General features: G+C 40.7%; 1 protein-coding gene and 1 long non-coding RNA gene across 10 annotated transcripts; one reads left to right on the top strand and one right to left on the bottom strand.

Moving 5' to 3' along the window:
• Positions 1-26823: 26823 nt before the first annotated feature.
• Positions 26824-51155, bottom strand: PEX5 (peroxisomal biogenesis factor 5). 8 transcript variants are annotated; one of them, XM_077169927.1, is made up of 16 exons: positions 50975-51155; positions 50282-50442; positions 49919-49954; positions 49482-49614; positions 49151-49282; positions 38814-38922; positions 38201-38291; positions 37702-37812; positions 37360-37452; positions 36863-36958; positions 30334-30477; positions 30057-30127; positions 29460-29672; positions 28954-29119; positions 28459-28616; positions 26824-28270 (listed from the first exon to the last, which is right to left on the bottom strand). In XM_077169927.1, exons 2-16 carry the CDS (start codon positions 50426-50428, stop codon positions 28069-28071), a joined length of 1902 nt encoding a protein of 633 aa, XP_077026042.1. In that variant the 5' UTR covers positions 50429-50442; positions 50975-51155; the 3' UTR covers positions 26824-28068. The 8 variants fall into 8 exon arrangements, with proteins under 8 accessions (XP_077026042.1, XP_077026043.1, XP_077026041.1 ...); XM_077169928.1 differs by having other exon boundaries at positions 38814-38919; positions 50975-51154; XM_077169926.1 differs by having other exon boundaries at positions 36863-36982; positions 38814-38919; positions 50975-51153.
• LOC143691446 (uncharacterized) lies at positions 44176-65038 on the top strand. Of its 2 annotated transcripts, none has more exons than XR_013179519.1 (2): positions 44176-44325; positions 64823-65038. It is a non-coding gene; the product is annotated as an uncharacterized LOC143691446 (long non-coding RNA). The 2 variants fall into 2 exon arrangements; XR_013179518.1 differs by lacking the exon at positions 44176-44325 and adding an exon at positions 49405-49821.
• Positions 65039-66753: the final 1715 nt, after the last annotated feature.

Genomic DNA, 66753 nt, shown 5'->3' with positions numbered 1-66753 from the left:
AAGATTTTTCTGTGAAATCTCTGGGTTCTGTTTTTCTTATCCTGCCCAGTAGGTGGCGCTCGTGGCACACGTTTGTCTACAGGTTCCACCAGTAAAAGTGCTGTGGGTCCTTTAACTCTGGAAAACTCTCGCCGTAGGGGAGGTTTGGCAGCCGAAGCATCTTGGAAGAGTGCCAGCCGGCCCGGGGGTCCGAACGCGGGGAGGGTCGCTGGCTGCCGCAGCACATGAGAGCGCCCGACCAAATTTCCTAGTCGGCCCGGGGCGCCAAGCGTGGCGGAAGGGCGCCAGCTGTCGCAGCCCGGGAGAGTGCACTGTTCCCAGCCGGACCGGGGAGTCACGTGTTTGGAAGGGACCCCCTGGTCACCGTTCTCCGTAGTCTGGGGATTTCCGACCCAACTCTTTCAGTTGGTCCGGGGGGCCTCACGTGGTTTTGACGCCAGCCGCCGCGGCCCAATGGGACTGCCTGCCCAGTTCTGCCAGCTGGCCTGGGAAGGAGGAAGGGAGGGATTCCGGCCGCTTGCCGTCCTGCCCAGGAAAGCCCGCGTCCCTCGGTGTTCTCACCGAAGCTGGTTCTCCCAGACAGTCAGCCGTTCCAGGATGGGGTATGCTGTCCCTTTGATCTCCGTCGTGGCTCCGGGAGCTGCTCTGTATTGTCTCCACTCCCCCAGTAACTGTTCTGGAGGAGGAAAGGTAAGGGTGGCAAGGCTGTCGAGGCTGGTAGCGGAGGAGTCGGTGAAGGCGGAAGAGGGCACCATGGTGGTTGGAGAGCCGCTGGAGCAGGAGCGGGAAGAGGGGGGACAAAGAGGGGAGAAGGAGGGTGGGCGGGTCAGCTGCTGCGGGGCGTGGGCGCCGTGCAGCGGGCCAGCGGACAAAGAGGGGAAAAGGAGGGCAGGCGGGTCGGCTGCTGCGGGGCGTGGGCACCGCGCGGCGGGCCGGCAGACAAAGAGGGGAGAAGAAGGGTGGGCGGGTCAGTTCAGAGCCAGTCTCTTGGTCACAAATTTTCTGTGATTTTTTTGTCTGAAAATGTTTTCATTTCCCCCTCATTTTTGAAGGACAATTTTACTGGATATAGAATTCTTGGTTGGCATATTTTCTCTTTTAGAATCTTAAATATGTTATACCACTGTCTTCTCACATAGGTGGTTTCTGCTGAGAAATCTACACATAGTCTTGTTGGGCTTCCCTTGTATATGATGGGTTACTTTTCTCTTGCTGCTTTCAAATTTCTCTCTTTCTCTCTGACAATTGACATACTGATTAGTAAGTGTCTTGGAGTTTGTCTATTTGGCTCTATTCTGTTTGGGGTATGCTGCATTTCTTGGATCTGTAATTTTATGTCTTTCATAAGAGATGGGAAATTTTCAGTGATAATTTCCTCCATTAGTTTTTCTCCTCCTTTTCCCTTCTCTTCTCCTTCTAGGACACCCACAACAGGTATATTTGTGTGCTTCACGTTGTTGTTCAATTCCTTGAGTCCCTGTTTATATTTTTCCATTCTTTTCCCTATATATTCTTTTGCTTGTCAGATTTTAGATGTTCTACCCTCCAGTTCACTAATCCTTTCTTCTGCCTTTTCAAATCTAATGTTGTAGGTTTCCATTTTTTTTCTGTTTCTTCTATTGTGCCTTTCATTCCAATAACTTCTGTGATTTGTCTTTTCAGACTTTCAATTTCTTCTTTTTGGCCACCCATCACCTTTTTTATATCCTCCCTCAACAAGTCGATTGGATTTTTGATGAAATTTCCATGTCTGTTCAAACATCTTAAATTAGTTGTTTCTACTCTTGTATCTCATTTGAGTTGTTGGTTTGTTCCTTTGACTGGGCCAGACCTTCAGTTTTCCTAGTATGACTCATTATTTTTCACTGGCATCTAGGCATTTGATTTCCTTAATTAGTTTATTCTGGAGATTGTTTTCACTCTTTTACTTAGGATTTTCTTGCTGGGTGGCTTTGTTCTCTATGTGTTCTTTGACATTCAATTCAGCTTATTCTAGACGTCTAGCATAGGTTTTGTTTCACTGATCAGAGTTTTTCAGTTCTTGTTTTCTTATTTCCTGCCCTACCTATATGGAGTCTTTTTTTTCCCTTAGGAGAGTCTACTTAGATATTATAGATGTCAGTCAGAATTTCCCAGACCAGACTGGCCTTCTCTCAGGAGGAAAGAGTCTCCTACATCATTTTCCCTGAGGGTGAGACCCAGCGGGTTGACAGACTTTCCTTTGAAGCCTGTAGACTCATTGCTTTTCCTATCCTGCCCAGTATGTGATGTCTGCCTGCCTGCAATTTCCCACCAGTATAAAGTGGTGTGGTGCCTTTAACTTCAGCAGACACTGCCAGCTGGGGGCATGGTTGAGACAGAGGTGAGGGTGTAAGCTGGTTTTAACTGCTTCAGTTTCCAGTCCCTGGGATTGGTATTCCTTGAAGGAGGGATTCCACCTGAACTGGGAACCACCCCTCTCCTAGGGAAGGCACAGCCTCCAGGGAATTGAATTCTTTCACCTGACCAGCCTCTTTGTCTCTCAGACAGGTTTAATTCTGCCCATGCCTGGGGCAGTTGGAGCCTGAGAAGTCTTGCAGTTCTATCTAATGAGCAGTTAAATAGTAGAAACAAAGCAAAAAAAAAATCTTTTTTGGAGCAGGACCTGATTCCTCAGGTTTGTTAATTAAGAGCTTAAGTTGGTACATTGCTCTATGTATCTCCACAGTCTATGTATCCCCCCCCCCCTTTTTTAGGTTCCAGCCCTTTTCAAGTATTTTGTGCTATCTGATCCAAAAAACTTCTGTTTTTTTTCCCCTGTCAGCTCTGCCCACTCTGTACCAGGGCAAAAACTCTTAGTACTGTTAGCTCTTATTTGGGGTTTATCTGAGCTGGGGGCCTATTTTCAGTAGTCAGAATTTGTTAATTAATTCTGCAAGTGGAGCTTGGTTAAGCTAACCCTAGTGCTAGCAAAGGTTCTTTCCTTTCCCCTCTGGGAACTAGGCTGCCATGCCCATGGGGGAGGGGTGCCAGCCTCCATGGCTTGGGGGACTTACAGTTCTGTGCAGAACCACAGCTGGTCCAGCTTGTCCAGACTGGTGTACACTGTGTGTTGGGTCACTGATGTAGCCCCAGAAGTTGTTCTGTACTATTGTTCCTGGCTATTTACTAGCTGCTCTGGAGGATGAACTAAATTCCACATCTCACTAAGCCACCATCTTGGAACCCATTGTAAGTCATGAGAATATATATTTGGGCAAACTAGATTGGTGACAATGAGGACTCTATTTTCATTTTCCAACCAGAAAAGTTTTTCTAAAAGGGCTAGTGCCTTAAAAACATTCAGAGTTTTGGTTTGATTTTACATTTTTCTGTGAGTTGTATCAGTTATCTCTTGCTATCTAACAAGGAACCCCAAACTTTAGTGGCTTAAAACAACAACAATGATACATTCTTTCTCATGATTCAATAGGTTGGTGTTTGGTTCTTCTGTTGGACTCACCTGGAATCATTCATGGTACTATAATCATCTGACAGCTCAAAGGCAGAAGTTTTCCAAGACAGTCTCAATAACATGTCTGGCAGTTGGCTAGGCTGCTTTGTTCTCCCTCCTGTGTTCCTTATTCCCCAGTAGGCTAGCCTGGGATTCTTCACAGTGTAATGGTCTCTGGGTGCCAAAAGGAAACAGGCAAGACCTGCAAGGCTTCTAAGACCTAATTTCTGGATCTTGCACAGCCTTGCTTCTATCACTGTTTATTGTCAAAGCAAGTTATTTACTTTACAAACTTACAAGTCTTATCCAGGTTCAAGAAGGTAAAGAAACAGACTGCATCTCTTGATGGTAAGAGAGGAAATGACACATTGCAAAGAAATGTGGATTCAAAGAGGTATGTAGACCATTATTATAATGATCTTCCATAATAGCCTTGAAGGGTCCTCCCAGGATTTATGTAGAATACTTAGTGATCTTTTTTTTCCATAACAACTAAAATAGAAATTCATTGCAATTGAGACACTTCTGATCCTTACATTTAAGAATATTCTAGAACTGCCAGGAATATGGCCAAATAGAATAGCTCAAGATTAGCCCTGCTCCATGCAAAAGTTAGAGAAGGGATAGGAGGGTGACTGAGATGGTGATTTGGAGTGAGGCTGACTGGGAGAGCCTTCTGCACCATATGCAGCAGCCCTAGCTGCAGAGCCTGAGGAGCTGAGTGGCAGAAAGCTGCAGCCTTGCACAGAGGTGCAGAGCCCACAGGAGTGCATGGATGGGAGCTGGGGACTAGGAAGTAAGCCAGGCTGTGTTCCTTGGGCATGCTACCCTCACCAATGCAGCCCTGTGACTGGTGAATCACCCCACACACCTGAATGCCATCATCTGCTCCCATTCTCCATGCTCCAGGTCCACCCACTCACCAGCCCTCAGTGCATGTACCTGCTCTACACCCCCACACCCAGTACAGCCCAACCCACCTCTCCTGCACCCCTCCCAAGCACCATTCCCCTCCCTGTTCCCTGTAGGCTGTTGCCAGTGCATAAAGGCTGTGGACGCTAACCTCCTTACCTAGGCTACCCCTGCCCCCTGCCCATAGTGTTTCACATCCTCACCCCATCGCCCCTGAGCTCTGAGCAACAATTTGTGACACTCCTAGACCCATGCATGCACACGGGCTCCCAATCACGTCATTCAGCTCTGGGAACCTCAGTTTACAGCAGTCCTAGAAGTGTGCATGTGCAAAGCCCTCAGCCACACTTACCAGCTCTGAGAAAGTGCTGCCCTGTGCAGCCAGGTCACATCTGTCCCCAATCCATAAAGGCATAATGCAGACCTGCTGCCACAGTTCAATACATGTACACAAAAGGCCCCATGCCTTAGACCAGTGCACAACAGGGTTATGCCCCCCAGACCAGTGCACCCACACAGCTACATTTTCCCTGGCTGCTGGGCACCCACTGTTCACAAACATCAGCATAACTTCCCCAACCTGTGCCTGTACCTGTCCTGAAACAAATCACTGCACTGAGTGCCCCACCCCATATCCTGCTCCCTGCTGTACACCATCCCACAAACACAAGACCTTAGACTACTGAAAGAAATCAACTCCCAAAGTAAATCAATCAAGATACTTACATGCCACAAAGACAGCAGAAGATCACTAAACATATCACAATGCAGACAGATATAGCCTTGCGTAATGACCAAATTAAAACACCAGAGAAGACACAGACATTGGGACAACTAATCAAAGATTTTCATACAACTCTACTTAATAAAATAAGCAGGATAGCAAATGACATAAAGGAGATCAAGAAGACTGTAAAGTGCACGAAGAGGAATTTGAAAGAATAAATAGAAAAATAGTGGATATCACAGAGATGAAAGACTCTATTGACAAAATAAAAAACATGCTAGAGCCACACAACACCAGATTTGAAGAGACAGAAGAAAGAATAAGTGATATAGAGGACAGGATAACTGACTTTGAAGACAAAGCAGCAAATGGCAAAAAAGATGGAACAAATTGAATTGGATCTCAGGGAAGTGATAGACAAAACAAAGTGCACAAATATAAGAATATTTATATTTATAATATTTATATTTATAAATATTTATATTGATATTTAATATAATAATATAAATATAAATATATATATAAATTTATATAATACATTGCGGTTTGGGCCAACCACTAAACTATCGGGGACCCTCTACTCCTCAGCTTCTCACTGCTTGCTAGACGACACTGCCGCACGCAGAAAAGGGGCTCGAGCCGGGGGTCTGGGTCCAAGGGGCGCGCGCAGGAGACCTCGCTGCGGGTCTAAAGGACTGGAGGCCGAGTCAATTAAGGCATGAAGCGAGGTAGCTTTATTGTTGGTAGACGCTTATGCCAGGGCCGCCAGAAGCTAAAGACCACGAGGCTTGACGAGCCCTGGATTATATACAGTTTGAGGAGAGGCGGAGTTAGGGCGTGGCCTCCAGGGGAGGGTAGCCAATCACACAGGGAGGACGGATGAGTGACTGTGACCATAGAGATGCTGTTCCTGAGTGTACCCGTAGCAGAGGATGTTAGGCAGGTGGAGGACTAAGGAGAAGACCAATAGGGTTAGAGAGACAAGGCTGCATCATCACTAGTCGCTGGTGAGGCTTGTAATTCAGAGGCTTAGAAGAACCGGACGTGCCAAAATGGCGAGGGAGGGAGAGAAAGAGACTAAGCCACCAGGCCAAGAATAAAATTATGCCACAATACATAATTTATATAAATTATAATTTATATAAATATATAAATTTATATAATTTAAATATAAATTTAAATATTTAAATATAAATATAAATATTTGTATTTATTTATATATTTATATTTATATTTATAAAGGGCTAGGGAGAGTAGTTGAGGATACAATGGGGGAAAACTTCCTAACCCTCATAAAGGACATAAATATGCAAGTCAAAGAAACCCAAAGAACTCCAAACAGAAAATAGACCTTTCCTAAGATACATACTAATCAGTTTGTCAAATGTTGAAGAGAAGTAGAAAATCCTGAAAGCAGCACAGAAAAACAATCTACTACATACAAGGGAAATAAAAAAAGATTGATTTCAGACTACTTAACTAGCACTCTGGAGGCAATAAGGCAGTGGTATGATATATTCCAGATCCTGAAAGAGAAAGCCTTCCAGCCAAAATTCTGTACTCAGCCAAATTGTCCTTCAAAACTGAGGGAAATATTAAAGTTTTCACAGACAAAGAATTTCTGAAAGAATTTGTCAGCAAGAGACCACCTCTACCAGAAATACTAAAGGGAGTTCTGCCAGCTGGAAAAAAAGGACAAGAGAGGGAGGTCTGGAGGAGGGCACAGAATTGAAGAGTACCACTAAGGGTAATTTAAAAATTACAAAGAGAAAGAGGGAAAAGAATATATAGATCTGACAAATAAAATTTAAAAGATAAGATGGTGGAATCAAGAAATGCTTTTTCAGTAATAACTTTGAATGTTAATGGACTAAATTTACCAATTAAAAGATATAGATTGGCAGAATGGATTAAGAAACACAATCCAGCTATAGCTGCTTACAAGAGACTCATCTTAGGCACAAGGATACAAATAGATTGAAAGTGAAAGGATGGAAAAATGTTTTCCACACAGGTTGTAACCAAAAGAAGGCAGGCGTAACTATACCAGTATCGGACAAAATAGACTTTAAGTGTATAGAGATCATATGAGACAAAGATGGACAATATATACTAATTAAAGGGTCAATTCACCAAAAAGATATGCAATCATAAATGTTTATGCTCCCAATCAAGGAGCTCCAAAGTACATGAGACAGACACTGGTAAAACTGAAGGCAGCAATAGATGTTTCAACAATAATAGTAGGAGATTTCAATACATCACTCTTCTCTATAGGTAGAACAACCAGACAGAAGATCAACAAGTAAATAGAGAAGTTAAATAACTTGATATATGAATTAGACCTAACAGACATATATAGGTCATTGCACCCCAAAGCACGAGGATATACATTCTTTGTGCTGGAACAGTCTTCAGGATAGATCATATGCTGGGTCACAAAATAAGTCTTTAAAAATTTAAAAACATTGAAATTATTCAAAGCACTTTCTCTGATCACAGTGTGATGAAGCTGCAGCTCAATAACCACCAAAGAATGAGAACATTCACAAATATACGGAGATTAAATAACACGCTCTTAAACAACCAATGGGTCAAAGAAGAAACCACTAGAGAAACCAGTAGCTATCGGGAGATGAATGAAAATGAGAATACAACTTATCAGAACTTATGGAATATGGCAAAGGCTGTGCTGAGAGGGAAATTTATTGCCGTAAATGCTTATATTAAAAAACAAGAAAGAAAAAAAAATCGAGGACTTAACAGCACACCTGGAGGAACTCAAGAAAGAATAGCAAACTAACCCCAAGCAAATAGAAGAAGAAAAATAACAAAATTAAAGCAGAGATAAATGAATGGGAGACCAAGAGAACAATAGAAAGAATCAATAAAACCGATAGTTGACTCTTTGAGAAAATCAACAAAATTGCTGGGGGTGGGCCATGATGCCTCAGCAGGAGAGTTCTCACCTGCCATGCTAGAGACCTGGGTTTGATTCCCAGTGCATGCCCATGCAAAAAAATAAAAAATAAAAAATAAATAAAAATTGATGGACACTAGCAGGACTGGCAAAGAAAAAAAGAGAGAGGATGCAAATAAACCAAATCAGAAATGACAAGGGGTGTTACCACAGACCCTGAAAATAAAATAAATCACAAGATGGTACTATGAACAATTATATGCCAACAAACTAGACAACTTAGATGAAATGAACAAATTCCTGGAGACGCACAAACAAGCTACACTGACTCAGGAAGAAAGAGAAGATCTTAACAAACCAATCACAAGTAAAGAGATTCAATTAGTCATCAAAAGTCTTCCTTCAAAGAAAAGCCCAGGGCCAGATGGCTTTACAGGGGAATTTTATCAAACATTCCAAAAAGAACTAACACCAATCCCGGTCAAACTTTTCCAAAAAATTGAGGAAACAGGAACTCTACCTAACTCATTTTATGATGCTAATAACATTTCAATACCAAAATGGGTAAAGATGATATAAGGAAGGAAAACTACAAGGCCAATCTCCCTGATGAACATAGATGCAAAAATTCTTAATAAAATATTAGCAAATCAAATCCAACAGCACATTAAAAGAATTATACACCATGACCAGTGGAGTTTATACCAGGAATGCAAGCATGGTTCAACACAAGAAAATCAATTAATGTAATACAGCACATTAACAAAATGAAAGAGAAAAATCACATGATCATCTCGATTGAAGCTGAAAAAGCATTCGACAAAATTCAGCATCCTTTTCTGATAAAAATACTCCAAAAGCTAGGAATCAAAGGTAACTACTTCAATATGATAAAGGGAATATATGAAAAACAGATAGCCAGTATGGTACTTAATGGAGACTGAAGGCTTTCCCCCTAAGATCAGTGTTACTTCCATGGGACCGGAGTGCGAAGAATATTAAGGAATGATGAGAGAGACAGACTGGATCAGGGGGTCTGAAGATTACTGACAACAGACTCCTTTTAACTAGTTCCTGCTTATATACTTCAGGGTTTATGTGACAAAAAGCATGCATGCATTTCGTGAGAAAACAGAGTGCTTATTTTTCAGTGTTTGCTCCCTACGTACTTAAGATAGCCATAAAGAACTTGGGGTTAAGAAAAAGCAAACATTCTCTCCCTCCCAAACTGTTCTCCATTGTTATCTCCAAGCAGATAACAATCTCCACAGTTTACTGCCTGAAGCCAGTTACTCCCAATAAATTCCGCAGGTCTTGTATTAACCCTTGCTCCTACAGATCAGGAACAAGGCAAGGATGCCCACTGTCACCACTATTATTCAACATTGCGCTAGAAGTTCTAGCTAGAGCAATCAGACAGGTCAAAGAAATAAAAGGCACCCAAATTGGAAAGGAAGAAGTAAAACTCTCATTATTTGCAGGTATGATACTATGTTACTTGGAAGATCCTGAGAAGTCTACAGCAAAGTTACTTGAGCCAATAAACAAATTAAGCAAGGTGGCGGGATATAAAATTAATGTGCAAAACTCAGTAACATTTCTATACACAAGCAATGACCTAGCTGAGGAGTCAGTTAAGGAAAAAATTCCAATCAAAATAGCAACTAAAATAATCAATACTTAGCAATGAACTTAACTAGGGACGTAAAGGACGTGTACACAGAAAACTACATGACATTGCTAAAAGAAATCAAAGGGGCCCTAAATAGGTGGAAAGACATTCCCTGCTCATGGATAGGAAGGCTAAATATAGTTAAGATGTCAATTCTCCCCAAATTGAGCTACAGATTCAACACAGTACCAATCACAATACCAACAACCTACTTTGACTATTTGGAAAAGCTAACTACCAAACTCATCTGAAAGGGAAAGAGACCCCGAATAGCTAAAAGCATCCTAAAAAAGAAGAACGAAGTGAGAGGATTAACACTCCCTGACTTTAAAACTTATGATAAAGCCACAGTGGTCTAAAAGTATGGTACTGGCACAAAGACAGAAGCATTGACCATTGGAGTCGAATCAAGAGTGCAGAAATAGGCCACCAAATCTATGGTCAACTGATTTTTGACAAGGCCCCCAAATCCTCTGATCTGGGACAAAAATAGTCTTTTCAATAATTGGGCATGGAAGAACTGGATATCAATAGCCAAGAGAATGAAAGAGGACCCTTATCTTACACTCTACAGAAAATTAGCTCAAAGTGGATCAAACACCTAAACATAAGAACTAGTACCATAAAGCTTCTAGAAGAAAATGTAGGGAAACATCTTCAAGACCTAGTAATAGGAGGTAGCTTCCTAAACTTTACAGCCAAAGCACAAGCAACAAAAGAAAAAATAGATACATGGGAACTCCTCAAAATCAAAAGCTTCTGCACCTCAAGAGACTTTGTCAAAAGGTGAAGAGGCAGCCAACTCAGTGGGAGAAAATATTTGGATATCACATATCAGACCAAGGTTTGATTTCCTGTATATACAAAGAAATCATACAACTCAACCACAAAAAAACAAACAATCCAATTATGAAATGGGCTAAAGATATGAATAGGCATTTTCTGAAGAGCAAATCAGATGGCTCAAAAGCACATGAAGAGATGCTCATTTTCACTGGCTGTAAGGAAAATGCAAATCAAGATTACAATGAGATACCACCTCACATCTATAAGAATGGCTGCTATTAAACAAACAGGAAACTATAAATGTTGGGGAGGATGTGGAGAAACTGAGACACTTAAGCATTTCTGGTGGGAATGTATAATGGTGCAGCCACTATGGAAGACTTTTTGGCAGTTCCTTTAGGAAACTAAATATCGAATTGCCCTATGACCCAGCAATAGCACAACTTGGTATATACCCAGAAGAGCTGAAAGCAATGACACAAACAGACGTTTGCATACCAGTGTTCATAGCAGCATTATTCACAATGGTCAAAAATGTAAACAAACCAAATGCCCATCAACAGACAAGTGGATCAACGAAATGTGGCATATACATATGATGGAATGTTATGCAGCAGTAAGATAAAATGACATCCTGAAGCACATGGCAATATGGATGAGCCTTGAAAACATAATACTGAGTGAAATTAGTAAGACACAAAAAGACAGATACTGTATAATTCCACTTTTATGACCAGCATAAAAGTACAATCAGAGGCTTATAATACAGAATATAGGGGCCTTAGAGATACACAGAAGCTAGAGATGGGTGTACCGTTAGCTAATGAGGTTGAACTCCAATGTAAGAGAATAGATAGGAGTGAAGGTGGTTCTCTAGTTGGTCTATAAGTAATATTACCATATAGAAGATGAGCAAGATTGAAAGAGGTTGTATAGACCTACATGTCCCATTGATTAACACTAAAAATATGAATGAGTTCTTGCAAGAACTACTTCAAAGATATGACTCTTTTACAAGGAGTGTTTAAGTCCAGGGTACAGGGGAAAAACTGCTACTGCATGCTATGAGCTACGTTCGAAAGGAAACCATCAGCACTAGCACAGCTATAGCAGAGGTAAATCATGAGGGGAGGGACAAGAGTTAAGAGGAGGTTTAGATTTCCTATTTGGTGAGGGTGGTTTATTGGTTTTCTGACTCTTGGGAGGAATGAAATTATGGAAAATTGAGAATGTTAATGGACTGTGGACTTTGGGCCCTTTGCATGATGCCCAATGAATGCAGGTGGCTGAAGGATGCACTGACAGAGAATAAATTGGCAAATGATGGTGTATACTTATGAATGAAGGTTGTGCAGCTACAAAAAGGAACAATGTCATGAGGCATGCTACAATGTGAATGAACATGTGGGACATTTGGTAAGACAAAATAAGCCAGGAACAAAAGAAAAAGAATGGCATAGTCACCTTTAGAAAATGGTTATAAGAAAATGGGGACCTAATTGTAAGCTTTAGAGCAGACACAGTAAGTCTGGAGTGGTGATTATTTCTGGTTTTTGAGAGGCTGTTTTCTATATATAACCTGATATTCAGAGATAAGAATGGGGCTGATGGCGAAGCTCGAGGGTGCGAAGCCAAGATGGCCCCACCCAGGAGCCAAGGGTCCAGGAGCTGGCAGCAAGTTTTGAGTTCAGCTGAAACACTCAGGTTGTTAGGTTCTTGCAATTACCTGGGAACTGCTCAAGACGTCCAGCTGGAGAAAGTGGGGATGAACAGCCTGCCAGTCCTGCGTCAGTTGTTTCCCTGTGGGTTGCTGTGGGGAAGGATCCAAATTCCCAGGCCCATGCCAGTCAGGCCCTGCAGCCTCTACACCTGCACCTATAAAACCCGGAACCAAGCCTCACACCCTTATGGAATTTGTGTCATTTGACCCTTCCTGCCTGATGCCCACCTGCTCTGATTACTGGACCTACTCAAGACCTCTGACTACCTTGCCACTCTCTGAAGTCATCATCTGGATCTTTGGGAAGCAACAGAGGTTGGCCATGATCAGTCCCCAGTGTCTTGGAGCAGCTAGAAGGAAAAACCTGAAATTGTGGAACTGTAACCCATACCAAATGTTGAAATCTGTTCTATGACTGCTTGTTAAAAGTTAAATCATTAGAAAACACAAGACAAACCCAAATTGAAGACGTCTACAAAATATTGAACAAGCCCTCTTCAAAACAGTCAAGGCCATAAAAAACAAGGAAAGACTAAGAATCTGGGGGAGCTTAAGGAGGAGTGGATCTTGGAAGAGCAAAAGGACATCAGTGGAAAAGATGGGGAAATCTGAATAAGTCTGCAGTTTAGTTACTAGCTTTGAAGCAACAGTAATCTCTTAGTGTTGATGAATGGATCATGATTACATAAGAGAACATTAGGGGAAGGTGGGTAAAGGGTCTAGATCAGTGTCAAGACCTCAGCACGATTGGCATTCTTTGTTATGGGGTAGAGGGGCCCTGATGTACTTGTGGGAAATTTGGTAACATCCCTGGCCTTTACCCACTTGATGCCAGTAGCAACCCCACTTTCACACCCCCGCCCTTGCCAAATTAGTGACAACCAAAATTGTTTCCAGGCATTCCCTAATGTCCATTGCAAAATTACCCCTGGATTGGCACCATTAACATAATTTAATCTTCTGATATCAACTGAGCAAGTGAAATCCTTTACCTCTTGGTGTGTGAAGTGAAGAAAAAGACATCTTCAGTGTCTATGAAATGGCTTTTAATTAATCAATACATTGATCTACCAGTAAGAAGCATATTTAGAGGTGATTAATTTCTGGCTGCCTGTAGCTCACCAAACCAGAATGGCACCCACGGGGTTGTATTGCAAATAGGACACGGCATTTTGCAGACATCAGAAGAAAAAATGCATTATAAGAAACCTATATCCAACGGCATAGATTTCTGAGGCTATTAACCTTAAAAGAAGCATCTTAAATATATAGGAAAAGTCCTATCTATCACTAAGAAATTTGTGTTAAGGAGAAAATTATCCCATAGGAATATCTCTAGGTATTCAAAATCATGTGATCAGTCCTTAAATAAGGAATCTGCCTCTCCCCACCCCCACCCCACCCCCAAAAAAAGATTTAGTCTGAATGCAGTGTTAGAGATCTCTTTCCCCACCCCCACTGGCTGACCACACCCTGCATCCAACACTTAGCCCCTCCCTTTCTACCCTCAGATGACTTAAAAAAAAAAAAAAGCGTTTGTTTATTGTGGTTCAAATGCAAAAACTGAACATCCAAACTTTTTTAAATTTATTTATTAAACATAGCAAACATACAAACACAAACATCCTTAACCTATGATCATTCCATTCTTGATATATAATCAGTAACTCACAATATCATCACATAGTTGTATATTCATCATCATGGTCATTTCTTAGAACATTTCCACCAACTCAAAGAAAGAAATAAAAAGAAAACAGAAAAAAAATTCATACATACCATACCCCTTACCCCTCCCTTTCATTGATCACTAGCATTTCAATCTACTAAATTTATTTTAACATTTGTTCCCCTTATTATTTATTTATTTTTAATCCATATGTTTTATTCATCTGTCAATAAGGTAGATAGGAGGAGCATTAGACACAAGGTTTTCACAGTCACACAGTCACATTGAGAAAGCTATATCATTATACAATCATCTTCAAGAAACATGGCTACTAGTTTAAAATTAAACTCTATGAATAAAAGTTTAACATACAAACAAGAGTATACTCTCCTTCACACCATATATAAAAAATCAACTCAAATGGATAAAAACCTAAATATAAGAGCCAGAACTATAAAACTTCTAGGAGAAAACACAGAACAGCATGTTCAGAACATTTTGTTAATGGTTTCTTAGATTTTACACCCAAAGCACAAACAACAAAAGAAAAAATAGATACATGGGATCTCATCAGAATTTAAAACTTGTGCATCAAAGGACTTTATCCTGAAGTAAAATGACAGCCTACAAAATGGAAGAAAATACTTGGAAGCCACATATCCAATAAGGGTTTAATGTATAAAGAAATCATCCAACTCAATAACAGAAGGACAAACAACCTAATTTAAAAATGGGCAAAAGACTTGAATAGACATTTCTCCAAAGAGCATATACAAGTGACCAAAAAGCACATGATTATGTGCTCAACACCATTAGCTATTAGGGAAATGCAAATCAAAACCACAAAGAAATACCATTTCACACCCACTAGAATGGCTAATATTCACAAAACAAAACTAAAAGTGTTGGAGAGGATGTGGAGGAAATGAGAACACTTATTCATTGCTGATGGGAATATAATATAGTACAGCCATTGTGGAAGATGGTTACGCAGTTACTCAGAAAGTGAAGTATAGAATATATTTAACTTTTTTTCTTTTGGCATGCTGTGTGGTGGGGTCACATTTCATTATTTTTCCATGTGAGTATCCCGTTATTGCAGCACCATTTGTTGAATTCTTGTTTGTTTTTTGTTTCTTTGCTTTGCTTGTTTGTTTTTGGGGGAAGTGCATAGACTGGGAATTGAACTTGGGGTCTCCCACATAGCAGGCTAGAATTCTACCACTGACCTACCCTTGCACCCCTGAATATACTTAACTTTTGGGTTTACTGTATACCCAAAATAATTGAAAACAGGGATTCGAACAGATATTTGCACAATTATGGTAGCATTATTCTCATTTGCCAAAAGATGGAAGTAACCTAATTGTCCATCAACCAATGAATGGATAAATAAAATGTGGCATTTACATGCAATGGAGTATTCTTGAGCCATAAAAAGGAATTAAGTTCTGATATGTTTGACAACATGGATGAACCTTGAAAACATCCTATTAAGTGAAATAACCAAGACAGAAAAGGGCAAATATCGTATGATCTCAGTGATATGAAATAATTACAATAAGCAAATCTAGAATAAGTTCACCAGGGATGGAGTGGGAGTAGGGAATAGGGAGATAAGGCTTTAAATGTACAGAGTTTCTATTTGAGATGATAGAAAAGTTTTGGTAATGGATGGTGGTGATGGTAGCTCAACATCGTGAACATAATTAATAGCACCAAATTATACATTTGAATGTGGTTAAAAGGGGAAGTTTTAGGTATCATATATGTTACCAGAATAAAAATATTTTTAAAAGACCATGGAAATGAATTGTAACCCATGCCAAACTCTGAAATACGTTCTACAACTAATTGTGGTGCTGTGCTTTGAAATTTATAGCTTTTTTTGTATACAAAAAAAAGAAGGAAAAAAAGTAGATTGTGATGATAAAAGTATTTAAGCCCTCTAACCTCCTATACTCTGGAGCAGCTAGAAGGAAAAATATGAGAGGATGGTATGACAGCCCATGACAAACTCTGGGATCTATTCTGTAACCACTTTTTGGTGCTTTGAAAACTTTTGCCTTGCATATATGATATACTATACAATTTAAAAAGTTAAAAAAAAAAAAAAAAAGATTTTACAAAAGTTCCATGTACTAGAGTAACTTTCCAGAAGCCTAAAACCTCCAACTGGGTCCTTGGACCAGATAAGTCCTGAAACCTAGAGGGCCCAGCCTCTCCAGAACATCAGCTAGTTTCATCTGCCTACCCCATATTACTGACAGCCCCTTCCAACATGAAAAAATTAGAATGGCCTTAGCCAAAATACCCCTAAAGAGAGGGACAGAAAGATCCAAAGTGATGATGGAGTTATACAGAGAAGGTAGGGTTTAACAAACGAGTGTGATTTCTGAATTATTGTATTGATATTTCTATTAGTCTCCAGTATTTTAGAGCAGCTAGAAGTGAAAACCTAAAATTGTGGAAATGTAACCCATCCAAAGTCTGAAATCTGTTCTAATTGTTGTGCTGCACTTTGAAATTTATTATTTTTTTAGTATACATGTTATTTTTCACAAAAAATAAAAAAGTGATGATAAAATATATATATATTCCTTCTAGCCTCCAATGTTCTGGAGCAGCTAGAAGGAAAAATCTGAGATGATAGTATTGTGGCTCATGACAAATTCTGGGATCTGTCCTGTAACTACTTGTTGAAAAGTGCCTTGAAAACTATTGCTTTTTTCTTTCTTTGCTTTGTATGTATATTATACAATAAAAAAAAAAAAGTTTAAAAAAGAATCATCCCGGGCGGGCCGCGGTGGCTCAGCGGGCAAAGTGCTTGCCTGCTATGCCGGAGGACCTCGGTTCGATTCCCGGCCCCAGCCCATGTAACAAAAACGGAGAAACAGAATACAATAAAACAAGAAAATGTTTAAAGATGTTTCCCTTTCTTCCTTCCTTCCTTCCTTCTATCCTTCCTTCCTTCTCTCTGTCTTTCCTTTAAAAAAAAAAAAAAAGAATCATCCCATTTGAAGACAAAAAGGATGGGGCATCTACTCACTGACTCTCATACCCCATTGGTTAAGAGCTGCCCTAGGATGCATTAACTCCCCACAGTTCTGGCTATTACCTGCTAAAGCAAGCAAGCTCCTTTGATGTTAGAGAAAGCATGCAGATAAAGAATAAAGATGGCTATCTACTACAGAGGCCAGGGAATTTGACTAAGTGGAGGAATACAGGCAGGAATCAACAACATCTCTTACAGTCCCTGAACTAACTGAGATTACCCTGAATTGGCCAAAGTTAAATCTCCACCATGAAGTGACAAGAAGCTAATAGAAATCAAGCTCAATTTTTCAAAAAGGAAAAAAAAGAAGAAAATTATATTTTGCAACTCAGTTTGTAGCTTAATATTCATACTTGCCACATCTACATAATGTTGGGTTAGGAAAGACTTTCTAAACACAGTTTTAAGGAAATGCTTCTATGCACCAGGCACTGTTGTAGATACTAGACAGAGACACATAAACAACTATGTGTGAATCAGTGTTTAAGGAAAATGAGGGGTGGTCCGTTCTACCTAGGAGCTTCTGGAACAGCTTTGTGAAGAGGATGATTCTTAAATTGTACTAGGAAAGATAACCATGTCTCTCCAGGTGGACAGTGGTAAGGAATTGCAGGGGCATTTAAAGTTTCTTCTGGAGGCTCCAGGAGATAATTCATTCCTTGCCTCATCCAACTTCCAAGGGCTGCCTGCATTCCTTGGCTCAGGGCCTTGTCACTCCAATCTCTTCATCCATCCTCTCATCTGCTACAACTTTCCAACTCCTGCCTCCTTTTCATAAGGATCCCTGTAGTTACATTGAGCCACCCAGATAATAGAAGATAATTGCCCCATTTCAAGATCCTTCACTTAACCATATCTATAAAGTCCTTTAGCCATATAAAGTAATAATCACGTAATTGTTCACCACTGTTTTCTCACCACCTTCTCTTATGTTCTATCTGCATCAATAGTCAGCAAACCAGGGGTGCATGGGAAGTTCAGTGGTAGAAGTCTCACCTGCCATGCAAGACAGCCAGGTTCAATCCTAGGCCCGTGCACTCAAAAGAAAAAAAAAATTCAACAAATGATACTGTGATAATGGGATATTCACATGGAAAAAGTACGAAATGTGACTCCCACCACACAGCATACAAAAAAAAAAAAGTCAGCAAACCATGGCCTGCAGGTCAAATCCAGCCTATAGCCTGATTTTGCAAATAAATGTTTATTGGATCATAGCCATGCCCATTCTTTTACATATTATCTACGGCTGTATTTGTGCCACAACTGCAGTGTAGTTGTGACACAGACTGCGGTGACCCTTAAAGCCCAAAATATTTACTATCTGGTCTTTTAAAGAAAAAATTTGCCAACCACTGTTCTAGGTCTACCAAAATAGGGATATCTTTCCTCTCTGAGGTAGAACATAAATTGGTGTTTTTGATTGTCATAAAATGGAAATTGAAGGACACCAATAGATTTAAATGGGCCAAAGGGTTTCACACCCCCTTTTCCGCAGTCCCTTTATTCCTTGCAATGTCAGACATTACCCAGATATCACCCACACTAATTCCAGGCTTACCAAAGGTGGGGTTTTGTTGATTTTTTCCATGGGTCTTAAAGCCTGCAGAGACGGACAATAGTAATGGAGATGAGAATGTGGTAGAGAGATGTTCTGATCCCTTTTTCTTACTTTCCCTACGGTAGAAATGTGTGTTCATAGTTAAATCTAATTTCAACTTTCCTTTGCATCATTTGAGATTAAAAAGAGGCAAATTAGGGGGAAACAAGGGTAGTTCAGTGGCAGAATTCTTGCCTGCCATGCAGGAGACCCAGGTTCGATTCCTGGCCCATGCAAACAAACCAACCAACCAACAAAAACAAACAATTCAACAAATGGTGCTGCAATAATTGGATACTCACATGGAAAAAGAATGAAATGTGACCCTGCCACACATCATACCAAAAAAAGGGGGGGGCAAATTTTACTTCAGCTTGTATATAAACATAAAAAGCAAAAAGTATCATTTTTAAATAACAGGGCTTTGCAAATATCCTTGAAGATATACAGCCTGTCTCAAAAGGCGTAAAAACACTGATGCCTAAGGACAAGAGGTGAAGTCACAGACTGATAATTCCACTTTCCTTCCCTTAAGAGGGAAAACCCTTTACATGATTCTGTCCATGAGTCTCAGGCCTCATTTACAAGATTTTCTTCAAGGTTCTTCTGTAAAACCCTGTGCTAGTTTGAAATGATGTATGGACCCAAGAAAAGCCATGTTTTAATCCTAATCCCATTTTGTAAAGGCAGCTGTTTCCCTAATCCCTATTCAGTATTGTATGTCTGAAACTGTGATTAGATCATCTCCCTGGAGACGTGATTTAATCAAGAGTGGTTGTTAAACCCATTTGGGTGGGTCTTGACTCGTTTCTGAAGTCCTATCAAAGAGGGAACATTTTGAAGAATGATAGAGATTCAGAGAGAGCAGAGAAGAACGATATAGCCTCGAGAAGCAGAGTCCACAAGCCAGTGACCTTTGGAGATGAAGGAGGAAAACGCCTCCCGGGGAGCTTCATGAAACAGGAAGCCAGGAGAGAAAGCTAGCAGATGACGCCTTGCTCTCCATGTGCCGTTCCAGCCGAGAGAGAAACTCTGACAGTGTTCGCCATGTGCCCTACCACTTGAGAGAGAAACCCTGAACTTCATCAGCCTTCTTGAACCAAGGTATCTTTCCCTGGATGCCTTTGATTGGACATTTCTATAGACTTGCTTTAATTGGGACATTTTCTTGGCCTTAGAACTGTAAATTACCAACTTAATAAATTCCCCTTTTTAAAAGCCATTCTGTTTCTGGTATATTGCATTCTGGCAGCTAGCAAACCAGAACAACCCTATGCTGAAAACTGCATTTTAACTTATCTATTATTTCATTAGAATACCTTCTTGAGTATTTTTATCAGCTATGGTACCTGAATCCACAAATCATTCTTTCACCTTGATAGATGAACCATTATCAGCCTAGTCACAGATTTGGGGGTTGTGATACTTTGCTTTGGCACCTATGGCTATCAGTCCACTGTCCTCCAGCAGCTAGGGTGGCAGATAAATAGATACATGCTAATCATTACTTTGTCAGAATATTTTTCTTTCTGTCTGGAAGCTTACAGGATTTTCTTTTTGGGATTCGGGAATTTTACAAGGATATAGCTGGGTGTGGGTTTTCCTAATTCATCTTGTATGGGACTAGCATAGCCTTTCAATCACATATTGAGCTCAGGGACATTTTCTATTATTTACTTATTCATTTGGTCTTCTTTTGGAACTTCTATTGTTTTGTATATTAGGTTTCTTAGATCTGTCTTCCTAAACCCTTACATTGTCTCTCATAATTTTTGTTTCTATATTTTTGTGGTGTTGTGAAATATTTTTCGCTTCATTTTGCAGACAATTAAATTCATTCTCAGCAGTGATCAGCCATCTTTTCTGTTTTGTTATTGCATTTTTAAATTAGAAAATCATGTTCCTTTGTTCTAGGAACTTCTTTTATGCTCTAGTGGCATTTTCTTGGGAATTCTCCTGTATTTTTAAATTTTTGTTCATTGTTTCCTGAAGTTCCCTTCTGAGTCTCTTATCAGTTGACCTTGGGCCATGGCTGAATTATGCTCCAATACTCTCCTCTTATTGAGCCTGAACGAATGAAAACAAGCACAAGAGTGTAGTGCCCCAGGTACTATAAAGTAGCACATCCAGATGTTCACGGTCTCTGCAAAGCCAGTGGCAGTCAAGGCAATCCCTGGCTAGTAATTCCCCATGTGGTCCCCTCCCGTGGCACTGTGCCCATCATGCTGCCCTCCTCTGTCACCAGACATCAGAGTTATCCTCACTATTTATCCTTGGCTCTGTTGCCACACTATGCAGTCTGCAAGGCCACAGATTTCAGAGAGCTCTTTCTCACTACATGCAACTGCTGACACCTGAGCCAGGGCACCAAGAAGCATGTGTTTGTACCCCACCCCATTCAAAGGTCCCTCTCTAGCAGGTTCCATGCCAAGAGTAGTTGAACAGGGTGTCAAGTTCACTCCATGGTTTTGGCTTGGGTGGTGTACACTTAAGTACATTCCCCTTAAGCACAGTCTTCCAGAAAAGTACCTGTTTTAGTTTACTAGGCTGCTCAAGCAAATACCATGAGATGGGTTGGGTTAAATGGTAGAAATTTATTCATTCACAGTTTGAGGCTGGGAAAAAATCCAAATCAAGGTGTCATCAAGGCAATGCTTTCTCCTTGAAGACTAGCATTCTGGGGCTAGCTGCTGGTGATCTTTGTTCCTTAGCTTGTCACATAGCAAGGTACATGCAGCATCTCTTGGTCTCTCCCTTCTTTTTCAGGTTCCCTTGATGTTCAGCTTCTTGCTTCCTGTGGTTTTCACTCTCCCTGCCTGAATTTCATTCCATTTATAAAGGACTCCAATAATAGGATTAAGACCTGTCCTGAATAAGGTGGGCCACACCTTAATTTAAGTAACTTCACCAAAAGGTCCTACTTACAATGAATTCACACTTACAAGAATGGATTAGATTTAAGAACATATTTTTCTGGAGTACATACAACTTTAAACTACCACAGTACCCACCTGCCTGAGGATACTTTCCCTTGGGGGAAGAAGGCCCAGTGACCAAGAATTTCAACTCATCTTCTCCAACTATGGGAAGGGGGAAATTGGAAAGAACCAAAACATTATCTCCACATAAAAATAAGTTCCTTTGGCATTTCCTGATTCTCAGTCACATTTCCAGGATTTATTTCATTCAGCTGGCACTGATTAAACTTCTATATGTCAAGGACAACTGTGAAAAGTCAAGAGAGAGAAAGCATGCCATGTCTAATTTACATGGAGGAAGTACATTCGTTTTGGTGATGAGGGGTTAGATAAGTGAAATGAGGTAAAAGAAAAAAGAACCTATCACAGTAATCCAGGAGATAATGAGCCCCTGAGCCAAAGCAACAGCAAAGACAGAGAGATCAGAGGACCTTTGTGCACTGAGTGGAGGAGGTAAAGAGGAAGAGTCCACATCCACTCACTGTTTCCTCCTAAAACATCTCCAAGAGTAAACAAAATGAGGAGCAAATATTTGGAAAGAAATTCCTATTTTGAATTTGTTGAGTTTAACACGCCTGGGAAACATATTACATGTGCAGTGTACCTGAGGCCTGGTGTGGAGGTTAGGGTAGACTACTGTCAGCATTAGGCAGTAATTAAAGCCCCACATGTGGTCGAGGCTACCAAAGGGTCCTGAAAGCTAGGAAAGCAGAATAATAAGAACAGAGCCCTCAACTCTTAAGGAGCAGAGAGACAACCCCAGAAAGTAGACCAAGAAGAAGTAGAACTTTGGAAGAGAAGAAATAGAAGCAGGAGAGAGGGTTTTAAAGGAAAGAGTGATAATTAGTGCGTGCAGGGATACTGAGTACATTCATACAAACTGTGCACTGCACAACTCCAGGGAGCATCCATCACATGGACATTAATGGCACTCCCCTAGAACTGTACAGTGCAGGACCTGCACAACCAGGTCTGGGAGAGCCAACTCAGGATCAAATGTCACAGTTAGATCAGTTAAATCAGAAATAAATGTGTCCACAGGCTTTGGCAATATATGGAAATCATTGGTGATTTCAGCAAAAGGAGCCTCTGTGGCAGGGTGAGGGCAGGAAACAATACAGTGAGTATTACTGGACACTGTAACCCAACTTAGGCAGTGATATTGATGGATGATACATGACTGGAATAAACTTGAAGGGAGGTAGCAGCATAAACCACTCCTGCAAGAAGCTTGGCTGTGAGGAGGGCAGGAGACAGGGTTGTAGCAGAATTCAGGGTTGAGAAAGACTTATTTTGCTTATTAGTTGGTCAGGGAGTTGCTTTTTGTTTGGTTTAAGATGGGAAATAGTTGAGCATGTTTATTTAATATAGGGAAAAGGAAAGTAGGAAGGACGAAATTAAAGATAAAGGCTAGATCAGCAAGGTCCTGAGAAAACAGAATGGGTATGTCGAGAACCAGAAAAAAAAAGGTCATCCTTAAGGAGTAAAGTAATCGTCTCCATGTGACACAGGGAAGGAGGACCCAGTAGACACAGGTTGAGATAAGTTTGTAGAAGTCAGGTAAGAACTTTATACAGCTCTTGCCTGAGGACCTCCATTCTTAGTAAACTCAGATGCAGGATCCTCTACTAAGATAAAAGAGAGGGAGTTACCAAGAAGAAACCTTGAAATAGAACTTTAAGTGCAAGGAAGAACTGAATAGCTTCTCGGTTGGAAGAATAAACCAGAACCTGATTTAAGGCATTCATATACCTAAAGAAAGAAGATGGCCATTAGAAAAGGAGAGGGTCAGTCCAGAAAGCACAGGGCAGCCTCCGGGAGGCAGTACCCACATAAGCCTGTTTAGGGACGACTATGTCCTGGCTTACTTATGTATCTGTCTGGTCTGCTTGACAGGATTATGGAGAGGGCTCCCCAGCAGAGTCTGTGGCCATGACACTGTCCCAGCAAACTAATTTCCCTTCCTCACCAAGCAGCCTTTTGATCCTGTCACCTCTTCTCACTTTCCTTTTGGAGGAAGAATGTTCTCATCATGCCAGAGGAGCAGTCAGACCATTTGCCAGTTCCATTTCTCTCTGTAAATAGAAAAACTTGGTCTAAAAGTTAAATTGCTTTTTGAAAGTTGCAGAAGACTTGTAATTCAGATCTTTTTTAAAAAGGGCACTCAGAATTTGTATTTTACAGAAAGAGCTCCCTCAATGGGTCCCATATCTGATAATGAGTGATGTTGTGTGGCCTTTCACCCTCTTTATTTACACTCTTACCTTGGGAAACATATCCGGTCCTGTGACTTTAAATACCGTCTTATATAAATAAACAAGATTATCATATTTATATATCTCCTGGCTTCTTCCCTCAGAGAGATATATCCAGCTTTTCTATATGCTATCTCTACTTGTGGAGATCTCAGCCTCCAATTTAATGTGTTCAGTACAGAACTTTCTATTTTCCTTCTCAAACCTGCTCCACCCGTTTCCCTTTGTTCAGCAGATGGTAACACCATTCTCCAGGTTGCTCAGGCCAAAAACCTAGGAAATTGTCTAGCCTCCTCTATCTCCTCTACTGTCCCATCAGCCCTCTTCCACTCCATCTCCACTCTGAACAAAGCCAATCTCTCACCTAGGTGAGACCCCTACAACTAAGTCTCGTGGTTTCCATCTTTGAAGATGGGAACATTGCATTATTCTTTGCTATTCCTGCAACTAGGTTCTCAGCTCCCATGCTTGATAAGGGAAACATAGCATTAAAATTTTGTTATTCTTTGTTAAACCCCTTACATTAAATTTCTTAGTTCTGGGTTATACGGATAAGACAGAGTTAAATCTGACTCTTTCCCAGACATTCCAATCTTTGACCAATATAAACAGACTTTCAAACCTTGACCAAATGTTTCCCTGACCAAATTACCAGTCTCCGGACCAAATATTTACATTTTAGTCACATCTAAGCAATTTTGTTAGCACAAATAGAACTTTTGACTGTACTCCCTAATTTTTCTCATTACCCAAAGAATCCATCAACATCATCTCCCTGTTTTTCCTTCTATTCCTACTTAATTTTCTTTGATCCAATGATGTATATAAAACCTAGCTCTCACAACCTTTCGGGGAGGCAGGTTTGTTTGAGACCAAGAGGTCCCTGTCTCCGACAACTATTAAATCACTTTCCTTTGTACCCAAACCAGTATGATAAGTCATTCTTGTTCCAGACGGCAACTATCCATGTCCCCTTCATACCCACCCCAATGCCCCAAATCTTATAATTCATTCTTTACACTATTGCCAGAGTGGTCTTTCTTAAGCTAAACTCTAACATATCAGTTTTCTGCTTAAGGCTTCCAGTGATTTCCTGCGGCAGCAAAAATTAGTCTTCACCCTAATCGAAAAAAGCCTACCTACTATGGCCCCTGACCACCTCTCCAACACTCTCTCCTCCTATTCCTCCCCTCCCCCTCCTGCTCCCCATCCCTCTCCTTCCCCTTCTCCTCCTCTCCCACTTTCTACATCACTCTCCAGTCACATCAACTTTCTTTTTGCTGAGGGTCAGATCATTTGCATATAATTGCTTGCTTAGGCTGCCTGAACACTCTTCTGCAAAATTCCACGTGCTGGCTCTTACCTGTAACTCTTGAAGTGGAGATGGCAGATGGTTCCTAACATTAAAGATGGGGACTCTGTGGTCCAAGGCTGTACAAGGAGAAGGAAGCTGACAAGAACTATGCCGGAAGCTTTGCATGTGCTATTTAATCTATCCAACAAACTTTACGAGTACTTATTATTATCTCTGCTTTAGACAGGGAACCTATGTACTTAAAGGTAACACAGCAGTGGATATGTGCCGATATCTCAAATCTGTCTCTGTCCCTAAACCTATCACCATGCACTGGAGAAAGGTCCTCCCCAGCCACCCCATCTAATGCTGTCCCTGCAAGCCCTATTCTATTCGCTAGTACATCCTGCCCCGTTTTGATTTCTCCACAGCACTTAGAACCAGCTGAAATCATCTTTTTATAACCAGTTTATTCTGTCTTCTCCAACTCCCAGGGAAGCCCTGAGAGTAGAAACTTTGTCTACCTTGTGAGTTGTATCCCAGGTGCCTCGACTAGTGCTCCGTAAGTATTGGCTGAACTTGATTTTGGATCAAAAGAGGTACCTGGCACTGACCAAGCAAGTAAAGCATCTTCTTGGATGCCTTTTATGCTACCAAAAGCAGGTGAAGCAGAAAACCCTGGAGTTTCCATTTACACCAGAAGTTAGCTCAACTCTCAAGCCGCCATTTACTGGCAAAGCTTTATTCCTTCTTTTATCTACATAGTGTGGAAATTGCTGCCTGGACATGCCCAGCCTCTCCCAGGTGGGGTTTTGCTCCACTCGCCCTTGGAAGCCCAGGACAAAGCCTGCCCCATGATCATGCAGGGGCCAGCAGATGCCACCGCTGCCTCCCACGTCTCCCCACTTGGTGTTCTGTTTATTTTATTTTCTATAAGAAGTTATGAAGAAGAGGAGAAAAGTCACCCGTAATCTCCACTTTTAGAACAATGGCACATTCTCTTATACTCTTTCCAAAGCATTTCTTCCTTGAGATAATCCATAGTTTACTAACCATTTCTTTTCTCATTGTTAACATTTAATGTCATTAGAAATCATTCCATAAATATAAACAGCTACATAATATTTCATTATCTGGACAAATAATTTACTGAACCAATTTTCTTTTAGATATTTTTTTCCATTTCTAACGTGGCCATGAACATCTATCTCCAAGTTTAACTATTTGTTCGTATGCTAAAATTTTCCCCCAGGATTCATACCCAGAAGGGCATTATTAGATCAATAATTAACAATATTTTTTAAAGTTCTTAATATTGCTCCTGATAAATTCAGGCTGAGCCAGATGAAAACCTTTAGAAGCCCTAAGGACTGAAAAAACTATCAAAGTCCTCCCATGTAATTCATAATAAAACATCACCAAGCTGTTACATAGCACCCTGTATGTTCCTTTGTAGTAGTAATACAAGTGTAAAAACTTTACATGGTTATTAAACCTGGCTCTTCTGTTGGACTTCAAGCCCCGTAAACACAGGGACCTTGTTCATCTTATCCCTACTTACAGCACATATTAGTTGTTCAACAATAACTAGAAAGATAGATTGATAAATAACACACAAACCATTAAGAATTTGAAAAAATCAAGAAGGAAAAGGAAAACTGTTGGATATCGATCCTTCAAAGGCAAACCTACCTCCCGCCACCCCAACTTCACAACCAGCAGCAGAACTCATGGCCACATCCGTTCCATTTATTCTTCATACAAATATTTTACAGTTTATTTTTAAATCATATACACATATTCATACAAAGAAAAATAAATTTCAGGATGGAACCTTGGGGCCATGGTACTTTTAAAAAAATTTCTCTGTCAGCTACTGAAGACAAGGCATGGGGTTTAGCAGTCATTTCTGGAGGTTAATGTATCTCTCCACACAAGGGATGGATGAGAAGAATCCAAGCTGCTCCTCATCTTCCCTCATCTTCACCTTGTAGAGGTAATGGTGCAAGGGGAATTTTTGACACTGTCCCCTAGAAACATTTCAAGAAGTACAGCAAGGCTTATAGTAACACCAAAACCCTTCTTTGCTAGGATTTTGGAAGAACTGCAACTTCTGAACCAACTTGCCAGAAGAGGGAGCTCAATTCCTACTCACAGAGGAGGAAGGATTGCTGCCTCACTCCCCACACTCCTCACCCCATTTGCTCTGTTCTTCCACCAAAGCTCCTAAAATGGAGCCCTTGAACTGATCCCTCGGTCCCCTTTAGGTTCATTCCACAAAATGAGTGTTCCTCCTATACGACACCCAAACTCCACAGCAAGTGACCATGACTCCTTGAGGACCCACCCTAAGCTCCTGAGGACACCTACAATAATGACATCAGCATCACTTCATGCAGCATCGTGCTGACAGGGAACCCAAGTTCACAGCCAGGAGAGGTCCAAGAATAAGAACTATGAGCACCCCTACCAACCAACACTCAGCTTTACTGGGTCCAATCAACATTTAAATCAGTCAGGCCAACTCCCTGACAGATTCCACCAGATATAATCATCTTTAGAGATGTATGGTAGAAGAACTTCCTACACACAATTTGCCCAATGAAGCTAAACTATTCTTAATTCTCAGTAAATGTGGAGGATGGGATGGACACTACAAATGTGGGAGGCCCTATCAAAAATGGCAGCTGACAACAACAGTTACCCTACACGTTTGGGTCCTACCCGAAAAGCAGCACCGAGAAAGGGCACGATGAGCAGAGAGATCTGTAGCTGGCTGTACAGCCCTTGAAGTACCAAGGGATTCAGGGACAACACAGCTCATTTTCCTACCATTGCGTAGGTTCAAGAACACAGACTGTCTGCCCCTACCCTGAGGCAGCTCCTGAGAGGCCCAACCGCTTATGGTCATCAGCCCACCCCCTTGGTAGGCCCGTTTGGGGAGAGGGAGTCATGTCGAGAGCGGGGACCCCTTCAGGCGAACATTCACAGGGCAGCCCATCCCACTGTCACTGGTGCAGACCAAATATAGACAGGAGGGTGGGCAGATCCCGGGCATCAGCCGCCCCATAGGCATCACTCTGGCCCAACATAGACAATGCCAGACGCAGGGTACTCCAGATGTTCTCCGACATGGCACCCCCTTCACCCCGAGGGCCCCGGCTTTTCCTCTGCATATTGAGGGCCTCCAGAAAGTGTTCCACAGCCTCCCTATAGGAAAAAAAGGGTTGCATGCTGAGAGCCAGTGAACAGAACAACAAGGGTAGGAGACAGATCAGTGGGAAGGTGGAGGGGGAAGGCTGGGGCTGAGGAGTCTAGCGACAGCATCAGAGTGTGAGGAGGCAGGGCCGAAGGCAGGGAGAAAGTTCCCTCATTCATCCCTCAACAAATACTCTCACCGATGAGCCCCGAGGTTGATGCAGCTGATGCCCAGGTTATAGCGGGACCGGATGTAGCCAGGCTGCAGCTCAAGCGCCCGGCGGTATGCAGCCACTGCCTCTTCACTCTGGTTTCCATTGGCCAGGGTGGCCCCCAACTTATTCCACAGCAAATAGTCCTGGGGTAGGAATGGACAAGGGTGCGAACATGAGCTGAGCCCAGACCACTCCTCCCTCTGCTCCACTACTCTCTTTTGCTGTCATGTGTTACTATTCCACTCCTTTCTCCTCACAGTTCACTGTATGGCCCCAATGGAACCACCCATCCTATGCAGACTTCTTCACATCCAGGGGACCTTTGCCCCAACCCCCACCCCCTTGTTTTCCAAATCTTCCCAAGGCAGTCACAGTGCATGGGACATTGTAATGAAGTTTCCCATGACTCCACAAGTTCTAATAAATGATTCTTTAATAGAGTATAGTCATATCCCATCATCATTCCTCCCCAAGACTCACATTGGGACGAACACTGAGGGCAGCTGTGAAACAGTCCACGGCCTTGTCATACTCCCCACTCAAGTTGAAAAGGACTCCCAAACCACACTGCACATCAGGGTCAATGGACGTAGGGTCCAGGCGCACTGCTGCCAGGAAAAGCTCTTTCACTTCAAGAAACTGGGAACTGGATGAGGAGGAAAAATTCCAGAAAAAGTAAGGAGATAGGTATATCTATATTTCCATCCCCCCAAATAATTCCTTAATTAGTGAACCACATTCCCAAGAATTATCAATCTATCAGCCTTCCCTCCTACTCCCAAATTCCAATCTAGAAACTAGATTGGTTTTTCTGCTACACCCCAGCACTGCACTGTAGAATAGAGAACTCCTTCAAATCGATCCCGGGCTTCCCACGCCACTCTTGGGTCTCTGAGTCTCAGTCTATCCAAATTTCAAAAATTAAGGGCATCCTCCCACTGGAATGCAGGTTACCATCTCTCAACCCAGGAACTCGTCACACTCACTCTGACAACAGAGAGCCCAGGACACGCTTGCTGGGGCCCAGGCCTGCCTCACCAGCACCCTCTTCCCCAGGGGCCACTAGATGGGCATAGGCAGGTGTGTAGCGCAGCCAGTCTCGCAGGGTTTCACAGGCCTGTCGCTGCAGGGACTCGTTGGTAAAGCTCACAGCCAGTGCCATCAGTGCTATCCGGTTATCCGGCTTCAGCTCCAGACACCTGTTTGAACCAGGATGGACATACCTGGTATCAGCAATGACACTATCACCCACCAGCACCCTGGGCTCCCCCCAAGTTTTGACATGTTGAGCCAGCATGGCCACACCTGTCCAGGCCCCTCAAATTTGGCATGTGATTACATGTCTGAGAAAAGGAAAGTTTTACCAACCCAAAAATAGCTAGGGCCCCACAGATGAAATAAAAAACTGCCTAAGGAATGGTGCCAGTTATCTCCAACTTACTCAAAACCTCACAGTCGTCATGAGAAAACATCCTAGCTAGTGGCCAGAAAGAAGACAAAAATCTGAGTTTAGAATCCTATGATGTTACAGGCTATTTGTGGAGCCCCAGAACCACCCCCACCCCACTTTTCATGGTACTGACCTCCGTAGTGCACTGATGGCTAACAGTTCCTGTTCATTCTCTGCCTGGGTGGTACCCAGATACTGCCAAGCCTAGAGAGAAGTTGGAAGATTCCATCATCCTTGTATTCACCTTTCCATCCTTCCTTCCTTGGGCTCCCCCATTTACCATCTCACTTCCATTCCCCATCCTGGGGGGCCATCAACCAGGCTCCAACCCATCTGCACTGCCCTCTTTAAGGCATCCCTCTAAACTGGAGGAAGTAATCTCCAGTCTGAAGTCAGAACGAGTCACTCACTTCCATGTGCTTAGGATCTTGCTGCACAGCTGCCTCAAAAAGTAGCACAGCGTTAGGCAGGTCCCCCTCCTGAAGGCGCCGCAGCCCTTCATCAAAAGGCTGGGGGTGGTCACGCAGGGGGTTCTCCTCCTCAAACTGGTAGCCCTACAAGGAAGAGAAGCAAGTGAGAAACCCTCTCAGAGAAAGCTATCACAGTCAGAGCAGCAGGTAAGTGAGGATGACAATCAAGGCATATGGTGAGAAGAAAGAAGTTGAAGGCCTCCAAAAAGGTACTTGAATTACATGTAGCAAATTCTCCGTTATAAAGTAAAATTGCCAATATTATGCTCACACTGCCATCTCCTGTTTACGACAAGTAGAAAGCTAAGCAAGTCTACACACCCTGGTCCATACTGAGAATAAGCTTATTTTAGTTTTGCTAACCCAACCCCTGTCCTAGGCTATTCAATTTCAATCAAATAAATCCTTCTGCATTCAACCTCAACAATGTCCAACATAAATGCATGCCTTAAGTCATCATTTAAGAAATGGATATTATTATCATCTATAACACATTTCCTCACAAAAGTAGTTCCTGTCTTTCAGAGCTGCTGAGATCAACAAATGAGAATATACACCAAACCCCACCAAAAAGCTTAAAATACTATTCAGAAATAGGGATTATCCTCATTGCTCTATATAATTCTTTAATATGTAATGGAACTGAGCTATGTTCCAGTAGCCTTGATTCTTAAAGATGACCATATAATGATATAGCTTTTACAATATGACTATGTGATTGTTAAAACCTTGTGCCTGATGCTTGTTTTATCTAGGGTATAGACAGGTGAGTAAAAAATATGTAGAAAAAATAAACAGACAATAGGGGGAACAAAGCTTAAAATAAACTGAGTAGATGGAAATACTAGTGGTCAATGGGGGGGTAAAGGGCATGGTATGTATGACTTTTTTCTTTTTATTTCTTTTTCTGGAGTGATGCAAATGTTCTAAAAAATGATCACAGTGATGAATACACAACTATGTGATGATACTGTGGGACAGTGATTGTACACTATGTATGGATTGTTTGTATATTAAGATTTATCAATAAAAATAAAAATAAAAAAGATTGCATTGGGTGTGTACATCAATCAGGGGAGAAATGACATCTCTAATACTTTGGTCTTCCCATCCATGGACATAGACTATGTCTCCATCAGGTCTTCTTTAATTTCCTTCTGCAATGTTTCACAAGTTTCAGTGTAAAATCTTGTGTACTTTTAATGAAATTATGTCCTAGATAATGTATTTTTTGAACCTATTGTAAATGGCATTTTTAAAAAATTTTCATCTTTCAGTTGCGTGCTGCAAGTATAAAGAAATACAACTGATCATCTGTATACTGACTTTATATAACAAGGCCTTGCTAAATTCTCTCATTACATACAATAGTTTGCAGAGTCCTTGGGTTTTCTATAAACACAATCATGTAATTTATGAATAAAAACAGTTTTTGCTAAATATATATATATGTAAGTATATTTATATGTATATGTAATGGACTGTATATGACAGCCAGGAGTGATCCAAATGCTCTTCAGATGTCTTCAAGTAGACATGGCAACAAACCACTGCCATCATTTTACTTAGGGTTCTCTAAGCAGCCTCCTGCCCATGCTATCTACCCTCCTTAAGATCTCATCAATTGCTAATCAGAGAAGAATTTTTCAAAATTAGAATATTTGCATAGACAGGGAAAGAATACTCCGGAGGAAGCCTCAGCAACCCACAGCACGCAAGACAAGCTTGGCATTGCCACTGCAGCCTGAAAAGCCTAATCTAAGCCAATCAATATGTTTGACCCATAGTCTGGTCCACTCCAAAACTTCACAGGATCATAATCAGAAAAAGGTTCACTGCTCAGAATCTATGGCATCACAGAAGATTCTTATGGTAATTGTGGTAGGAGGTAGTCTTAGGCCAGCCTGCCGCCTCTCCCTAGGACCCACAAAAACATCCTGTGCTCAATACCAGGTATATCAGTCTGGCAGGATAAATCACAAATCCCTAGTAGAAGGGAGCTCTGGTACATTCCTTCCTCTGCTGCCCCAAGCATATTTATCAGAGACAGTCTGACTCTGGCGGGCATGCTTTACAACATCCAGCTCACACCCTGGAGGTTTAGCTGTCCCTGATGGGGAGGGAGAAGGTTCCTCCACTGCAGCAGCACATAGACACAGAGAGGGGTGCTGTGGGGAGAACATCTCCCTGCATCAGCCACGGATCGACACCCATTAGCTATGGGAAACTGATGCCCACTAGCGAAGTTGACCTTGTTCTCACTCTTTTCTGTGTGAGTAAAATGTCTTCCCACCAGAGCCTCTGTGACTGGTGTTTTGCTGGTGACTCTGACACCTGTACTGGAGTGGGTTAACACCTCTTTAAGTGTTTCTCCTTCTGACCAACAGTAATAGCCTACTATATGTGCTTGAGCTATAAGTTGCCTTATAACTAAGTCGCCTCTGAAAAACTAAGGACTATCAATAAAAAATAATGCATTCAAAGAGACCCATGGATTTTATCTGATAATTGGAATCAGACTTACGTTAAAAACAAAAAATATATATTATTGAATATAATTTAGAATTAGTTCAAATAAAGCCAGAGGGACTCTGAATTGCAATTTATTAGGGAGTAATAAAGTATAATACGTTTTTGTGGGACATTAACGGAAGTGTTTCTAGTCATAATTTTTCAATATCCAAAGGTATCAATGATATCAAATAGGGTTCAAGAATCTAAAAACAATGCTAGTTATAAGTCCATAATTAAAAAATGTATCCCACCCAGCATGTCATAAGTATGGGAGAAATAAACACTAAGAGAAAAGACTGCTTATATGAAATTAGTACTATATTTAGTATTATGTTGTAAATGTAATCAGTACTATATTTTCAAAAGCATGGAAATTTTTATCTATAACTTATAACTTGCCATTTGTAAGCCAATGGGAACTATGAAATTTGTCAAATTGTTAATATAAATAAAAGTGTTAATTCCAGGCATTTCCTCTAGTTCTTCCTCATCAGAATTCAATAAAAGAAATCCATGTTATGGCAAAACATAGGCAAGGTCACAAGACGTTAAATTCTCTTTTCTATCATATCACAGAATAATTCTTAGAAAGAAAAAAAAAAAACAGAAATTCAAGCCAGAATAATAATAAGATCATATTTTTCCTAACTCTAAGTATTTGCATGGGCTCTCAAATCCTAGCTTTTTTTTTAAGTTGTCATGAACTTCATTCTTTGCTGTCTTTTAACAGCTCCATTATGGCAAGAGCTCTCTCAATCATCCTGCTTTGCATCTCAGGCTCTGGTTCTGGCCCCAGATTCCTTTTCCAACCAGATCTGAGCTGAGATAAAGGCATTGCTACTCATCTGCCCAGCTCCTGTTTTGCCTCTTTTCAAAACTGAGCAATTTTCTCCTTTCTCCCTCATGCTCAATTCAGGAGCTCAGTTATTAACCATATCCACAAGTACCCTACAATCCACAAGTAGATTTGTTTTTATAGTGAGAACCCTGATATACCATATGTTAACAAGTTAACAGCACACACTACATGCAAAACTACGTCATCTGTCACCACTGGCTGCTGGGCAGTTTTCCTAATATTTAAGGCATTAAATATAATTCTTTGAAAACCTTAAATAGGGGTAGGTGGCTAGTATCTAGCGAAAGAGAGCAGAACTTAAAAATAATTAGTTAAAAGTGAGTGTCCTTCAGGAAGCATCTGCTGGACCTTGTGTTAGGCAATGGTTTCTTAAACTTTACACCAAAAGCACAAGTAACAAAAGAAAACATTAATAATGGGACATCATTAACATTTAAATTTTGTACATCAAAGGACTTCATCAAGAAAGCAAAAAGATCACCTACAAAATGTGGAAAAATACTTGGAAGCCATATATATGATAAGGGCTTAATTCCTAGAATCTATAAAGAAATGCTACAACTCAACAACAGAAAGATAAATGACCCAATCAAAAAATGGTCAAAACATTTAGATATTTTTCAAAGAAGATATACAAATGGCCAAACAGCATATGAAAAGATGCTCAACATCTTTACAGGGAAATGCAACTCAAAACCACAATGAGATAACACTTCACACTCACTAGAGTAACTACTATTAAAAATAATAAATAAAAAAACAAGTATCAGAGAGGATGTTAAGAAATAGGAATACTCATTCATTGTTGGTGGGAATGTAAAATAGTGCAACAGCTGTGAAAAACAGTTTGGTGGTTCCTCAGAAAGCTAAGTACAGAATTATCATATGACTCAGCAACCGCATTTTTTAGTATATACCCCAAAAAAATGAGAGCAGAAACTTGAACAGATACTTGCACACTTATGTTCACAGTGGGCATTATTCACAATTGCCAAAAGACAGAAGCAACCCAAGTGTCCATCAAGCAATGACTGGATAAGCAAAATGCGGTATATATACATACAATGGAATATTACGCTGCCATGAAAGGAATGAGGCTCTGATACATGCAACTATATGGATGACCCCTGAAGACATCATGTTGAATGAAATAAGCCAGACACAAAAGTATAAATACTGTATGATCTCACCAATACAAAACAATTAGAATAAGCAAATTCATATGGTCAGAAATTAGGATACAGTTTACCAGGGGTTGGGAAGTGTTCTAATTTGCTAGCTGTTGGAATGCAATATAGCAGAAATGGAATGACTTTTACAAGGGGAATTTAATAACTTGATAGTTTACAGTTCAAAGGTCAAGGAAATGTCCTAATTAAAGCAAGCCTATAGAAATGTCCAATCTAAGGCATCCAGGGAAAGATACCTTGGTTCAAGAAGGCTGATAAAGTTCAGGGTTTCTCTCTCAAGTGAGCAGGCACATGGTGAACACAGTCACAGTTTCTCTCTCAGCTGGAAGGGCACATGGCAAGCACAACAACAACTGCTAGCTTTCTCTCCTGGCTTCCTGTTTCATGAAGCTCCCCAGGAAGTGTTTTCCTTCATCTCCAAAGCGCTGGCTGATGGACTCTCTGCTTTGTGATGCTGCGGCCTTCTTTGCTCTCTCTAAAGCTCTCATTCTCCAAAATATTCCCTCTTTCATAGGACTCCAGTAAACCAATCAAGACCCACCCAAATGGGTGGAGACATATCTCCCCTAATCCAGCTTAAACCACCACTCTTGATTGGGTTGCATCTCCAGGGAGAGGATCTAATTACAGATTCAAACATACAGTATTGAATAGGGATTATTTTGCCTTTACAAAATGGGATTTTGATTAAAACATGGCTTTTCTAGGGGACAAACATCCTTTCAAACCAACACAGGAGGGTCAGGGAAGGGGGAGCTAAAGTGTAATTGGTACAGAATTTCTATTGCAGGTGATGGAAAAGAGGTGGTAATGGATGATGGTGATGGTTGAACAACACTGTAAATGCAACTCACTAAATTATATATCTGAATGTGGTTAAAGGGAGAAATTGTAGGTGGTATCTGTATTACTAAAATGAAAAATTTAAAAAAAAAGTAAAAGGATGGAAAAAGTGATACCACATGCTAATAATCTTAACAGAAAGAAAGCCAGAGTGGCTAGCTATATCACTATTAGACAAAGCAGACTTCAGAATGGAGAATAATACTAGGGATAGACAAAGTTAACTCATAATGATAAAAGAGTTAATTCATCAACAGGACATAACAATCCTAAATGTTAAGGCACCTAATAATAGAATTTCAAAATTATGATGCAAAAACTGACAAAACTGAAAGAAGAACAGACAAATACATAATTACAGTCAGAGATATCCACATCCTCTCTTCATAATTGATAGAATTTGTAGTCAGAAAATTAGTAAGTATATGTAAGACTTGAGCAACACTATCAACCAAGCTGAACTGACTGACATTTTAGAACATTTCACCTAATAACAGCGGAATATACTCCCTTTTCAAGGGCACACAGAAAATTTACAAGAAAGACCTTATCTCTGGACTATAAAGCCAGTATCAATACAATTTTGGAAATGCTAGTAAGGATGTTAATAGTGCTTAAATGACTAAACAACTGTACCCAGAAGACGACCACCAAGTCTGGGCTAAGCGGAGTCTCTAAGTCTAATTCCATAGACCTCTGCTCTTATCCTTGCTCAGTTAACTGTATATGCTTAAAGAGAAGGCAAAGTTGTTTAAGAGAAATAATGTTTCTCTTAAGAGAAGCCTTACAGCACAAGTCCTCATAATCATTCTCAGAATATAGGGATTATTTTAATTATTTCATTTTGAACAGCAGGATAGTTGAAACAAAACATTCAGATCCTTTGTCCATAACCAAAACTGGTTCAATAGGAATCCAAGGTGTATATAGCTTTTGCATTCTCTAATGAACCGTTAGTTTAAAAAAAAAAAACAAAAACAAAAAAGTGAGTACCCTTCAAATATAGAATTAAGGAGACCATAAAAGAAGGAAATCATGAGACCTGAGAAACTAGAAGTCTTACCTTATCATAAGAAGCAGACGTGAGGTCATCATAGTCTGAAAGCCAGGGGTGAGCCTCAGCATCCCGTTTTGCCATCTCCTCCAACTCTGCCTGCAACTTGTCCCAGAAATCGACATCAGACTGTAAGGAAGGGAAGGCAGATGGAAAAGGAAGACTCACTATGACCACCCCCCACCCCCAACCACCCTAAGCCCCACTAGGATGGACTCCTCAGGGCAGCAGTTCTTAAATTTCAATGTGTCTACAAATTATATGAAGACTTTTTTAAAATGCAGATTCCCAAATCCTACTCCCAGAGTTTCTGATTCAGTCATCTAACGTGATGCCCAGGAATCTGTATTTTTAAAAGGCATCCACACCAACCCCTGGCATTTCTGCCTCAAATGATGCAGGAACATTATGAAATACAATGTTTGCCATATGTGATATTAACACACCACTTTCTCTAAACAAGTTTTTCCTCTTGGAGTGCCTGCTCCTGTACTATCTACTCTCACCTCTATAGCTGACTTGGCTCGTTCAAACTCCGTATCAAGGGCAGAGGTACTTGCTGGTCTTGTAAACTGGTCAACCCAGGCATCTGAGGTACCCTGTGACAAAGAAAGCTGTTCAATACCACCATCACCAACTTTCTACCCACTGAACACCAACTAAACATACACTAAACACCACCAACCTGGACACTTCTCAGAAGAAAGACATTCTCAGGTCTCTTTCCCACCCACTCCAGACCTGGATGCTACCAAGAAAAGCTGACAACAATCCCTTCCCCACACTGAACCCATGACCTGGGGCACCAACTGGCTCTGTAGTGGGACCAGGATGTGACAGTATCCTACCTGCTGCTGTATAAACTCTGCTGCCCACTGTTCTGCCTGATCTCGGCCCGACCCTGCACCGGACTCCAGAGACACTTGCCCCTCGCCAATCTGCCGCACGAATTTCAGGAACTGGGGCACAGAGACACATATGGGCCACTTGGGAGAGGACTTCCAGATGTCCACTCTTTTCCTTGCCCAAGAAGACCCTGCACTCTCCCCTCCCCCTGACCATTTCTAGCTGCAGACAAGATATGCTAAAGATCCTGAAAAAGGCAGATAACAAAAAGAAATTTCTAGCTCTATAGACATAAGACACCAGAAAAGAGAAAGGGGTTAGTAAGCAATAAAATTAGGGAAAGAATATTGGAAAAGAGAAGCAGGATCCTAAACCTCAATTCTCCCGAAAGAAAGGAAAAGACTTAGTATATTATTTCCTCTCTTTAAACTTAACGGGGGTAAGAGAAGCAAGACTCTTGCCTCCCAAGACTGTTCAAAGAAGCAGTGGGATGTGGCTCACCTCAGAGTTAGCCAATTTGGGATCATCCACCTTGGCCACAAAATCACTGGCCGTGTGCTGCAGATCCTCCTCAGGATGATATTCATCGTACCTGGGACAGGAAGAACAATCTAATTTATACATTAATCTGCTACCATGTGCCCCTTACTATTCCCCACTCCTAGCCTATGACAAGTACAGTTTCTGGGGGGAGAAAAGAGGGCAACACCTCTCCACTCTTGCTGAGGCCTACAAAGTCTTATTTACATTAAAAGAAAGGCATTTGGGGAATGGGAAAATACTGGCTACATCCTTTGACTACCTCCTTTCCCAAGCATATCTTTGGAAAGAGAAGGAATAGACTGTAGCAAGCCCAAAATGAGAAAGGGAAAGCGGTGCATAAAATCACGTACCCCTTTTAGTACATATATTTTAGTAGGCTATAGTTAGGATTCTTGACTACATTTGAGACATGAATTGATAGGGTGGATAATACAAGTGGAAATCTTAAAGAATAAAACAGAAAAGGGACTGCAAGTTGGTTTTAGAATGTGGATGGAGAAGGTTGTGGGAGGCTGGGAAAACCATCCAATACTCCTTTCACAGGGACCCAAAAAGAAACAGCTGAACTCACCAGCGATCAGTGGCCGCTGTTCCCTCAGGCTCTCCCAGCCATAGCTTCTCCTCAGACTGTTCCAGATATTCCTCAGCCCAGCGGGCAGGGGACACAGACAAGGAGTCTGCTAGGAGCAAAGAGTTGGGGAAATCACAAAGGGTTCAGTGAGGGATCACGGAAAGGGGGAGTACTGCAAATACTGACCCTCTCAACCACACCAAATCAGAGGAAACCCTGGTGACAATCTCAAAGATCCCTTGTCAAAAGAAACTGCAACTAAATCATCAACATCCTCTTCAATATCATACCCATTCCTAAGGAACCTAGGGCAGAAGTTAACTGTGAGTTGGGAATAGGAGACCACATAAGAAGGATCAGGAAAGGATCAAGGACCAAACCCTTTCTCTTGAAACACAGAAACCTCAATAAGAAACAGCAAGCACTGGGGCTCATCTTCCTCAAAGGTACTGCAGGGATCCAGTCAAGAGCTAAGGGAGAGCAGAAGAGCTCCCATCCCTGATCGGAACCTCTAGTCTCTACTAAGACTTCAATCCTTCCCAACAAAGGAGTTTCATTTCTCTTTAAAATGTCTACAAAGAGAATCTGAGAGGCAGAATATTAGGTTTAAAATTAAAGATACATGGGTCTACTCTTCCCACTGGATGTTTGGTTTTGCTTACAAACTTAAAACTATAAAATGTATATCAAACCAAAGTATACTTCTGCATTAATTTCTACATATGAATACAGATATAACAACTAGCCAGACCAAGCTTTAGAACATCTATAATAGTTCCCTGGTACCTCCCATTCCCCTTCCCAATCAATACCCATCCACTGACACTCCCAGTCAATACCCATCCACTGATACTCCCCAGAGGTAATCGCTATTCTGACTTTGTCACTTTTGATTAGTTTTAACTGGCTAGACCTTAAAGTCTAATTCTAGAAATTGTCTTAGACACTCTAGTAACAAAGGGCACTGTGGCAACATCAGAATAAACATATCAAGGCCACAGACTGAATGACATTGTTGAAATGTTTCTCAACCTCCAGACTTTACCCTTCAGTACACTGGGGCCAGGAAAATGAGCAATGAGACCTACTACTGAAAGGAGTCCTAAGGAATGAGTAAACACAGACAGGGCATAAGCCAGTAGTGCTTTATCCTTCTGCCTGTGTCCATTTCTCCAGAAAGTAAAATGGCCATCCTGTCTTCGTCCCCAATTTGAAGATGTGACTGTTGTTATTAACACTGAGAAAGCAGATTCCCCCTGTATTAATATAAACAGAACTTTTTATTCCATTTAAACTGAGACTTTGCCTGAATAACTACAACAAAGTGATCTTAACATCTGAGAAAGTGATCTCAAAATCTGAAAAAACAAAGAATCAAGACCCTGAGAATACAGCTAATTGTAAATAATAAGTAATATATTACCAATATAATAAAAGATATGGTTGGCGGGTTGGTTTTTTTTGTTGTTGTTTTTTTCATGGAACCTGTCCTTTAATTTCAAGGGCTCTCAACATTTACATCCAGGTTCCCCTCAACAGTTCCTATAGGCAACATTCCTTTTTCCTTTGCCCCTACCAGACTGTTGGTTCAGGGTGGAGACGTAATAAGTAGTTACTTAATGCTTAAATGTGCTCGGTCCCATTCTGTTAAAAAAAAATTATTTCCTTCTTTACTCTCCAATCATTCCAGACTCTCAACTGCAGGTTTTTAAGAAACATATTCTAGCCACAAGTGATCCTCAAATTACAGTGAATGCTGTTTCTGTGAAACATTCCCTTCAAGGACAAGAAGCAACAAAAAACTACAAAGAACCTGGATTTTACAATATATGAGTCGGATTAGGAAGAAAATCTCAGAGCTGAGAAAAGTTATCCTTAAAAGCTTGGCATTTGGCTATTTTAGCCACAAGATGTAGAATTTTCTGGCAGTGGGAAACTGTTCCAACAAAGGAGTCAAAATAAAATAACCAAAGAAGAATACCACTTGAATTTCACAATAATATTTGAGAAATTCTGATTTGAGCAACTAAGGCCTAAGGTGGGGAAGGGTCTATCCTAGGTTAGTAGAATTAGAACCAACAACCTGAAACCAAATGTCTAATCAGAATGGTTGTCTCCAGATCTTATGTATTTATTCCTTCCAGGCATATATACCCCAATCTCAAAAGTCAAAAACTCAGAATACCATATCCCTATCCATGAAAGTTTCTGTATTTGCTGAAAAGCACTGTGGTAAAGAATGTAAGTTCTAGAGTCAGAACTAACTCTACTACTTAGTTGTTGTATATCTTCAGACAACTTTCTTAAACTCTCTAAATTCCCATTTCCCTATCTATAAGATAAAGATAATAATAACTACCTCATAGGGGTTGCTGTGAAGACCAAATATATACTTTATATTTTTTATATTTTAGATATATATATTATATATATAAAGCACATAATAACAAATATTAGCTATTATCATTTCTCTCTGCTAATGATAAAACTACACACCAAAAGGAGAAAATATCATAATAAGGCTGTTATTCCTTTTATCTCATAGCCTCTTTCTCTGCCACCTGGAGAAAGTCTATTGCCAATCATCCTCTGCTGCTGCTGCCTAATGCTCTTCCTAAAAAAAATGAAGATCTAGCTTTCACGATGATTACAAGAACCTCACATACCATGTTAGCCAAGTCTGTCTAAATTAAAATACTCATCACTAGAGCTGAGCAAGCATAAGAGAGAATTTTTTGGCCCATAATATTTTGAGTGGGGGGAATGTGATCAACAAATATGGTAGAGAGCTAGTAAATAGCCAGGAAGTGTCTGGAACAACTGCTGGGGGAACTTCCAAGACGGATGCACAGACGGCACACCAGTCTGGAACGCAAGGAAGGGACGAGTCACAGGGCAGAACTGTAAGTCTCCCACGCCATGGAGGCTGCCACCCCTCCCCCACTGGCATGGCAAGTTGTTTTGAAATTACTTTGGGAAAAAGCAGCAGTCCCTACTAGGACAAGGGAAGGTAGCCAAACCAAGCTCCAACTGCAGAATTAATTAAAAAATTCAGACTGCAGGGCAGGCCACAGTGGCTCAGCAGGCAGAGTTCTCACCTGCCATGCCAGAGATCCAAGTTCAATTCCTGGTGCCTGCCCATGTAAAAAAAAATTTTTTTAATTCAGACTGCTGAATGTAAGCTTCAAGCACAAATAAACTTAGAGCAAACTTGAAAGGAATCCGGAGGTTTCTCCCAGGCAGAGAGAAGGCAGGGTTGATGAGAAAAAATATAAAACAAACAAACAAACCGGCTTTTGGAATTGGCTAAGCCCAGAATACTGGCAAAGGGCTGTGGCCCAAGAAAAGGGACACACAGCATCAGGCGCCAACTCTGGCTCTTGATTGGCAAACCCAGAGGACTGGGGTCCAGCTCTGAAAACAATTTTATTTTTACATTTTAGCTGCCTGTTATTAAGCTGAAGGCATTCTAAGGTTTCGGCACAGCTCCAGGTAAGGACAGAGTTAAGGAATGTCTGAGAGATAAAGTAACTAGTCAGGTGAGGGTGATAATTCCCTAAAGGGCATATCTTTCCCAAGAAAAGCGGGGTATGTAGAGTCCAGCACAAGTGGCTACTCTCATTCAGACTCCAGGGCCTGGAAAACAGAAACGGTTTAGGCCCACCTTCTACCTCAGCCTCTGTTTCAACCAGACACTAGATGACCACAAAGAAGAATTCAACAGTTTGAAAAAACAAATGGCAGCACTTATGGGAATGAAAGGCACAACAGAAGAGATGAAAAGCACAATGGAGACATACAACAGCAGATTTGAAGAGGCAGATGAATTAGTAAACTAGAGGACAGGAAATCTGAAATCCTACACACAAAAGAACAGATATAGAAAAGAAAGGAAAAATAAGAGCAAGGTCTTATGGAATTGAATGACATGAAGCGCACAAATACATGTGTTAGGGGCATCCCAGAAGGAGAAGAGAACAGAAAAGAAGCAGAAAGCATAATTGAGGAAATAATTGCTGAAAATTTCCCAACTCTCATGAAAGACATAAAATTACAGACCCAAGAAGCACAGCATACCCTAAACAGAATAGAACTGAGTAGACCTACTCCAAGACACAAATAACATTGTCAAATTTCAAAGACAAAGAGAATTCTGAAAGCAGCAAGAGAAAAGCAATCTACCACATGCAAGGGAAGCTCCATAAGACTGAGCAAATTTCTCAGCAGAAACCGTGGAGGCAAGAAGTCAGTGGTATGATATATCTAGGATAATTAAAGAGAAAAATTGCCAACCAAGAGTACTACATACAGCAAAACTTTCCTTCAAAAATGAGGGAAAATTTTAAATGTTTTCAAACAGACATTGAGAGAGTCTGTGAACAATTCTGCTCTATAAGAAATACTGAAGGGAGCACTACAGGCAGATAGACAGGAGAAAGGATTGGAAAAGAGTATAGAAATGAAGACTATCAGTAAGGGTAAAAAGAGAATGCAATATTGTAAGTATAATGAACAAAGCTGAGAATGAGTATGGTTGAATGAGGATGGCTATGGGCATATATGAAATCAGCAGGAAAGACAGAGGATAAAAACTGGGACTGTAGCCCATGCACTTAACAAAAAAAAACAAAAAACAAATGGTGCTGCATAATGGGATACTCATATGGACAAAAGAATGGAATGTGACCCCCACCATACAGCATACAAAAAAAAAAAACTGGACCGTATAACTTAGCAAAACCTAGAGTGGACAATGATGGTGATTAAATGTACAAACATAAGTAAGTTTTTACATGAGGGAGAACGAATATCAACATTGCAAGGTGCTAAATATGGGATGGTATATGGAAAAATTACAATCAATGCAAACTAGAGTTTACAGTTAACAGTAACATTGTAATATGCTTCTATTAATTGTAACAAGGCAATATACCTAAGGTAAATGTCAACAAGAGGCGGATAAGGGAAGAGTATGGGATTCTTGGTATTATTGTTTCTCCTTTTCACTTTTTTATCCATTTTTTTTCTCCTTTCTTTGCAGGAGAAATAGAAATTTTCTCACATAGATTGTAGTGATGAATGTATAGCCATGTGATAATACTGGGAGCCACTGAGTGTTTACTTAGGGTGGATTGCATGGTGTGTGGATAAAACTGTTTAAAAAATAAACAGAAAGATATGGTGCTGGAGAAAATGTGAAGAAAATGTGAAGAGATGACAGGGAAGCAGAATGGTGCAGCCCCTCTGGAGGGCACAGTGCTTGCACAGGAGGCAAGTACAGGGTTGCTATATGATTCTGCAACCCCATTATTAGGTATACTTGGAGGAAGTAAAAGAAGGGTCATGAATGGACATTTGCACATTGGCGCCATTTGTTCATGGCAGCAGTATTCATGATTTGCAATACACGGAGGTAGCGTAAGTGTTTATCAACTGAAGAATGGAAGGGCAAACTGTGGAGTGTACATACAGTGCAATACTGAGCGGTTACAAGGAGGAATATAATTGTGAGGTAGGTAACTAGGTCAATGAACCTGAGGACATCATGCTGAGTGAAATAAGCCAGAAACAAAAACACAATACTGTAAACCTCACTAATATGAACTAACTATAATGTGTAAACTCTGAGAACTAAATTCGAGAAAATAGGTTATTAGGTGATAGAACATGGGCAGAGATTGGACAACCAATGATTAAGGAGTACAGAACACTCAACAAGGCTTTTTAGTAAAGGTTCCTAAGTTATAACTCTCATAGCAGTCATATTTATTCCTTGACTTTGCATGCTCTTTCTAAATTCTGAGATCTGAGCTCTTTGTGTATAATTTGGTCATTCCCTGGAACTTGTGAAACCTGTGACTCAGAGAGTTCTGCAGTTCTGAAAATCAGCAGCATCCCATACAGCAACTGTTAAAGAAGCTGAAAAAGGGATCAGACTTCAATTAGAAATATGAATGAAGTTGATCTGGTTAGGACTAAAGTAAATCAAAATACAGAGTAAAGGATGATATTGACTGTATTTTAAAACTTCAACTTCTACGTGAAACAAAAGGAAGAAATACTTATTTGCTATAAAATTTATATTTTCTATAGCACACTAGCTAATTTAACCTGTAAAGTCAGTTTATTCAAACAATATAATTACATGAAAACTTGAACAGGGAATGAGATCTTGTTATTTTGACAGGTTAACATAATACCCCAATACATCCCGAAGTAATTTGGACATAAAATAAAAAACTATATGCAACATTTCCTTGAGGGACTAGGGAAAACTGTAGAAATATTAAATTTTCCCATCTGGGGAATTTCTGATATTCTCACAAGCACTAGAGACAATCAATTTAATAAGCTAAGGCCTTGACTTTGGGGCTTGCCCTTATAAAACTTATTCCTGCAAAGAAGAAGCTAAGCCTACTGCGCTGGTTTGAAAGGATATATGCATCCTAGAAAAGCCATGTTTTAATCCTAATCCCGTTTTGTAAAGGCAACAGTTTCTTCTAATCCCTACTCAGTACTGTATGTTTGAAACCATAATTTGATAATCTCCTTGGAGATGTGACTCAGGGAGTGACTCTTGATGTGATCTTGAGTGGTTGTTAAACTGGCTTAGGTAAAGACATGTCTCCATCCATTTGGGTGGGTCTTGATTGGTTTCTGAAGTCCTATAAAAGAGGAAACATTTTGGAGAATGAGAGCTATTCAGAAAAAGCAGAGCAGAATGACACAGCCACGAGAAGCAGAGTTCACCAGCCAGTGACCTTCGGAGATGAAGAAGGAAAATGCCTCCCGGGGAGCTTCATGAAATAGGAAGCCAGGAGAAGCAGCTAGCAGATGATGACATGTTCGCCATGTGCCCTTCCAGATGAGAGAGGAACCCTGACCGTATTCACCATGTGCCTTTCCAGATGAGAGAGAAACTCTGTGTTCTCCATGTGCCTTCTCACTTGAGAGAGAAACCCTGAACTTCATCGCCTTGTTGAACCAAGGTATTTTTCCTCAGATGCCTTAGATTGGACACTTCTATAGACTTGTGGCAATTGGGACATTTTCTCGACCTTAAAACTGTTAACTAGCAACTTATTAAATTCCCCTCTTTAAAAGTCATTCCATTTCTGGTATATTGCATTCCGGCAGCTAGCAAACTAGACCACCTACCTAAAATTGTGCCTAAAATGATAATAAATAAATTATGCCTAAAAGTCACCTCTTCTGTTGCTCATATGTGACCTCTCTCTCTCTCTCTAAGCCAACTCTACAAATAAACCCATAATTCCCAGGGGTATAATTCTTCCTAGCAACATGGGGCAGGACTCCCAGGGATGAGCCTGGCCCTGGCATCATGGGATTTAGAAAGTCTTCTTGACCATAAGGAGGAAAAGGAATGAAACGAAATAAAGCCCCTATGGCTAAGATATTTCAGAGAGAGTGAAGAGGTCATTCTAGAAGTTATTCTTATGTATTAAATAGATATTCCTTTTTAATTTCTGGTATATTAGAATAGTGAAAGCCTTGTGACTAACTTATCCAGTATATGGGCAGATGAATAAGAAAATAAAGACAAATAAATAAATAATAGGGGGTTTAAGGGACATGGGATGTTTTGGGTATTCTTTTTTTTTTAAGTAATGAAAATGTTCTAAAATTGATTGTGGTGACGAAAGTACAACCATATGATGATACTAGGAGCCACTGATTGCATATTCTGGATGATTATATGGTACGTGAACATATCTCAATAAAATTGCATTAAGAAAAATAAACATAGTAGGCTAAAGAATGAGCTTTAAGTGGTAATGGAACAGTTCTATGTCTTGATTGTGATGGTAGTTATACAAATCTACACATGTGACACTGCATAGAACTACACACACATATAACTGAGTATATTTAAACTGGTAAAATCTACTAAGTTCTATGGATGGACCTCTGGCAATTCCTTGATTTTGATACTGAACTGTAGTTAAAAAAAAATGTTACCACTGGGGGAAACTTGGTAAAGAGTACCAAGAACCTTTCTGCACATTATTTTTGCAAGTTCTAGTGAAATTACAATTATTCCCAGATAAAAAAAATTAAAAAGAACTTCGAGGCTCCTTTTGAACTTGATTCTAGGTTCTTAACAGTGGAAATTAAAAATAATAAGGATTCAGAGGAGTATAACCTTTTCTCATGCACAAAATCCTTAAAGCAATAATTAACTTACATAATCAGTATAATAATATCAACCACAAATGCTAAAAGAAGGATAATAAAAAATAAATTTCTAGAAAATCAACTTCCTTTAGTTCTTTCTCCTAGATCTCAAATCATTCATTCAATAAATACTGAAAGCCTAATACAAACAACCAATATACTAATAGAACAGAACATTTTTATGAAACTATTCCAAACGACTCAACCTCCTTTCCCTGTTTCCCATGTCTGTCTCTATGAAGGAGGCACAGTTCCAAAAGAAAATAAAATATAGGAAAGAGAGAGAATTTAACAGGTAAGGCAAGTCCAATGTTTTCTAAAGTCGTTTTTCCTTTAAAACGTTTCCTTTAAAAACGTTTTTCCTCTCAAAAAAAAAGAGAGATTTCACTGGCTGTAAGCATTTCAGGGTAATTGCAATAACAATCTCATTCATCTGAATGTGCATAGTAGCAACAATTTTTTTCTGGGTCATCAAAAATGACTTGACACTGGCGGTGCGACAGTGGTTCAGTGGCAGAATTCTCGCCTGCCGTGCCGAAGACCCAGGTTCAGTTTCCGGTGCCTGCCCATGTGAAAAAAAAAAAATGACTTGATGCCCACATTCTAACAGACATCTCTGTGAAAACAGACAGCACCTAAGTGTCTAAGGTTTGCATCCCAAACTGAGAGCTTCTGTCTAGTGGAGGGTCTCTGCTACAGCTCAAATTTTAATTTGCAGCAACTCCATAAGAAGACTCTCAATGACACAGTAGTGGGTATGAGTATGGAACCCAGAACCAGCCATGCCTTTGAATACCACCTCTGTCACAGAACAATCTGGAACCAATGCTTAACCTTTCCAAACCTCAGTTTCCTCATCCATAAAATGGGGGGAAAGGCCCACTTAAAAGTGAAGATCAAATGAGTATAAGACTATAAAGTACTTAGCATTATTAAAGAAACCAAGAACCTACCTACTGTTCGACTTAACTCCACCTTAGGGTTGGGAAAAGGAGCCACAATAAAAGGGACTAGCAGCTGTTATTAAAGTTAAGCTTTACGTGTTAGATTTTGGGGGTTTTCTCTTTTGTGTGTAAGGGAATTCCTATCTTTAAGAGAATAAAAATGATACAGAGAAGAAATCAATCCAGGAACTATAGTGATGTGAGCTTCCTGAGAGTCTGAAACCTTTGTAACTTTCTCCATCTGTATCTCTCGTTATCTTTGATTTCTAAAAATGAAAAAAGATTATCTGAGAACAATGAGGAAGAGGAAAGCTGTGGAGACTGCCCTTCCCCATGTCCGCCATCAGGCAAGCTTAGGGAAAGAAAAGTACAGCTCAATGCAGGGAGTGAGCACACAGGAGAAATGAGGGTAAGACCCTGAAGTCTGTGGCCAAGCAGGAAGTGCCTAAAACACAACAGTCCTGGCAGTATAGCATAACTAGTGAGCCCCCAGGGCCTGGAAACATTCAAGTCAGAGTCAAATCCTGACTCCACCACCCACAAAGCGACATTACCTGGGGCAAGTTACTTACCCTCTAAGCTTCAGTTTTCTTTTCTATAAACTAGTAACAAAACAGTAACCACCTTAAGGGCTCTCCTGGGAATTAAATACATAATGCACTTATCCCAAAGCCTAGAACACTGTTAACTACTTTACAAACATCAGTTATTATTATTAATTTTTATTAGTGTCATCAGGGTTTGAACTTTGTCCTCCAAGATCATATACTTCAGGCCCTTGAACCCCATAACACCACTTTCCAAGGCCCCAACTGTGCTGTAGATGACATGTTACAATCCCAGGTGCCGTGCGAATATTTCTCTCTTCCTACCATCCATACAATCCCTATGGGTCTGCTCCCCTAAACTATAACAACAAGTTTTAGATAACAAAGAGGTAGACCTAACTCCTTGTTTTCCAAATATATATATAGAGAGAAAGATCAAAATCTCTTATCCAATTCAAATAATAAGTCCTCTGCTTACTATGTTTCAATAATACTTCCTAACGTAAATCAGATTCAGTGCTTACAGAAATGAATCAAGAGGCCAGAAAAGTCATAAGCAGCTGAAATCACCCTATATCTTAACATGAATTAAGGGAACAGTACAGAACTCTGGTGGAACCATTACAGATTTTTCCCTGAACAGCCTCACCTGTAACCTCAGAGATGAATTCCTGGGACCAGTCAGTCTCATTATAATCCTGAGTTACATCCACAGCATCTCCAGCTGCAAGAAACTCCTGGGCCCAGTTCTCAGACAAGGCCAAGTCTGCCACACCAGGGGCTTAAAAGAGAGAGAAAGAAAACTAAAAAGGAAGAAAAGAATTACATATTCCATCATGCCTAAGGAACCTTGAGGGCCCTATGTTCCTTTTGAATTCTGCATCTCAGTGTCACAATGCCATCAGGATCCAATTATGGAATCCCTTTGGTCCTGCCTGCACAGAAAATAGTGATCCTCCTCCCATGGACGCTGGACCCACCTCTCTGGGGAGCCTGGCGGAAGCTGGACTGTTCAATCTCCTGCATCTCTGCCAGGAGATCATCCATCTTGAAGGTCTGAGGGGCACGGGAGACAAGAGGTGCATTCTGGTCCTGCAGGAATTCAGCTACCAACTGTCAGAAAAGAGATGGTGAAATTAATTCACAGGGTCAGGAGATCCCACCAAGACACTGGGCCCATTAGATGAGGGATATAAAGAAAAAGAAACTTTCTCTCCACAGATTTCCATAGATTTCTTCCCACGGATTTAGAAACACTCAGATAATAGAAAAAAAAAAACAACAACAATAAAACAAGCAGAGGAGCTGAGCAAATCTCCGGTAAGTCCAAACATTGAAATAATGGGTGAGCCAAGTTTAAAGGTAAACTCACAATGTGCAAGAAAAAATGTGGCAGAAAAAAGACTGATAAATTTACCTCATCTTCAGAGGCTACTCCCAAAGGCTTAGAGACCTAAGACAGAAAAGAAAAGGAGGCAGTAAGATACAGTAAGACCACGGCAAGCAAGTCAATTAAACACAACTTAAAATTTCAGCTCTATTTTCCAGGTCTAGTTATATGACCTTGGACAAGTCACATAACTTCTCTTAACCTGTTTTTTCATCTATAAAATGGCTGCATTCACTATATAAAGAGGCACAGTGCTCAGTACAGTGTTTAGTAAACACTCATTAAGTGACAACTACTTTTCAACACAAGGTGTTCCCTTGCTTTCCCAAGGTGTTTCCTGGACCCCCATCCCAGTCCACCACTAATGCTTTCCACCTCAAGTACACTCACCGCCTCGGGGACAGGGGTTTCAGGGGGCCAGGGACCAGGCCTCAAGCCCTCCTGCCGCAGGGCCTTGTCCTGGGTGAAGTGCCCGGCCAACTTCATGAGGGGGTTGGCACCCCCGCATTCGGCCTCCACTAGCTCCCGCATCGCCATGGTGATCGCCCTCTCTGATGGGCAGAAAAGGGTTGCAACTGAGGTCCGGAAGCCAGACCCTTCCCCAACCCCGCACCTCGACCTGTTTCTGGCGGGAGACGAACAGGTATCTGCCACACACAGGGCAGGTGGCCGGCCACCCTCTATCCCCATGCCTTTTGCTGTAGCCCCCGCCTCTGCAGGAGTCCGAGGAGGGCCGGGCCCTCCCGTCGCCCCCCTCAAAGACCACCTCTTCCAGTCCGGACCTCTCCAGAGGACTACGCGTCTGCGGTCTCACAAGACGGAACCCCGACAGCAACCAGCCCCTAAGGCCGGGGGCCGGACCCCAGGGGACTACAGAGGACGCTTCACCCAACCAGTTGGGACGAGGGCATTGGCTGAGCAAGAGAGGGCGGGAGCGCCACCTGATCGTAATCCCAGTCCCCCGACCCTCGTCGGCCAGTGAACTCCGCAGAGAGCCATCCCCTCCCCCGGTGTCACCTGAGCCCACCCCTACCCTGTTCGGCCGGGTCCCGGCCCGCCCTCCCGAGTTCCCGACCACCCCACCTCCCCGGTTCTGGTAGCTGCTCCAGCTCCGCGCCCGGGGCCCACGAGAACACAGCGAGGGCCGGATGAGACTGCGACGCGTCCGGGCGCTCCTCGGGACGCTGTGCTCACCACCCCGAGCCGCTCTGCTCGACCAGCCGGGGCACGGGGCTCGGGATGGGGGGGGGAGGGGAAGGGGCGGGGAGCCAGTGGGCGGGACACAGGCTTAAAGGGGCATTGACCGCCGCGCTGCGGTCGCTGCCCCGTGGAGGGTGTTTGAAGGCAGGGCTTTAGAACTGCGGTGCAGCGTGACGGGAGGAGCCTAGTCTTAAAGGAAAGGGCCCCTTAAAGGGGAAGTCTTGGAGCTTCTGCTCTAGGAGCGCTTAAAAAGGTCGCCGACGCTAGGATTTGTTTGTTGGGAAGTTCAAAGAAGAATGGAGCTGGGGCGCTTCTCGTGGTTTAGGGGCGCTTCTCGAGGGTGCGGAATCCTGCTCAGCTCATTCTGGCTCTTCCCTGGGGACTCATTATGGCCTAAGGGGATTCCTTTCCCTTTTCTGGGCCTCAGTTTCCCTTTCTGCAAATGCGGTCAGCCAGTCTTCCCAAACCCTGAAAAAAAGTAAAAGAAAAATTTTAATACGGAGTTCCGGGGATTGAATCCGGGGCCTCTTCCAGCCTCCCAGGCCTCCCCTCTTCCCAAACTCTCCTGGTGGGACAGCGTCACAGTCTCCATGGATATGGAGAAAGGCCTCCTCCCTCCCCTACCATCCCTCTGCCACCTCTGCGTAATGAGAAAAATAGACTGAATGATGACGAATTCCGGGGATTAAAATAAGGCCCAACGCATCCTGAGACCTCAAGCTGGTATGTGCATGGAATGTGCACAGTGAGTTACTCCTCTCTCTCTCCCTCCCTCGCCACCGATCAAGGTCACAGTGGTGGCCTTATTTTTACCTCCAGACTGGGAGTGCAAAGATACGATGCAAAAAAAAAAAAAAAATCCTTTTAATTTCGGAATATGAACCTAAGCCTCAGGCCCCACCATCTGCCAGGGGATTGGCTCAGGTATCAAACCCAAGGTCACTGGGAAACAAGCCTTGGGATCTCTCCTGGTTCCAAGACCAAGGGAATTTGATGTCATCGAGAAGGGCGAGAGTGGCTCGGGGCTGCTAGTAAAAGGGCAAGGATGATGTAGTCCCTGACAGGACCAGAGTGCAGGAGAGGAGGCAAGTAGACAGCAGGTGGCGCCCTTGGCCAGCCCTGTTTGCTGGCTGTCCCACAGATTTCTACGGTGGGGACCCCAGGGACTTGGCTGTATAAACTCATTCCTGAGAAAGAAAAGAAGCTGCTCTGACACCTTGGGGAGACAGAATGGCACCGCAAGTCTAAAGATTGCGCAAAATTTCTACTTTTCCCTGTCTTTTCACCATCTTTCAGAGACCCTGACCACACTACCCCATTCCTCTAGAACACAGAAACCCTGGTCCTTGGGTGTCCACTGTTCTCAGGCTGCCATAATAAGGAAAATACCTAATAACTAATAAACTAAACCACACCAAGGAGGAAGGGATGTCCTCTGGAAAGTGTATGCTTTTAAAACAAGAACCCCTGAAATTCTCAAGTGTGTAACTGTAAGCAAATGTCATGGTAGAATTTGGAAACATGGTGGCAGCCAGAGAGGACTTTCCAGTACCAGGGTAACCACTTCACAAACATGACCTTTTGCTCTGCTAGGAGTTCAGCAACTGACCAGTGATAACTCATTCTTTGGAGAAAGGTATTTCTGATAACTGATGCTTGTTGAGTGCTGACTAAAATGCAGGCACTATGCATTTTAGGAGCTCACCTTGTGAGCATTAGCACTTTTAATCTTCATAATATGGCTAAAAAATAGGTATTACTAACCCCATTTTACAGATAAGGTGCCCAAATCACACAACTAAGAAGTCAGAAGTCAATCCAGTCACTCCAGAAGCGATTGTTTAAAGCCCCAGAAAGCTTTGTCTTATAAGCCACAGAATATTTCACAGAATGGACGAAATTGTAAATATTTGCGATTTTGTGGGCCATATGATCTCTGTCACAACTATTCAATTCTGCCATTGTAACATAAAAGCAACCTAGACGATACATAAATGAATAAGCGTGACTGTGTTCCAATAAAACTTTGTTTATAGACACATAAATTTGAATTTCATATAATTTTCACAGCAAATATTCTTCTTTTGATCTTTTTTAACCATGTTAAATTGTCAAAAATATTTTTAGCTTTCAGGTCCTATAAAAACAAGCAGCAAGCCAAAAAAAAAAAAAAACAAGCAGCAGATTTGGGTTTGTCAACACCTCACCTAGACAGTCTAGTGCCAGAGTCCATGCTCTTAACCAGTTTTACTTTCCCTTTTGGAAATCAAGTTCCCTTACATATTTTAAACAAGTTGGATACCGTATATGTGTGTATGTATGTATATGTATATGTATATGTATATGTATATGTATATATATATATATATATATACACATATCTAAAATTATAAAGCAATAGATATTGTTTAAAGTAAAAAGGGACTAAGGACGTTAAATAAAGATAATCAGTAGAAAAGAAACCTCCTTAAATATTTGAAGAATTGCAATTTAAACAAAATCAAAACAGACCACACAGTAAAGGCTATACATATGAATATATATATTTTAAATTATATAATCCATTATGCTGTATCACTCTCGACTTGTTGTTTATTTCTTCTTACATTGCCCACTACATTATTCAATATAGCTCACCAGAGGTGATGCAGTGAGGGCAAATGAAAGGATAATAATATGCCAACAATACAGTGGCAGCCATATAGAAGTATCTCAAATTCATGGAGTTTCAGCAAAAGGAGATCAGTGAATATGCTTAACTATAAAAGTCCAAGACAAACATGGGAATATATACATGTTCATCTTTTTTATACATTTACATATTAATACAACAGTAATATAACAGTATATATATATATATATATATATATATATATATAACAGTAATATATAACAGTAAATATAACAAAATAATATACCAAAACTAAGACTCAACTTATCTGTCATATCAATATGTGTAAAGACTTAGCTCACCTATTAAGAGAAGTTTTTGGGTACCCGGGTGGTTCAATGGTAGAATGCTCGCCGTGCATGTGGGAGACATGGATTTGATTCTCGGACCGTGCACCACCACCGCCACCCCCCAAAAAAGAAGTTTTCTATTTGGATCAGAAAGGAAAACCCTCTACAGGCTATCTACAAAAGACATTTAAAATAATGTCATTCAGAAAGGTGGGAATTTTTTAATGGACAAAAGAAACTAAATTCAAACAAAAAGAAAGTAGGAGTGAAAATCTTAACATTAAACAAGATGAATCCAGACCAAAAGACAATAAGAAAAAAAAAGGGAGGGGGGGCATTTTAAAATGCCAAAGGTACAATTCCTAGTGAAGATGTAACTTTGTAATATCTACATTATAAAGTAGCAATTTTCATAAAGAAGAAATAGACCAAAGCACACTAATACTAGGGACCTTAATCCTCTTTCTCAATCTAAAACAGATCAAGTAGGCAAAAAGTAAATTAGGCTAGAGAATCAATAAGGTAAAGCTCATCACTATGTACCAAATTCTGTACCGTGATAATAAATAATCCACTTCCTTCCAAGTGTTCATGGTACATTCATGAAAATTGATCAATTATTAAACCAAAAAGAGATACAATAAATTCCAAGAAACATACACACAACATTGTCTGGTAGCAAAGCAATAAAACTAGAAAACATAACTTTAAATACTTATATCAATAAAAAAAAGTATAAATTAAATGTCCAATCACAAATTAGTAAATAACAAAAACAAGATATCAAAAATGTGGTTCTTTGAAAAATTTTAAGAAAATAAACCACTAACAAACCTAATTAAGGAGATAAAAGGGGGAAAGTATAAATAGGTGAAATAACAAAGAAATGGAATTTTTTTTAATTATGAAACCACTTTACATGACTTTGTTGTCAAAAGCTAGCTTTCCTAGGAAGCACACTTTAATATGAAAATTTGCATGCCAAAGTTTATTGAGAAATATCTTCAGGACCAACACTTGTGGTGAAGCAAAGAAACCAAGATTAGGCACAGAGAGAAGTTGAGCTGTGATGCAGTCATAGCAAAGCTCTCAGCCAATTCTAGAGAAAGCTATAGAGCTGGGATGCCTCTTCAAAGTCACCTAAAATTGGAGTGAGGAAGTCACGCCTTTGTATTCCCATATCAACCAGGCTTTGGATGTGGGCTGCCTCTGGGAAGGGGGCATGACCTAGGGTGAGGCAAATTTCTTCATTTGGGATAAGTCACAAAGAAAGTTCCACTGAGAACCATCAACTACCAAACCCTCCTAGGAGCTAGGGAATTAATGCCTTAGTTCCTGGGAATTGGTTGGGGTGGGGGGTGGAATCTGTTCAGCACACTATGCCATCCACCACATCTTTGCAAATTAATTTGAAAAAAATGGCTGAAATGTATAATATTCTAAGAAAACACTCATCAAAACTGACCTCAGAAGAAATAGAAAGTACGGTAAATTATTATAGTAATGGTCTCCAAATAATTATTCCTCCCTGGATCCATGCTCTTGTGAGGTCTTCTGCCACATAAATTATAGGTTTGATGCTTTGGCCACTGGTACGTCAGTAAATATAACACAAGGAAAACTCGACATGTGCATGTGCGCTGGGACTTGCCCTCTGGGAATGCTGTCACCTTGTGAAGAAGCTCGGGGTAGCCTCCTGAAGACCAAATGCCCGACTTACAGCCAGCACCAATTGACAGTGATGAGGGAAGCCTATCTCAGACTCTCCAGCTCCAGTTGAACAGTTGCATGCCTGCAGTCATATTAGTAACTTAGTTGAGACAACAGTAGAACTATGCAGCTAATCACAACCCAAACTGCTGACTCACAAAATCTGTACTGTTTTCGGCTACTACATTGGGGGTGGGTGGGTTTCATTTCATTTCCATAGAAAAAGATAAAGTTAGTCAAAGTATTTTTGGCCTCCAAAAAATACTAAGGCCCAGACATTTTCACAATGGTATTCTACCAAGCCTTTAACGAACAGATAAAGCTAATGCTATTTAACTGTTCTCAACATAGTGAAGAAGGGAAAGCTTCCAAATTTTTATGTAAAGTGAGTAAAACTTAAACATCTGTAGCTACCTTGGAAGCTGAAGATGGCAGAGCCATATGAGATCTTTGCTTGCAGAGGAGCTGTCCATTCATGAGGAACAGCCATTCTAGATTGTGAGTGAGAAAAAAATCTTCTCTTCAACTAAAAATCACTAGGGTTTCAAGATTTATTAGTTATAACAGCTAGTGTTACATTAACTGATATAAAAATTAGTACAATAAACTGAAGTGCTGTTTAAAATAGATGTCGGTAGCTTAGCAGGCAGGCAGTGGTGAGGAAAGGCTGGAAAGATGGAGACCCAAATAATTTAGTGTTGCAGAGTCTGCCAGCTGATCACTAAACCCTGTTCCTTCTCATCATGGGCACAGCCAAACTACATTTCTCAGTCTCATATACTGTTAAGGGGGACATATGACTGAACATTAGTTAATGGAATATGATGGGGACAATAAGCGCTGCTTCAAGAGCTGGTTCCCACATGCCACTCTCCAACTCTTGCCCTTTCCGACTGGAAGCAACAATCCATGCACAGTAACCTTGGAACCCCTGTGTTGAAAATTGCAGATGTACCGTACAGAAATAGGTTGGGTCTATAATTTTAGAGTGGCTATCCCAAGTAAAATAGTGTTCCCTCAGAAATCCTAGAATGAACTGGAACTCAGCATCAAGGGATTGAGAAAATCTTCTAGACCAAAAGGGGAAAGAGCGAAATGAGACAAAATAAAATGAAACAAAATAACCTACCAAACAGAGTTGAGAGGTTATCCTGGAGGTTAGTCTCATACATTAAATAGATATCACCTGTTTAGGTAAGGTGTAATGGAGAGGCTGGAGGGAACTGCCTGAAAATGTGGAGCTGTGCTCTGGTGGCCATGTTTCTTGAAGATGATTGTATGATGATATGGCTGTCGCAGTGTGACTGTGTGGTTGTGACAGCCTTGTGTCCGATGCTCCTTTTGTCTACCTTATTGACAGACAAGTAAAACATACTGATTAAAAATAAATAAATAATAGGAGGAACAAATGTTAAAATAAATTTAGTAGATTGAAATGCTGGTGATCAGTGAAGGGGAGAGGTAAGGGGTATGGTATGTATGAATTTTTTTCTGTTTTCTTTTTATTGCTTTTTCTGAATTGATGCAGATGTTCTAAGAAATGATCATGATGATAAATATACGACTATGTGATGATAGTGTGAGTTATTGATTATATAACAGGAACGGAATGATCATATGATAAGAATGTTTGTGTTTGTATGTGGTTGTGTATCATAAATTAAAAAAAATAAATTTTTAAAAAAGAAAGAGTGGGGTAAGGGGTATGGTATGTATGAATTTTTTTCTGTTGTCTTTTTATTTCTTTTCTGAATTGATGCAAATGTTCTAAGAAATGATCATGATGATGAACATGCAAATATGTGATGATATTGTGAATTACTGATTATATGTGTAGAACGGAATGATCATATGTTAAGAATGTTTGTGTTTGTTGTCATTTTTTTTAACTTAAAAATTAATTTAAAAAATTTTTTTAAAAAGCAAACTCTGAGGAGTCTGCTAGAGAAGAAATTCTGCCTCAAGGTTAACAGTATTAATTCCTGCCTAAGTTTCCAACCAGTCGCAATCATGTGAGCCAATTTCTTAAAATAATTCATATGTATGTATGTAAAAAAATAATAATAATGTTCCCAAAATCTAGTACAATACATTGTACGATCCAGACCCATATTTCCTCATGTCCATAGTCCCTTATCTGAAACTCTTGGAGTCAGGTGTGTTCAGTATTCAGAACTTTGGAGATTTTTATAAAGTAATACATTATATATCATAAATAACATACCTTCCCCAGCCAGGTCTGGGGCAGCACCCTAAAATCAAGTACTTTAATAGTACTTCTGAAAAATATATGAATGTGTACTCTGAGGTGAACTCTATAAATAGCTTTGTTCTAGTTTGCAAGCTGCTGAAATGGGATATACCAGAACTGGAACAGCTTTTAAAGGGGGAATTTATTAAGTTGCAAGGTTACAGCTCTAAGGCTGTGAAAGTGTCCAAATTAAGGCGAGGCTATTAATATGTCCAATTTAAGACATCCAGCGAAAAATACCTTGGTCAAGAAGGCTGATGATATTCAGGGTTTCTCTCTCAGCTAGAAAGGCACATGGCGACCCCTGCTAGCTTTGGCTTCCTGGGGCTCTGTACATTCTGTTGGCTCTGTTGGTTCTGGTGGTTCTTGTGGTTCTAAAGCTTGTTCCGAAAAGCTTTTTCCAAAAAGAGGCTTTCTCTAAATCCTCTTAAAGGGCTCCAGCAAGCAATCCCACCTTGAATGGGCAGCGACACCTCTCTATGGAAACCATCTAATCAAAAGTTGCCACCCAAAATTGGGTGGATCATATCTCCATGGAAACAACCAGAAAGATTCCACCCAGCAATACTGAACAAAGATTAAAGGACATGGCTTTTCTGGAATACACAATAGCTTCAAACCAGCACAAGCTTCATATCAGTTTAAGACAAGTTTTGCTACCAAATGAAGTTTGGCATCAAACATTGAAAACACATTCAGTTTCAGAGCTTTGTGGATTTCAGAATTGAAGGTAAGCCCATCACTGAGACTTAGAAGTAACTAGAGAAAAAAAGGTATGAAGAAAATTTGGGTTTCAGTGTCAGGCTATGCTGGCGACCATGAAATTAAACTCCATTGGGAGGATTCGCTAGCCAAGAGGCTAGTGTGGCTGTATCAGTCTTCCTGGCAGACTCCCTAATTGCTCCATCACAGACTCTGTGGCAGCTTTGAAGGACCGATTCTCAGTTATGTCCTGGAACTGAACTTGTTCCCTTGGAGTGTCTCCAGTCTTCTCTTGGCTATCCTTTCTCGGTCTCTTGGATTTCTTTGGATCCAACAACTAATATACACTCCACCCTCCATCAGTGTGAATATTTTAATGTCTAATGTGTGTGGGAAAGATTATTTTCAATTACCTGGGCTTTTAAGTAATACTTAATTTGCGAAAATTATAAGTATACAGCCTAATTTTGCCTTAGCCTTTAATTCAACTTATGAATCTTGGTATCCTATTTTAAATTTAGTAAATATGGTTTTAAAAATATCATTTTAACTTGTTCTTTGATTGATGTGTAACTCAACTTGATCAGTTTTAAATTTCCTTAAAAATTAGTCCCATTTACAAACAGTAAAATTTCTGTAGCTGTTTTAGACTGTATTCATATATTTAACATATTTGATTTTCTCCATCATGCACTTCAACTGCCTGACAAAACAGACTCAAAATCCTTATATGCAAAATCTTTCTTAAAACTTAAACAACAAAAAAATAATAAAATGAAATGAAAAATTTTTTTAAAAACTAAACTCTTATTAATCAAATTACTTGATTCATCTGTTCAGTTATTTTTATCTGTCTTAAATCTGTTAATGTTGTTTATAAGTTTATAGCTTTCAACTAAAAGTCTAAGTCTAAAATCAATACATATTTCAAATTGAAAACACAAAGCTAACTTAAATCATTTTAAAACTTATTCTTAAACATCAGAATAATATGATTTACCTCATCACATCTATACTCAATACAACACCTTCTTATAAAGTTATTTAGCCCCCTTAAGAGAATAGTTTCCCCATCTTAGGGTGTCTGAGGTTGGTTGTACAGTCGAAAAATTAGTACCACACAAGGAACCCAAATAGCCAAACCATCTTGAAAAGAACAAAATTGGAGAGCTCGCAGATCTCAATTTCAAAAATTTCAAGGCTACAGTAATCAAAATAGTGTGGCACTGGCTCAAGGACAGACATACAGACAAATGGAATAGAATTGAGATTGCAGAAATACACACCTATGGCCAACTGATTTTTGACAAATGTGCCAAGTCCACTCAATGGGGAAAAAGCAATCCTCTGAACAACTGATACCAGGAAAACTGGATATCCATAGGCAAAAGGATGAAATTGAACCCCTACTTCACACCATATACCAAAGATAACTCAAAATGGATCAACCACCTACATATGAGAGCCAAAACTATAACATTTCTAGAAGAAGACAAAAGGAAATATCTTCAGGACCTTGTATTAGGCAATAGATTAGTATTATTACATTGTAATGCAAAAGCATGAGCAACCAAAGAAAAATAAATTGTACTTTGTCAAAATTAAAAACTTCTTTGCATCAAAGGACACTATCAAGAAAGTGAAAAAAACAACCAGCAGAATGGAAGAAACTATTTGTCTATCGTATATCTGATAAAGATCTAGTATCCAAAATATAAAAAGAATTTTTACTAGTCAACAATAAAAAAGAAAGACAACTCAATTTAAAAATCAGTCAAAGACTTACATATTTCTCTAAAGAAGACATACAAGTGTCCAATAAGCACATGAAAAGATGCTTTACTTCATTAGTGTCGCGGTCAGGAGCATGTATCAACTTGGCTAAGTTGTGGTACCTATTTATCTGGTTGGGCAAGTGCTGGCCTGTCTGTTGCAATGATGACATTTCATAGAATTAGATCATGATCATGTCAGCTGCATCCACAGCTGATTCCATTTGTAATCAGCCAAAGGGGAGTATCTTCTACAATAAGTGATGCTTAATCTAATCACGGGAAGCCTTTTAAGGAGGACTCAGAGGAGACAGGTTCCATTCCTGCTTTGGTTGGTGAGCCTCTCCTGCAGAGTTCATCCAGACCATCCATTGGAGTCGTCGGCTTCACAGCCTGCCCTGTGGGTTTTGGACTCTGCGTTCCTGTGGTCACGTGAGACACTTTTATAAATAGTATATTTGCAAGTGTTCCCTGTTGATTCTGTTTCTCTAGAGAACCCTAACCAATACAATTAGCTATTAGGGAAATGCAAATCAACACAACAGTGAGATACCACTTCACATTCACCAAGATAGCCATTACTTAAAATAACATTTTGTAAAAAAAGTGCTGACGAAGATGCAGAGGATTAGGAAAGTTAGTACCCTGTTGGAAGGAATGTGAAATGATGCAGCTGCTATAGAAAAGAGGTGGTTCCTCAGAGTTGAAAACAGAATTACCATATGACCCAACACTCTCAATTCTATGTTTACAACAAAATAAATCAGGGACACAAACAGATATTTATACACCAATGTTCATAGCAGCATTAACCACAATAGCCAAAAGTTGGAAATATTCCAAATGTCCCTCAGCAGATGAATGAATCAACAAAATATAGTGCATACGTACAATGGAATATTGTGTAGCCATGAAAAAGAACAAAATTCTGATACATGCAACCACTTGGATGAACCTTGAAGATATCATGTTGAGTGAAATAAGCCAAACACAAGAGGACAGATTTTGTATAATTCCGTTTGTAGCTAGAATATGCAAATTCATAGAGACAGAAAGTAGAGTACAGGGTACCAGAGACGGGGAGGAGGGGAAAGTGAGTTAATACATTATGGGCTCAGGGTTCCTATTTGGGATAATGGGAAAGTTTTAATAATAGATGGTGGTGAGGATAGCAAAAATTGTGAATGTGATTAATCCCACTGAATAGTACGCTTAGGAGTAGTTGAGATGGGAAAGTTATGTTGTATATATATTTTTACAATTAAAAAAGACAGAGATTAAAGAGACAATGACCATTAAATGCAATACATGGTCCTGACCTAATAATAAAAGAGAAAATGCCCAAAAGGACATTATTAGGACATTTGAAAATATTGGAATATAGGCTGTAAACTTTATATTTATGTTAAATTTCTTAAACCTCATAACTGTCCTTAAGATGGTTACATAAGTGAATATCTCATTCTTAGGAAATGTACATGGAAGTACAAAGAACATGATATATATAACCTCTCAAATGTTTGGTAAATAAATGATAGATAAGTAGATGATATAGATAAATAGATTGATCGATCAATGGATGGATCAATGAATGGATAGATAGATAACAGCAGATAAATAAATAGATACATGGATAGATAGATAGATGGTTAGATAAATGACTAGATAGATGGTTAGATATAATTATATGGCAAATATGGCCAGAAGTTGGTGGATCTAAGTGGGTGGAGGGGTATGTTGGAGTTCTCTGTGTGGGTTTGATATTATTTTTGCAACTGCCCTGCAAATTTGAAGGTATTCCAAAATTAAAAGTTTTTTTATCAGTGCCATGAAATAGTTACTTCTCAGTCAGAAATAGGAAAGAGCAGAATAGGAAATCCTGGGGCTGCATTCTGCCAAGTAATACCCACAGTATTAAACCTAAAAGCTCAAGAAGGTAATTAAAAAGACCTGCATCTGGAACATTCTGGGCTTTAAGGATCTGGTTTGCTCAGGGAACCAGGGAAGAACTGGTGTGGTTAAAAACAGCAGCTACAACAACAAAACGTAGGATCTGGTCTTACTACTGGAATGAGAACAAGTGGAAACTGAAAAAAAAAAAGGTTGATCAAGCTGGAGGAAAAGAGAGATTTCACTGGAGAGCTCATAGAGCATTCCCCAGGCTTTCAGCTGCACTTGTTCCTCAGCTCACATCAGCAGGGCATCTTATGGCACCTTACTCCATCTCCCCCAACTTGAGTAGGCAGCCTGCATCTGCAACCCCAATCTACAGGGCAGCAAATTTCCCCCACTTGATGAATATGCAACTATGTGATGATTTTGTGAATTACTGATTATATATGTAGAACGGAATGATCAAAAGTTAAGAATGTTTGAGTTAGTTTGGTGTTTTTTGGTATTTAAAAAAACAATTTTTTAATTAAAAAAAAAAGAGATAATGATTAAAGGAGCATTATTCATAATTGCCCCAAAGAAAGAAAAAAAAAATTTCCCCCACATGATGAGGGTTTTCAGTTCTTTTGAGTTTTTCTTGCCTAACTCAATTCTCTAGTCTTGCTGATGGTCTCTCTTTTCTTATCTCCTTAATAAGAATCATTAGACCCACATATATCTCCTTTTCCCTTTCGTTTCTGCCAGGCCTGGCCTCCAAGACCTCATACTCCTTTCACATGGACTTAGCTTATTTTGAAGACCCTAAACCTTTCTTCCAGTGAAATCTCTCTTTTCCTCCAGCTTGATCAACCTTTTTTTTTTTTTCAGTTTCCACTTGTTCTCATTCCAGTAGTAAGACCAGATTCTACGTTTTGTTGTTGTAGCTGCTGTTTTTAACCACACCAGTTCTTCCCTGGTTCCCTGAGCAAACCAGATCCTTAAAGCCCAGAATGTTCCAGATGCAGGTCTTTTAAATTACCTTCTTGAGCTTTTAGGTTTACAGCAAGCTCAATTATTTCTCCACTTTAGCAAGAAAATGGAATATTCCCTAAGTATTAAGAGATGCCCACTCGTTTTGATCTTTCCATTGGGAAAAAAAAAAAGCACCACCTTAATGCCCAAAGCCACAGGCTGGGTCTCCAAAATTCAAATTCATGGTTAGGGATTATGTAATTGACCAAAGAATTATAAGGTTTACAATCCCAGAGCCATCTTGACACAGCCAGGCCTCATGGTCTAAAATATTAGCCCTTCCACACTTCCCTCCCATATCCCAGGATACAGTTCACAACTACCATAGGAGAGTGGCCAGAGGTGGCCTGCTTAGGTCTGCACAGTTCACATACACATGCTCTAGAGTAGAATTTAGGGGTTTGAGGCTAAGCCTGAAAACTGGGCTTGAAAATACAGAACAGAAAATTATTTCATTCACCAATATCTTACCTATTAAGGCTTTATAATGAAGATTCTGCCCATTTAAAAGTGAGACCAAAAGACCATGTGTTTGGTGAACTAATGCCTATTTTTGCCTTAACTGCAGTACCAGGTCACCTTTGCCTGTGTAGTTCAAGGTCAATCACAGAACTTGGCACCCTAGAACCTGTGAACTCTTGCTTGCTAAGACCCTAGCCGCTCCTGTTTGCTAAAACCCCCACCTCTAAAAAATAGCCTTGTGCTTATTTAAAACAGCCTGGCAACTATAAAAATACCACTCTCTGTGGCATTAGCCACAATATGCTTCTATAACCTGCAAAGGTAAAAGACCCTTTTTATGTGTTCATAACTGCAAATCTTTGCTGCCTGAGCTTGGATAAGGAGTGACCTGGGTGAGCTTTAAGGATTCTGTCATCCTCAAGACTTTATGCTGTTAAAGATGGCATTGTCACTGGGGATAGAGATGGTTTGGTCCATTTCCCAATAATTAATGATAATGAGAGTTAACATGCAAATAATGCACTGCACAACGGGCTGATTCTGTGTTACTTCAAAAGCAATGTTAGTTAAGCCTCACCCAATTCCTGGGTAAGCAATTTCCCTTGTTAGATGGTGACCCCAAGCTTAGAGAAGTTAAAGGCCAAAGCTAGAATTTGAACATATGTAGTACCAACAGTAAGGCCCAGCCTCTCAACCACTCCTCCCCACCATCCCAACAGGCAAGAGATGCCCCTGTGTCCTTTAGGATTCACTTGGATAAACAAGCTGGCATAGCAGGCAGAAGCAGGTCATTGACCCAATGGTGTGTGAGGGAACAAGGTAGCATGAACGGTCTATGTCTGGAAATCCAATCTAGGCCTGTGTGATGGTTAATTTTAGGTGACAACTTGGCTAGACCAGAGTACCCAGTTACTTGCTATGAAAGTGTTTTTGCAGCCATTAATATCTACAACAACTTGACTTTAACAGAGATTACCCTTGATTACATCAATGGGCTTCATCCAATCCATTGAAGGCCTTAAGAGTGAAAACTGAGATTTCCTGGAGAAGAAGAAATTTTGCCTCAAGACTGCAGCATAAAAATTCTGCCTGAAATTCCAGCCTGCAGTCCTGCCCTATGAATTTCAGACTTGCCAGCCCCCACAATTGTGTGAGCCAATTCCTTAAAATAAATCTCCAAATATACAGATGCATCTCTCCTATTGGTTCTGTTTCTCTGGAGAGCCCTGGCTGATTCAGACTGGTATTTTGGGACTCTGCCGGATTGTCCCCTTGGAGTTTGTGTTACTCTCTCCTCATGGCTTCTTGCCTTCTGGACTTATTTTCCCTCTCTTAAGTACCATGGAATAAAGACTGCTGTCCCTTCAGTGCTCTAACTAAAGACCAGCGGTCTTCTCCAACATTGCTTTTTTCCCTGTTTACAGCCTCTTCCCCTAGAGCCAGCCACATTATGACCCATGGCCAAACGGCAGCGCAATCACAACCGGTAAAGGTTTAAGGAAAAAATCACATCTGATGAGGGACGTGGGAGAGGCACCATGGTATTTGGGTGAGAATTTCAGAAATGTGGGTCAGGCCTTCAAGACAGTATATTAGGAACAGAGATTCCTTATCCTTGTGGGTTTGAGTCTCCTCCCAGGAATCATAGTGTTCCTCTACAAAGCCAGCTCCATGACATCCCAGAGTCTCTGTCCCAACCTTTTCCAACCCACTGTCACTAAAGGCAAACCCTCATCTTTCCTTTTCTGTAGGACAAGAGTATTTTTAGTGAATGACAGCATGGTGCCACAGGAGATGTAGCAGTACCGGCACTGTGAAGATCAACTTGCCAGTCCACGTCATGCCCATGGCTCTCCGCACCTGTCTCCCTTCCTCCTGCCTTTCCTCTCTCCCAGGAGACAGCCAGAGCGGGGAGGAAAGGATTTCTAGGGAGGTGGAGTTCAGGAAATCTGTACCCACAGTGCACAGAGAGACATGATGGACACACATTCATCCTCAGTTCGTGCTCCAGACACCCTATGAAACATTCCAGGGTCCAACATAGACAAGAGGAGCCTTTAACTGTGATAGGACTGGGGGATCCAGGGATACACTTTGGGGAGCCTGAGACATAGAGATAAAATCCGAAGGGAAGATGAAATTTTCCAGAGCTCCTAGAAGACTGGAAGCAGGTTTTCCGTTCTTGGCCCATCTAAGCGCCCAGGGCAAGTCACAGGATGTGGGTGGGTGGGAAAATGGAGGTTTCAGAATTGCTGCTGGTTGGTGCATCAACCCGAAGTTTGCAAGGAGAGATCCAGACTCCTGAAGTGGGGAGAGACGCGCCTCTGCAGACCACCAGCATGTCCGTGTCAGCCCACCCCGATGGCACAAAGGCGAGTTTTCAAGTTTCTGCCCTGGTAAGAGGGAGAAGGGCACACTTTGTTCTTGAGCTATGTAAGTGCACATATCTGCATCTATAGCATTGCTTTTTCCAAAGGCATGGCTTTTCTTCATGCACCAGTCAACAAGCTAATTAATTTTCACTGCCGAAAGTGGACTTGGAGAAAACAGGCTTCCATTACAGAAGGAAAGAATTGAGTTAAGCCAGAGGAAATGTTTGCTGTTTCAGATGAAATTGGGAATAGGTGTACTGGAAACCCTGTCCAAGGCCTGGTATCCTGAGGGTTGGTCAGCTCCTGGGAGGAAGGCAAAGAAACATCATTCCAGGAGATTTTGAGCAGCAAACTAAAAACCCATTTGGGTTCCTGCCTGCAGTCCTTTCTCTGAATCATGAGAGTTGGCATCCTGCCTCATTCCTGATTCCTATTTCCAGTGTGTGTGCGTGTATGCATCCGAGAGGGGAGTGGGGGGAGAGAAAGGAAGGGAGGGAATAGTAGGTTGGGGAGCATGTTGGCACAGGG

The sequence above is a fragment of the Tamandua tetradactyla genome, chromosome 7 (genome assembly GCF_023851605.1).
Source record: "Tamandua tetradactyla isolate mTamTet1 chromosome 7, mTamTet1.pri, whole genome shotgun sequence".
Classification (NCBI taxonomy): Eukaryota; Metazoa; Chordata; class Mammalia; order Pilosa; family Myrmecophagidae; genus Tamandua; species Tamandua tetradactyla.
The sequence above is the reverse complement of the archived record's forward strand: the minus strand, read 5'-3'. Positions and strand labels throughout refer to the sequence as shown.

Bases quoted from the DNA above. Each gene is read 5' to 3' on its own strand.
- PEX5 (XM_077169933.1), bottom strand. From the start codon at position 50,428: ATGGCGATGCGGGAGCTAGTGGAGGCCGAATGCGGGGGTGCCAACCCC. The intron at 29,673-30,056 runs GTCAGTACCATG...TGGTTCAAACAG, and splicing joins GCCATCAGTGCACTACGGAG to GTGTCTGGAGCTGAAGCCGG. The intron at 28,617-28,953 runs GTGAGTCTTGGG...TTCCTACCCCAG, and splicing joins CCCTCAGTGTTCGTCCCAAT to GACTATTTGCTGTGGAATAA.